The following is a 72,089-nucleotide window of genomic DNA, read 5'->3' on the forward strand; positions in this document are numbered from 1 at the left end:
GACCGAAAATTAATATGCACAATTAACAGCGGATGGTAAAAAGCATTGTCTATAGCGCGGAATATCTTTCTTCAGATAATTTGATACTGTTACACAGTAATTTAATACACGTACCGTCTACCCCGCCATAAGGACAGTTATCCCCCGGTGTATTTCACCCAATTAAAGCAAAGGGTTGAGCTCATTACGCACATGTAGCCGCGCAACAAAAACCAGTATTGGCCTCACATATATCTTTGTTTAAAATAATTACCGTTCAGACAGTTGATAGCAAAGATATTTCATGGCTTTGAGGAAGAACGCTTTTTGCCAAGGACATGCACCTAAGTATGCAGCATATATATATATATATATATATATATATATATATATATATATATATATATATATATATATATATATATATATATTCGAAATGGAACGCTCTTCGGCGACGCAATAATATATAACAACAGAGATGTAGATTTTTAAAATATAGAAACACAAAGAAAGGACACTCGCATATGTAGTTCTGACGCTTCGACGGCACGACAGTGGTCATCAGATAAGTCTAGGGACGACGGTCGTGCCGTCATAGTGTTTTTATATATGTGTATATATGTATATATATATATATACATACATACATATTAGTATATATGTATACATACATACATATTAGTATATATATATATATATATATATATATATATATATATATATATATATATATATAATGCAAATTAAATTAGTATTAGTAGGCAAAGACAAAGCACAAAAGAGAAAAGAAACTCACTAGTTTTCGAATTTTCGATGGTCCAAGCCATCAGCTCCATTCTTTCCTTCTCTCATGGAAGAGAAGGAAAGAACTAAGAAAAGAAGGGACTGAAAACGCAGGACGGAAAGGGTAGATAGGGAAAGGTTTGCGAGGGGAGAGTTGGGATGGGAAGAGTTAGGAGGGGAATTTTTAGAAGTGTGGGGATAATATGGGTGTTGTTGGGGGCGGAGGGGGGATAGTGAAGATCGGGGTAATTAATGTTTAATATTAAGCCTAGGCAATTTCGGGAATCCAGGAGCCAGATAAATGCCTGCTTTATTGTTTTGAGTTTCAGTGGAGGGTGGGAGGGATACTAAGATGGATACAAAATAGCATTTATCAAAGGAAGTGTCGTGTTCGAAGGCGTGTTTGGGGATTAGGAGCATACCAATCAGGGAAGACTTCTTGCATGAAGCCCGGTGGTAATTGATATTTATAGTGAGGGGTGTGTTATACTTTCTAATATAAAAGGCAGGGCAAAGTTGACACTTCAGAAGGTAACCTACATTGCTGGAGGTAGATGAAGACTAGGAGAATTGGTGGGAGAGAGTTAAAAAGCGGGAGGGAGAGAGATGGGATTCTGGTTTTGAAAATCCGATATGTTTTGCATCTAGGGTCATTGCAAGGCATGGGATTGGTTTTGGGACGGGGTGGGGAATCAAGTAGTGGATTCAAATCCACACATAAAGACATGGCTATTTTCGAAGTACCTTCATGTACCAAAGAATCTTAATTTTTTCTCAAAACTGGTAGCATAAAGAAAGATGCTTCTTGAAAGATGTGAGTAGTCTTCATTAATGAAGCACCAATGATTGCGCCTCACCATACACAGAATTTGTAAAGATGAGTGAATAGACCTATAGATACTTAAAATGGCGACTCTTAGTTTACAATAATGGCGTGTGGTTATCCATTTTATCCACTTGCGTGGTTTGACACCCATATCGATTTTCATTGTAATCTAAGTGGCACATGGGGTTATAATATTATGAACACGTACGTATGTACAGTGCTGCGCTCGTGGGTTCGACATTTTAAAAAAGTGAGCAAAAATCATCGCGTGACAATGAAACCAAGAAATCTCAGCCATGGAACAGCCGGTTTTAATAGTGGGCAAAACGATCCACCCAATCAAAAGCGTTCTTGATGACCATGCCATCATGGCGTCAACTTTGTAACAATTATAAGCAGATAAAAAGGGGAGGTTAGGTCGAAAATTTTCGACTTCGTATGAGTTAAGTTTTTTCTCCAGGAAAACCAGAAAGAAATTAGAATTTTAAATTTTCAAATTTAAATTTCAAATTCAGCCGTTTTATAATCATAAGCCAATCAAATTCATCATATATAGATTTCTATTGCTTTAAGTCTTATTGGGTCGGGATTCACTTCCCATTTTTTTCTCGTTTGATATGCCATCGCCTGCAAGTACAAATGAAATGTGTTATTACGGAGGTTCACGTAGCAGATAAACCACTACTCATCACCCGAAAATGTAATTGCAGGATGAAAACGATCAATTTCACATGATCCACTGATATTTATTTGTGAAAACCTTCAATTATGCGCATAAGTTTCTACCTCTTTAATCGCAAGTCCCTTTGAGCACTTTTTTTTGTGAGCGCAAATCTAATCTCAATGTGGACATAATGCAATTACTTGAATATTGATTGAGGGTATTTACTTATACATGATGTTCTCTGAATGGTACCGGAGTAGGTACCGCGAATATTTTTCCTCGCATACGTAGTAATCGAAATATGAGAACATCGAGGAGTTCGAGCTTAAATTATGCAGCCACAAAACGCACACGAAAGCGGCGGGCGCTTCATGGATCGCGATATTCCACCGAGCCCGAAAGCCACACTCCCCTCATCCTGTCCTCCCCCATCGCTTTTCCTTTTGGACGAGGGAACGAAATTAAAAGGTGGGAGGGTTTCCACGGTGTTGCCGGTACGTCGAATAAAAGGTGCGGCGACGCAAAAAAAAGGAATGTCAAACGCGTGGGGGGAGGGCGGGGTGGATAAAGAAGGGACGAAAAGAGGAGGTGACTCAGCAGAAGAAGGCATTAAGGTGATGAACCCCAAGTGAAAGGAGAGTGGAAGGAAAAGATGAAAGGGAAGGAAATGGAGTTGCAAACATCGTGTCTTGGGTGAGATAATTCGTTTTCGTGAATGAATGATTTTACCTTTACCCGCATGCCGGGCTTTCAAAGAGTGTACCTATCGTATGTACTCTTACATATGCACAATCGCATATACATATCATAATAAGTATTTCGATGCTAAGATTGGTTTTTCTCCACCCATCCATTCTTCTCTTTCAGCATCAAATCCATCACTCCCTTAATATCTTCTCTGTTTCACGTCCCTCTTAATTTATCTTATGAACTTTGACTCTTAAGAGGATCTTCCCTTCACTTTTTCCTTCTATTGTGTTTCTAGCTAACCCATTTATGCCGCATGGCGTGCGTCCAAGTCGTCTAGCTTTTATCTTTGCCGTAGAGCTCTCCAAATGTTTCGTTACTTCCTCCTCTGCTCTTTCACATAATTCCCCTTTCCTTGCACAAGGACTCGAACCATGGCCCTTCGGGTGAGGGAAGCGAGTCTACTATCCACCGCGATTCCCATAGACTAGAGTCTACGTTTATTATCTTGCCTCAACGACCAGGATTCCCCTCTGCAGAATAATACTGCGTGGATTGTTTAATAATTCTTTAGAAATTCAAAGAAATGGCGCTCCTAGTATCGGAAAAGATTTTTATTTCAATGATTTGGCAAGATGGGTACCGCGTTTGCCCTCAGTGGAGAATAAACGTGAACATGTGGTCGATTCGGAGGTTAGTTTGGCGCTTTTCCGTCGCAATCCTGAGGAGATTATGCATAAATATATGACTGTGGGCGAAACGTTGATACGCCACTACACTCCTAAGACAAATGGGATAGTCGAAACAGTGGGTTTATGACGGGGATCCGACCCCGAAAAAGGCGAAGACGATGAAATCGGACAGCAAGGTGATGGCCACTGTTTTTTAAGATGGGCGCGGAATCATCTAAATTGATTACTTACAAAAAGTGTAAACGACTGATGGAGAGTAATATACGTTGTAATTGCACCGCCTGAGCACAAAAATCAAGAAAAAACGTCCTGATTTTGCAAAGAAAAAAATTCTCTTCTATCAAAAAATGCATGGGTGCACATTGATGGCGAAAATTATGGAATTAAAAATATATCAACCATATTCACCAGATTTGGCCCCCATTTATTTCCCAACTTGAAAAAATGGCCCGGAGGAAAACGATTCGCGTCGAACTCACCAAACATAGATGCATATTTTGAAAATCTTCCAACATCCTACTTTTTGGACACCTTAAAAAAGTTGGAGTAACGCTGGAAAAAATGTATTGAGTTAAAAATTAATATGTGGAAAAATAAAAAACAATCTACCTAGAATATTTTGTTTTCTATTTTTCTTTATTACTATTATTTTCTAAAGGTAATCTGTTTGATGATAAAGAATACCTTTAGGAAATCTGATGAGTTTCTGCATTCAATTGAACTTTCACTTTCTTTACACACATGAGTTTTTATTAGGTAATATAGCTAACATAGCACTGATTTCAAATATCGCCGCCGTAGAATTCTATTGTAGAAGCTTTGGTTGGGTTTTCTTGGCATGATCGGTAGAATGAGAGAGGGAGAGAGGAAAGTCTTTGTTGGCGGAGGAGGAGAGTAGGGAGAGAGGAAGGCATGATGGGAGGGCGTGGGTGTAAGCCGTTCCGCAGGAGAGGACGACCAGGTGAGTTTTCAACCGAATTATTAAGGTTCAAGTGGCCCCACCCTAGATGTCCCGCCCCCCATAGGGTGGGGGAGAGGGACCCACGCCCTCTCCGCCCCCTTCATTGCTACCCTACCCCCGTCCCACGTCTGTCTGTATGTGCGCTAACCCAAATCCCAAACGCCTACCGCTTGGGTCAGGATCTACATGCTCAAACAAATAGGCAGTTGTAAGCGAATAAAACGCATGTATTACAATTGTAAGTCCACTTTCTCTATCTCCCTATGAGTATATAATTCACTCTTTGCCTCTTTTCTTACTGAAGATGCCCGTGATTATCCCTGCACCTTATGCGATTACTTTCTGTAATTTATTCTGCGAGCCACCGCGAAGGGGAGTGGCAGGGGGTGTTGGGTCACCAGCTTTTATTACATGGGGTCGCTGATGGAATTCAGTATTTCAACCCAGTATTTTTTTAAAAATTCATTACTACTCCCATCGCACTACGGTGGGAGAGATCATGCTAATAAAATTAGAGAGATTAAGCGTAGAACAGCGCGTAATTTAATCCACGAACGATAGGGGATAATAATAACATTGTTCAACCGCGGTGGGGCCATGTTCGGGTAAAATTAATCACGCTTGTATTCACCCCCTGCCACACTCCCTAGCGGTGGCTTTCGGGATATTTATAAATAAATAAAATAAATAGACCCTATACTTAGTTTACTGCAGCCCTCCATTGTTCTTTATTCATTTTCATTTCCTTAACCCCTGACGGCTACTCTGTTTTACATACTTCTTAATTTGTCCCTACGTACTTGTCTTTTGGTCTTCCTCGCGTAATCTTCCCTTCAATTATCTTTTATATTGTATTCCCAACTTATCAATATGCGTCCAATCCATGTAGTTCTTGTATTTGCGGTTGATTTTCCTCTACGTTGTGCTGCCCTCCTCCACTCTGCTAAATACTTCCTGGTTCCTTACTAAGTCTCTCCATTTCATCTTTAGGATTCTCCTCCAGCAACATATTTAGAGGACTTCTATTCTTTGATAGTCCATTTTTCCAATGTTTTACTGGGATCAGGAAAATTCAAACTGAGGTGTGATATTTTTTTTCTGAAGTTCCCTCCATCTGTGCGAGGAGTACCTAAGTTCCTAATGTTTTTGGTCTCCGCTACAAATGCGATGCAGCACTAGAATTATCCCTTCTGTCTATAAGCTTTAAACTGTCAACTTTTTTAATTTAACTAGAGGCTTAAATTTATGCACGTAATCTCCGTGCCTCTAAAGTATCCCAACACGGTTTATCCGAATGTAATGATACTTTTAATGTGCATTCTCAACCATTTTCACGAGATGGGTGCCAATTAATGCCGAAATTAAGTCCTTATTTGAAGGGTCTCAAGCAGGCGACGCGCATTCCAAGGCATTTCCAACGAATGTGATGTAAAATATAAATGGTTCATTATGAAATCAATTCGCATGATTTGATTGTGACGCGACTATCAATGGCAGCGCGGTAAAACCGGCTGGGAAACGTGATGGGGGGTCTACCCATCCAAAGCAGTCGGTTGCTAGTTTGCTCCGAGAAGTTTGAGCGACAACACGTACCTCCCCGTGAAGAGTGTTTTCCGACTTTGTAACACGGCGCAATGGAGCGTTAGATTGAATAGCGGTGCGCAATCAAGTTTTGCGTGCAGCTTGGAAAGAATGCAACCGAAACATTCCAGATGCTTCAAGAGGCGTTCAAAGACGACTGCATTTCTAGGTCACAGTCCGGTAGGTGGCACAAGGCGTTCAAAAAGGGTCGGGAGGTCACCGACGAACCCCGTTCCGGCCGTCCAACAACGGCCATAACCAACGAAAATGTGAATCGTGTACGCGAAGTTTTAAGTTCCAACCGTCGAATGAGCATCCAGCACATTGCTGGCGCCCTGCACATGTATGCGGTACATGGGATAGTAACCGAGGATCTGGAAATGCGCGAGGTCTGCGCGAATCTTGTGCCGGAAGTGTTACCACACGTCCTTCATCGTTACCAACTTCCTGGCCCGGAACACCACCGGGCGAAAAATTGAATCATTTGAAGAATTTTTATCATTTGTACAAGTACGACCGATAAATCTGTTTTTCCCAGAGTAATAAATAAAACCATGCGCATTACTTTCATAAAGGACCATGTATTCACGACTTTGTAATTCGAATATTTCCCCGTCTGAGGAAAGCAAGTTTCTTTAATGTGGCTCGTTAGTTATCCTAATTTCACCATGGCGGCATTGGACGTAACCGGAACTTGGATATATGTATGCACGAATTTCCTAGCTCAGATATTCAGTACTAGACGTCTTATCCTATATAACTGGATGTCCCTGACCTGATGTTACTTGCTGATATAGCTGGGATAGTTTGAAATATCCCGACAATTAGATTTGATGCTTACGTCTTGGTTTTCGACGTATCATTTGTGAAATATCTGACGTTGCCGGGTACTCAGAAATCCGTTCCCCCTTTTGTGTAGCGGATACTTCCAAACTCCAGAAGATAGCGTTTGGGGGAATTTCCAAAATTGCACCCAAAACATACGCTCTTCCATGAAAGCCTTTAGATCCCAGTGAAGATTCTGGTGATATATATTTTTGGAGGAAAAAATTAGTTGAATACGCAAGTTTCAGACAGTTAAAAATTCGATTTTTTTTGCACAAAATTTCATAGAATGTTGAAAGAAAATTAATGACAATCTAACGAAGAAGCAGATAAAGAGTGTATGATTCATGAGTAGGAGAGAGGAATCCACAGAAAGAGAAAGTCACGTGTGAAGGTGATCAAAGAGAATATTTCAAGACTAGGATTTCTAAAAGACCGATGTTAAGTAGAGTTATGGACGTGACGGAGTGGAAATAATAATGCAGGAACAGGGCAGCATAGGTGAAATCTAGTAAATTTCTTAGGCAGGTACAACTACCCTGAAATAACTCAATGCCAAGCTAAAAGGAATAGTGTAAAGAAGTTAAGTGTAGGCATGAAGGTTTAATCTGAAAGAGAATTAAATGGAGGAAGACCCATCGGAATAGAAGTTCGCCTGGGATTCATCCTAAAAAGGTATAATACCAATAAAAATGACTCAACGGTGTAGCCAGATTTCTCTGTATCAACATTGTACCCTGAAAGACACCACCGGACCGTAAGGCTAGGGGTGATGGCATAACATGCATGCAAAATCAAAAATTAAGTTTTTCTTCTCTGTTAGTTAGTAAAGAGATTATATATTTGAATTATTAAAACAATGTTTATAATGATCACTACAGGTACATGGAGAAAGATATCCAAGTGGCCGATACTTATATATATATATATATATATATATATATATAGTATATAATGTATAACACTTAGCACTAGTGGACACAGAAAAAAACACAGAAACACACAAAAAAAGAGACTAACTATTTTTCGAATTTTCGGTGGTCGTTGCCACCTTTATCAAGGAAGAGGGAAAGAACTGAAGGGAATACGAGGGCTGGAGCGATGGATGGAAGGGGAAGGTGGGGAGGGAATTCCGAAGGGACGGGTTTGGAGGGGCAGCGTTAGAAGGGTGGGGAAAATGTAGAAGGTGATGGGGGTGGAAGGGGGATGAAAATATAATTAGAGCAGGGTAATTAGTGCCTAATATTGATTCCTGGCCAGTTCCAGGACTCCAAAAGCCAGATGAAGGATTGCTCTAGTGTTTTTAGTTTCAGAGGAGGATCAGAGGGTGGGAGGGATGCTATGATGGATACACTATAGCATTTATCAAAGGGAGTGTTGTGTTCGGAGGCGTGTTTGGGGATAGGGAGCATGTCAATTAAGGAAGAGTTTTTGCATGAGGCTCGGTGGTTGTTGATTCTGATATTGAGGGGTGTGGTGGTTTGCCCAATATAATAGGCAGGGCAAAGTTGGCACTTCAGAAGGTACACTACATTGCTAGAAGTGCAAGTAGAGGAGGGAATTGGTGGGAGAGAGTTAAAAAGCGGGTGGGAGAGGGATGGGATTTTGGTTTTGAAAATAGGGCATGTTTTACATCTGGGTTTATTGCATGGCGTTGGAGTGGTTTTAGGACGGGTTGGGGATTTAAGGAGTGGATTTGTTGATTTGAGGAGATCGGATAGGTTGGCGGGGCTCCGTCAGCCTATCCGATCAGCTCCGTCTTCTTCGGAAGATATATATATATATATATATATATATATATATATATATATATATACATATATATACATATATATATATATATATATATATATATATATATTATATATGCATACATATCAAACACAGATACAAAAAGAACTCTAGGTAACATGGGCATTAACTAAAGCTAGTTAACATAAAAACAATGGACTGGGCCATTTGGAAAAAAAAATAAAAATATTTTCCCTCCTAGTGCTTTCGGATACAGTTATCCTCATCTCTTAGGACTCGCAGGAAAAATTACAACTTAAATCTGCCTGTTCTACCCTTAATCTCTCTACGTTTATTTTTTTTACATGATCTCTCCTCCGATTAGCTACTAGTACATTTTCAACATCATCGCTAAAGAGACATCCTTCCAATTTATACAAGAAATTATATCTGTAATTTAGCCTTAGCTACGAAATTCGTGACCTAGTTTTTCTAATAAATTTTAAAAGCTATTCAGGTTATGATAAAAATACGAGATGGCAAGAATTTACGCCAGTAAAATTCGTGATATTAAGTATTCATTAAACTATTAAAAAACACGTTTGGATGTCTTATCTTCACATGAAAACTTATATTTTCTGCAATTTTTATGGGATTGAAACTTAGACCAAGATATTTTTTAATATCCATGGCCTGATATGCATTTACCGAAACTGCACGCTCAATTTTCCCGGTATCATCAGATTTTATAGATCCTCCATGACCGTGACCTACTTTCGCCATTTAAGCGGATTCGGAAGTGAGAAAGATTTACGTGAGCCCCCAACTGAATCCTCGAATGAAGTACACTTTCAAGGTCTCCCCACAACTGCATCAATATGCAATAAAGAGGAAACTCGTAACAATAGGCCTAGGCGGTGACACGAGCTTCCGCATTGGAGCACGACAATGCATATTTTAACAATCTCCGAAAGGGTTCATTAACCACGAAACAAGGAAAAATTTCGAACTGATCGGATGTTTAACAATACAGATCGTGCAGGTAATGGCAATTAAAATCTTCGCTTTCATGTTTGTGTTTTCCGAAACCTTTTCTGAAATACTTAAAATCGACATTTCTTCAGCTGAAAACTCTCAGCCAATCACAAGCTGTGGGCTACAATATATATTACCTAATTTCGTGAAATGGTAGACTTGACTGTTATTAATGCGAGACCTCCGTCTATCCAATGTAATTCAATATTCTCTCTCCAGCAGCGTCTCGGAATACATGTGTAACAACTGGATTTATTGCTTGAGAAAAAGCTAAGGATCATTTAGCTGCGCATTAAATTAGGTTTTTGATTAACCATCGTTGGAGAGATCAAAGTTTCGTGAAATATCCAAGAACTAGAGCTATTGTAAAGAACTAGCTAAGTATCGACGTCAACTCAGCATAATACACAATTTTCTCGGGAGAACACTATTCCCATTATATATATAAGAAATACATAAAATAAATTTTTGGATGTTTTCTGCATTTTGAACTCCTAGTTATTGTAATAAATAAGTAATAATACTGATTCTCAACGTACACACATCAAGTTATATATGTGTATATATATATATATATATATATATATATATATATATATATATATATATATATATAATATATGTATCAAAGAATATGCATAGTTCAAAGGAAAAATTGTTTTTTTAACAAGAATAACGATACGAAAACAACTCCAATATTTCGGTAATCCCAGCTACTTTCATCAGGGTACGAGGAGTCTCAGACAAATCCCTTTTACGCAGTTCCGTTACAGGACCAACTATTTAAATAAGTCAGATCTTAAGTCATTTCAGGATACTTCCTCCCGTCCAGTAACTAATTCCTTTTCATCGAGCCTTTTGGTGCTTACTTTGTCTTTGTCACATTCCAATATTGTTTCATACGTGATTTTCCTTTTCTGAGGCTCATCATAATCTTTCTCACATTGAGGGTCTCTTCCATCACAACCGCCCCGTAACTTCCTCGGCCTTCCCATTTACTTCCCTTACTATCTCAAATAAACCTATTCTCACGTGCCTGTTGGGGGAACCTACTAACATCGATATCCTCTCGGCATGACCAAACGAGCAGAGCAAAAAACTAGTCTATAAACTGTGGATCCAATTTGAATTCCTTCATGAGCCAATCGTTCCAGACCCTAACTTCTAAAGTCACCACATGCCTGCCGTTTTGCGAAAAAAAGGATAATTAGAGCACTATTTAAAAAGTTTGATTTTGGCAGTTTAATGGCTGAATTTTTATGAAATTATGACGCTTCTGTTAATTAATGCAGTTTTTCAATCCTTTCTTTTGTAATTTAAAGTCAAAAAATAATTGAGTAGTGACTTTAATACAGGTATATTCTCAAGAAGACATAAAATTGTGCCAAAACTGAAGTGAATCAATAAATGTGTGAATTATATAACATCCTCTTTTGAATTAAAATTAAACACATACTACTGAATGCCTCGTGCCAACCACATCCACTTATTCGTGAGTTTTGCTTGAGTCTGGCATATCAGAAAAAAAACACTAATGGACACATTTTCACAGCCCTCTTTGCGTGCACATATCATTCAATTTTGTTTGTAAATATTTTCGTTCATAAACCACACAATCATTCCCATTCAACCCTAAGCTGTGAAAAATCAACAAATTTTGTATTATTACTCCCATTGTACAATGGTAGGAGTGATCTCGATAGTAAAATTAGAAAGATTAAGTGTAGATCAGATAGATTATAGATGTCATTTTCTCCACGAACGTTAGGAGATCATAATAACATTGTTCGACCGCAGTAGGGTCGTGTCCGGGAAAAATTATTCTGGTGTGTATTCACCCACTGCCACACACCCTGGTGGGGGATTGCAGGGTATATATAAATAAAAAAAAATAAGATCTTTAAAGCTCGAGGTGTCCATCACCCGGGTTTGTATTCATAGCCCTTGCGGTGACCACTCATACGTTCCATTTACTCTAAAAGAGTACCTGTTCAATTGTTCCCGGCTCAACTTTGTGGAAATTCATGTTTATTAAATGAAGAATGCAATGAACCTGTAAAGGAAAGTAGAAAGGACAGTGAAATCCACTGTAAAGGACAGTGGAAAGATACATTGTATTATTCATTAAATAATGTAAAGAGCACCTGTTATTTGTAAGGAGTATTTTGGACACAACTGTAAGTTTCATTCACATTTTTTTTAACTAATGTGACAAGCTCGGTTGACAAAATGACAAGTGACAAACGCATGGCGTATACGTGGAAAGTCAACCGTGTTTAGATTTAATATTCGCGGTAAACTCGGCGCAATTGCTTCGCAAACCAAAATGTCAGTGAGATAACGTCGTCTATCCTCTTCCATTTTCGTTCATGCTCGGTTATTTGGCTTCCTGTACGACAGTCGAAACACGTAAAGTCAGGATCAGTTAAACATGGAAAATGACGTCTGAATTTGAAATTCGTGACGTTTTCAATCGTAAAGTTACACTTTAGGGTCATACCGGGACAAGTTTAAATAGAGCAGCCGTTACTAAGGTTTCGCGGTAAATGCCCTTGAAAGTTCATTACCAGGGTTTCAGCAGTTCCCAGCTAAGGGTTGAGAAAAAAAAACCGGCCAGCAAAAAGCGGTCATAGTGCGGAACTGAGGAACTTTCTTCGCAGGTTAACTCAAGTGTACCTCTTTTCGTACCAGCCGTTCACGCCAGTTCCTGCTTTCTTGTCACTTCCTACCAGAGCATTATCTGATAGAGGGACCTCCATATGAAATATTCTACTGTCACGCATGCGCGGTATAGATCGAAACTTAACGTTGGGAGATTTAAAAGGTAGGTTATGGACTATCTCTAATTAATAATTAGGACTAATTACCGAGAAAACTTCCCATTTCTTCATTCCACCCTAAATTTTATCTCTATTCATTAAGTCTAACGGCCCTGCTCTCTTACCTCCTCTACCCTTATTTCCTCGGGTTCTCACCTCTATAACCGGGCCTTCTCAGCATCTTGCTTTACTATTTAACGGTTTCTGCATCCAATGTTTCTGCCATATTCGGATTTCCCACGGCAACTTCCTTTCTTTGCCCTATACATTTGAAAACTCAGCGTTAGCATTCCTTTCTTTTAAAAATATTTTATCCATTCTCTGCCTCAGCCACATCTCAGAAGCCTCCGATCTACCCCCATCTTCTTATTTCCTCAAAAACCATGTCTCACCACCATAAAGCACTACGCTCCATATTAAAGTGTACACTAATATTTTCTTAGCATCTTTACCCATTGTACCAATCATCATTTATCTTCCTAACTCAGTTCAGTTGAATTATGCGATAGTAATTTTTTTCTCGAGATGACTGCAGGGATGAATGAATAAATATGCATCCAAATTAAACATACAGCCATCTTGAAGGGTTGGTAGAAAAATGCACTTAAACGGAGCATAGCTTTGTTCCCTAATGGTTGTTGGCGACATAGCATTTAGCAAGACTAAAAGAGAAAAGAGACGGAAGAGTTGTAGGTAAGAGTTATATGCAGACCACTCCTAGTGGTCTTACGAAAAGTTAAATAAAATTTTTCATTGAGTTAATAATATCAATAAATAATTTTGAAAAAATACAAAAGTCGCGATTGTTTTTTAACAGACTTTGTATATACACATACTTAGGAGAACATATAATGCTAAAACATTTAGAGAAATGGTAATTAATAACTAAATTCTATTTGCTTCGTCACGTATTTTTTTCTTAGATTCTAATTAACTGAATATATCCATATAAAAAGTCAACTCTATGAAATTTTATTTATGGATTATAACGTTAATGAGTATTTAGACAAACAATTGAGTTAGTTTTGCGGCAGGTTAAATGGGCAGTAAAATTAGCCATTTACCTTCCACCCCTAGGTTGACGTGACGTACGAGCATAAAAACGTAACACTCTTCAAATCAATAAACCATTTAAACATCTTGCATAACACTGTCGAACTCGTAGGTTGGAACGAAGGGATTGTTTTGAGTTAGCTCAATATATTTTAAATAATAATTTTCCTGGGCCATTCACTAGTTTGAACTAATCAAATTATGACACCTGCTCCACGAATAGTGATGATTTAAAATAAGGTGGATAAGATAACTCTAATCTCATCCACGCGCAAGCCATATCACAAATCCTGGAAGAATAAGTGACTAGCTAGATCTGCAATTATTTGAAAAGGTCAAAACTAAATTAAATCTACATTGTACCCTACAAGCAATTGCTAAGGTGTGTGGCAGGGGGTGATTACACAAAAGACTACTTTTGACCCATATTTTTTTGCTATTCCCCCTATCACAGTTGGACAACGTAATTCTAGTCCCAGGCAATATGTATTTGATCTTTCGTGGGAAAAATGGCACCTTAAATGTATCTGTTCTACACTTATTCTCATTAATTTTATTTACATGATATCTCCCACTGTAGAACGATGGGTATAATAATAAATTTTCAATGTCATTGCTAAAGAGACATCTTTACAATTTATGCAAGAGATTTAATCTGAAATTTAATCTTCCCTCCGTGAGTGATCCTCAAACTACCTCCTCTAATAATTTTGATACGCTACTTAGTTTATCATAATAACATTTTTTAAATCTATTTTATTCGGCAATCATTTCAGGAGAATCCTATATGCTAGCATCATATGGGGTATACATATGAGGTCTAACCAGTGAAATATGACATTTCCTCTCAACCTTTTCGTCACATTTTCCCAAAATTCCTTCTATTTAATCCTAATTTTTATCAATAATCTATGTAAGCTACTCAGTTTAGTATGATTACATTTTACTAGCTCTTTTACGCTACACTCGATCCATATTCGGCAGTCAATCCAACCTAATGAGGATAAATGTACAGTCTCCCAGAGGGTTAAACATCAACCTAGAATATCATCTGGTAGTCCAAGACCTTGAACATCTCGGTAAACGTGGCAATGCTCGACAATCGCATCAAAATCGTATTTCTAATCGATTATTTTCTTCCTACGATGAATTTGACCGCAAAATGTAATGCTAATTGAACTAAATTCAAGTAATTAGCTTAAATATGCGCAATTAACTTCGAAGAATGGATTTTGATGCCTGAGAGGGAAGCAATAATGTACACTGCATTAATGTACAACAATAAATGCACAAGAAATAATGTACACTGAATAATATATTGTACTGTGTTATAGAATACCTAACGGCTTAAGTACTGAAAGCTTGCACACAACTGAAAAGAGATATTTGAGGGTTAACAAAACATCGGGGCAACATCAGTCATATTTTTAACGAAGGTCATGTTTCCGCCAGGATATAAGCTATTTATGGTTATAAAAACCTCAGTGTAAAAGATAAGAAGCTCGAAGTGCAAAGGAGACACGAATGAATAAACGAACAAATGAGATGGGATAATATAGTATGGCCGAAATCCATCCCACTTAGGATTAAAATTTAAAGTGCCAATGCGTGATTTTAGCCTGGGTTTTTTCGATATCCGTATTTATGAGGGTTCTTGGAGTGCTAATCTGCTATAAAGGATATGGTTTGAGCTTAATCGCTCTATTAAAACCTGATTACATTCTTTATCGCCCATGGTAAATGTTTCTTTATGCCCAATTTGAAATCCAGATTAAACATATCGTTTAAATAGCGACCGTGGTAGCGACCCTGCTGTCAAAGAGGGAATAAGCCTATGCATAGGTAGCTTACTACAACTGATAAAACATGGAAAACTGGCGTAGCAGACTGAATGCAATGGCTATAGACTCCAGGGCAAGTGTGAGACATTCTTTCTATGAAACAATAGAAAAATATCTATGCCGGAAATTACGATCTTAATGAATAATATAAATAATATCGTACAAACAGCAAACAAAATATACCTGTCATCCCATTTGCTTGTGTACCATATCGTCCATACTTTACACAACAACCCCTATCATATCATTCGTCTCAGGTATGGCCATATAGGTCCTTCATTGGCAGTCCTTCATAGTTTACTGGACGGAGTGTTATCGTATCATTCATTCTCAAAAAAGAATATAACCCGAAGGGAATGTATTTATCATATCGCTAATATCATTCATGTCGTAGTGACATCTCGATGTCGTCATACCGACGATAATTACGATTGCATAAAAGTTAATTTGTGAAAAAAAATATATTTAAATAATGACCGCTAGGAGCTCTTTCTTAAGATTGTACCTTTCGCCTTGTTTAATCTTAAGAGACACATTTGTCTCACAACAAAAATACTTATCAATACATTTTTCTAATATTAAGAAAATAAGCACATCTACAATTATTGACAAACGTCTTTCAGGCAAGAAGTCATTTTACTGTAAACTTTTTAATGACAAATTATCGGAGAAACTAGCGCACTTATTAAATACTCACAAAGGATAAAGTTATAGGCAGAGATACTTCGGTGAAATTTTCAAAATACCTGGAGATATTACACCAATAGGAAGAAGTAAATTTAAATTCTAGGAGAACACGGTGAGTCATGGAGTTAAGAGCACTCGGCTTAGAATTAGTTCAAAGTAAGTTATCCTTTTCTTTCTCTCCTATATTCGCGGCTGGTCCTGACTGCAAGCACAAGACACACGACGTGAATCCGCTTTAGGGACTTCTGGTGAGTTGACGGACGTGGCTGTAGATAACCCCACCCCGTCATTCCCATTAATCCAACCCCCCTCCCTCAACACTTCCTCAAAGACTCCATACCTCCCTCCATTCCTTTCTTCCCCCCTTCTCTTCTCACCAGAACTCCGCACGCCAGACTCCGTACACCAAATTCCTCCGTCAACAACTTAATTTCTGTTATCCTTTCCATCCTTAACCTTGTGTCAAGCAGCCTTTTAAAGACCGGCTCCCATTGCATGTTAGGAATCGACGTGCAAAGACTTCACCTGTGAGAGACTCCGAAGAAATTACACAAATTTTGAAAGTTAAATTAAAACAAAACCTAATGTTGACACTAGGTTATATCAACAAATTACAGGCGACAAGATTTGGCTATAGAAGACTGTTCAATTAAGTTAGAACATGAATTTATATTCGCATTATGTAAAGTACAAAAATTTATATTTCATATGATATACATATAGCAAAATGTGTATCATTGCATATCTGCTGAAAGTTTCACGGATTTTCCTCCGGTAATGGGTCAGCGGCAGCCGTTGCAAGTTGAAACATGATCAATTCTGATAACGGCAACGAAGGATTTAAAACTGGATGAGCAATGCGCTTCAGTGAAATTTTCTGGCGACTAAACAAATTGTTGGCCGATGTACAATAATGTTAGAAGAGGGTAATGGTGAAGCCCTGGTCTTCCGCATAGCACAGTTAAAATACGGTTCAACGCATCACTTTCAAAGGAAGGTATTACTGAGTGAATTGGAAATTCAGTGCGATAGTTGAGATGGGGTGAGAATCAATTTAAATACAAACAACGTTTATGCGATTTTCCAGAAAAAAGGCCAAGGTTAACAATAAAATAGGAGGGCAGAAACTAGAGCAGGTAGAAAAGTTTACGTATCTCGGAGGTGTTTTGGACCAACACGGTCCAATGAGGAGAAGAATTGCGCTAGGCAAAGAGGCTTTCACAAGGAGGTTGGAGTTGATGAGAGGGACGTTGAGTAAGGTTCTAAATAAAAGGCTCGTCAAAACTCTGATATGGAACGTATTCATGTACGGCGCAGAAACATGGTCCCTAAAGCAGGAAGATAGACGTAGACTGGAGGCTTTTGAAATGTGGGAGTGGAGAAGAATGGAGAAGGTCAAGTGGACATAAGGGGAAACAAATGAGGGAGTGCCAGGTATGGTGGCAGAGGAGACGGCATTGTTGGGAGCATTCCTAAGGAGGCAGGGAAAATGGATGAAGGGCATATTGATCGACAGTGGGATGCCGTGTGATAAACGAAGAGGGGAGAATGTTAGGCAAACGAGGAAAGGGTAAGAATAGACCAGGGATGTATGACGGGATGAAGACGCGAAGGAAGTACGAGGGTCATCCGGAAAGTAGTACCCGTTCGTGCCGCATGAAGTGCTGACGACGCGAGTAGCCGCTGGACGAGGTCAGATAGCTTCAGTGGCTTGTCTGCCTTCTCTGAGCCAAGTTGCGTGACGCTAGCATTGCCTGTGTTGTTTCTGTGATTGTTTACAATGTTTAAAAAAATTGAGAACGCCGCCAGTTGTGAAGTGAGGGCAGTGATTAAATTCCTCAATGCAAGAAACGTTCGCCCATGTGATATTCATCGCCAATTAAAGGAGGTGTATGGAGACAATGTAATGGACGAGTCGTCTGTTCGGCGGTGGTGTCGCAACTTCAACATGGGGAGGGGGAACACACACGACGATGAGCGTTCGGAGAGACCGTCTGTCATTACAGACCAACTGGTGAGCTCAGTTGACGAATTCGTGAGGAACGATCGGCGCGTCACAATTGATGACATCTGTGAGCATTTTCCCAATGTTTCTCGAACAATTGTTCATGAAATTGTTAAACACCATCTGCATTATGCAAAAATTTGTGCAAGATGGGTCCCTCGCGTATCTCAATGAGCTGGCGGCGAAGGACTATGCAGCAGGAATACAGAAACTTGTCACACGTTATGACAAATGCCTTAATTTGCTTGGAGATTATGTTGAGAAGTAGTTTAAAGTATCCTCTTTCAAATAAAATTTTTTATGTTTGTTAATATTTACTTTTGTGTCTTTATTTCACGAACGGGTACTACTTTCCGGATGACCCTCGTACATAGATATGAAGAGGGACTTATTGTAGAGTAGGATGTTGGGTTGTGTTTTGTTAGGCGGGACAAAATATTTATTTTGGGGTTGTGTCATCCAAAATTGCTGTGTCATAATATTATTATTATGTCAATTTTTCTGTAGTTTAAACTATAAAGGGAATAATTAAAAATTGAATGGAAATTAATTCCAGTGAAGGATAATTATGAATTCGATTGTTTCTGGCTCAACTTTGTGGAAGTTCATGTTCGTTAAATGAAGAACACATTGTATTTTTTGCCACTTTTATTAATTTTGGTACTACTAGTTTCAACGCTTAGGTGTCATCATCAACTGATGATGACGCCTAAGCGTTGAGACTAGTAGTACAAAAATAAATAACAGTTTAAAAATATATTGTGCACTTCATTTAGCGAAGGATAATTATTTTGGTAAAAATAAAAGGATCTTTTACTCGTATTTTAAGACCAGACCTTATCATATCCAGTTTATCCACTTCACAATGGATCATTATGGTATTAGATGTCGAGGTGCTAATCACATAGATAAAGTGCCATTAATTCCACGTTTCTCCAAGTAATTCATATGCATATTTAACCAAACATAAATTAAGAAATATTCATGTATTTTAGGAATAAGCACAGGATCCTCACAAATTCTGATTTCGAATGCCAATTGAGAGATTACCTTTTTTATTTTAACTCCCCACATAATATAGGTAATGATTTTGATTAACAACTACGGATATATATTTATTCGACTAGGGGAGTAAAGTGCGCGCAGTATTAAGAGTAATTTGCAGGGATAAAAAAAGCAAACGAATTTCGAGAAAATTACCCTTTTTTCCACCCCACAACTTAGTCAGCATCATAACCCTGCGGTTTTTTCTTGATCCATAATATTTTTAAGATCTCTTTTTTAGGTTTCCCAAAGGCGGAATTTTATTTATGACATTAATATAAGGTATTTATTGGATGTTGTCCGCTTCGATACTTTGAGACACTGTTTGGTGGAATATTTTATAACTGATCAGGTTAAATTATGTTTGGATTAGTTTAAAATAGTGACTTCTCGTTGATGGGCATTGAACATGTTTTTTGTATATCGATTAGGCTCTGGAGGATATGAATGGAGTATATAGCGATATTTTTTGGAGGAATAAACGGATGATAATCCGATGACTGAAAGCATCAAAATACACGGGCTTTGCATCAGGAAAAATATTTATTGTCCAACTTGTTTCACTATACTTCGCGACAGATTTCTATCTAAAGGATTTAGCCGCCATCTGTTATAATGATCAAAATAGTTTTGCTAAACTGTAGCATCTCCAGGTATTAATAAAGATTAGATGGTATAGTGAAACTATTTGAAGGATAAATATAATGACCTGTGAGGCACAAAACTGTAAATTCTCTAACTTTTCAATAATCAGGAATGGAAATCCATTAAGTACACACTTCGAATATCTCTCGTGTGAAAAGGTATTCCCACACGTGCTAAAGATGACTGGATAAATTATTTAGTTTTGAAAATGGGAGGTTCATAAGTGGAACAAATGGTGCGGTTTTGTTTGGTGGATTAAATTTGTCATCGATGTCAAAGGTCGATTAGGCATTGAAGTAGAGAGAATTTGCATTTGATTTTGGTAAAGAGTGAAGACTGCAGGCTTCCAGGAGGAGACGAACTAAAACGGGCGAAATGCTGAGTCGTGGATTTTTATATTTCTGTCGGGAAAATACACATAATTCATCTTTGATGAATCGCCAAACAGACTCACAACACCCGAAGCACTTCCTCTGCCCTTTCTAACCGCTAAGCCCCCACCAGCATCTCCTTCTCTGAATCCGATTTTTCCAGACCCTTTCGCCATGAATTCCCCATTCTCCCTCAAGCCTTCAACCCATTCCAACCTATAACCCATCACACGTATTTCCTTTCCAGCTCTCCATCCCTCCTGCCCACCCTCCCCGCAAAACTCCACTCCCTCTCCCTCTATCTCTCCATCCTCCTCTTTTCAACCCCGCCTGGCGCTCATTGATTCAAAGACAGGTTCAGCAGAAAAGGGTGGAGCTTCAGTGCACGGCGGATATCGAGTGGGGATGTGGGTGACTGGAGAGAGGTGGGGAAAGAGAGAGGAGGAGGAGAATGGGGGATTTGGATTACGCGGACGGACGTGGAAGAGTGAGAGCATGAAAATAGTGAGAGGGAGAGATGAGGAAACGGAGGGTAAGAAATAGAGGTGGTCATTATGAGGGAGTGGGGTTGACGTAATCGAAAAATAGGGTGGGAGGGATACACCTCTCGCATATATATATATATATATATATATATATATATATATATATATATATATATATGTAGCCTGATATTAGACTTTTCAATAAGAAATTTTATCAGCTACATCAAATGAATGCACTTCTACGCATAAGATTTCTCTATATTAGGTTTTATGTGTTGAGGAGAATCTATGTACATTATCGTATAAAATACAACGGGCAAATTGACGTTCTCCTTAAAGATACAGAAAGATATTTTTTAAATTATAAATCCTCTTCATTATCATATTATTGACAAAAACAACAGAAATGTCTTCGGAATTCGTAGATGAGCGCAGCAGCTATCCAATAACCAAAGAAATTCTCTTTCAAGCAGATTATTGGTGTTTTGAACTGTGAATACAGTATTTGAAAACAAAATAATTTTCAGAAAAGACGAAAATAACTCTGAAAAGGGATAAAAATATTTCCAGGAAATGCAATAAGCTCCGGGTCATGTGTTTCCCATCATAATTAGGTCTCCAGGTCCCCAATTATTATTTCTTGTAACCATCCAAACTTCTAACAAGGAAGAATTCTTGGTCCCTCATGACAAACTTGAGGAAACCAACAAACTTAAAAGGAGTGGTGGGCTGAACGTGGGCGAGGAATATTTTGGCATCGAAGTTTGCAAAAACGAATAGAGCGGAGATCTCTCTAAAAAATGTAGAACTGGATTGACGGTATCGTTAGCGATTTAAAAAGGAAAAAAGAATCTCTCTGATGAATGGTTATGCCTAATTTTCTTGTCGAATACTTTTTTATAAACAATCCTCAGAAGATTGTAATAACGAGAAAAAATCTGCTGTTTTGGGTGGAAAAAAACGAAAAAGGAAGGACATGATTTCCGAATTCATAATTATAACATTATAGAAGGCAACGAGTGTATAAAGGTTAATTACTACCGTCATTATTCAATTTGTAATTTAGAAGTATTCCTTTAGGCAAGAGTCTATAAAAATATATATAAACGTTGGTAATGAGTTTCGGTGACATCCATAAAGTAATAATCGTGTCGAATTCTGTACCTATTTCTATGTCAGTAAAAGATAGCAAAATCAAACTATTAAAAGTACTGGTGAAAAGGAAATAAAATATTTATGGTTTAAAGACACAAAAAAACCTTATATTATGTCCATATTGATAAATATACTTCAATTCTCTCTCAACCGAACGGACCATCCTGTTTCGTATCTTTCAAATCACACTGTTCCATAGCACTCAAGTTTATTACGGCGGCCCAACTCAGTTAACGGCGACATGTGGATTACTCGGAGGAGGGGAACATCACGGCTGGATAAGAAAGTGCCTACCTGGAGGGCCCCACGCATTTGGCCATCTGCGTGCGCTTTGCCTCCTTTTGGAGTTTTCCGCGTGACATATTCACATCATATATCTCTCGATGCACCTTATGCCCTGAAAGAATAAACAGCCTTTCAGGGAGATAGCGAATTCGTGTCAACAAAGGAACCCTCAATCATCTCTAAACCTTTTAGCGTATTGCAATTCCTAGCACAAACGTCCATTTTGAAAGGCAATGACATGACAGGATCAAGTAGATACCTATGATTGAGATGTTTGGGGATGGGGTGGAGTCATAGAGACAGCAGATACGTCGAAATTCTTGACGACGTTCACCATATAGATACGTTCCAATACCTTTTCTTTCATTCATACGATCTGACTGTTATTACATTTAAGACACGTAGTCAATTCCTTTTATCTCGTTTTCCTGAGGCGACATGCTTCACTTTTTCATTTTAAATTACTTTATGATGCACTATTAAGCCCAATCAATAAATGGTGAAATAATGGCGGAACGAAAGCGTAATGTATAAAATAAGTATTTAATGGTTTGATTATAACTGATAATATTTTGATCGAAAATATTTTCCCAAAACCATAAGACGATGCTGTGAGTGACGACAATGTTACCTATTAATAACGAATGGGTAATTGATTCCAGTATTCCAATTGTTTCGTCACGTGTCACGAATGAGTAAAGGGTGTTTGATTTGCAAAAAAATGGCACCTCTGTATGAAAAAAATATTAATCAATAAGTTCGATAATACCGTTAAAAATATAATATTTTGTCGGAATTTCCCATTCATCCATTGATGTGAATAAACTACATGCCGCATATGGAAAATAAACCGTTCCCGAAACACGCCATCTTGTTTATCTGGAATTCTATAACAGAAGCTGTTGTTGCCATGGATACAATCGGGAGAAGCTTTAGCTCAAATCAATAAAGATTTTATTCAGAAGAAATACGAGCTCTAACACCATCATGGAAAACGACGAAAATATGAATGACTTTTTCGGTGAATACCTTTAACGTTTTGCGGGCTCCAATCGAAAATTCTTTTCATGAAAAATGCCATTTCGCTCTCTCGGAATGTTATGAAAAGGTGGTATTTTTAGCTAGGGATACAAAACGTACTGGATTAGAAATTCAGTGCCAGGGTAAAAAATAGAGTCACTTTTATAGGGAGAATAATGAAAATAACACGATTTCAGATCATTACAGCTATTTTACATTAAATATAAGAAATAAATTTAGAAATCAACAAACACTTCTCCACGTTGCGAAATCTCAAATTATCGGATCAAACACAATACATTTACACAATCAATTAACATCTATCAAATCAAACAATTTGTGAATATTTCCATTATCTTAAGGCCACTAATGAGAGCACAGGTTATTCGTCCTTTTAAATCATATTTACGTGTACAGGGCGAGTTAAAAGGGGCGACTCTTTTTAAATCCTTCTTAAAATGTCCTATCTACTCGTCTCTAGATCTTCCTTTCAATTCTACCCTCTATTATGTTTCTAATTAATCCAGTCTCAGTGTTTGTTCAATACTAAGGCTTAGACTATATATTTATTTATATTTATATGAAATTCATAACACTAAGCACTAGTGGACACAGACAAAAACACACAGAAACACACAAAAAAGAGGACTGTTCCCAAGAAACAAACTGTTCCCTCCACAAAAACGAGGTTATCCTGAATCCCTCCTGAACAATAGAATCCGAAAACATGCCTACACTCCCAAACCTTCCTCCGCCGCGGAACCCCACCCTCTTTCAATTTGCACCACATATTTCACGGGCTTAGAATCTCTACGATCAATCCTATAAGACCTCTACCCTATCCTCAAAAATCATAATGCCACCGCCATCCTTTTTCCCAAATGTCCCTCTGTTACTTTCAAACGCCCCGCCAACCTATCCGATCTCCTCAAATCGACCAATCCACTCCTTAAATCCCCAACCCGTCCTAAAACCACTCCCACGCCATGCAATAAACCCAGATGCAAAACATGCACTATTTTCAAAACCAAAATCCCATCCCTCTCCCACCCGCTTTTTAACTCTCTCCCACCAATTCCCTCCTCTACTTGCACATCTAGCAATGTAGTGTACCTCTTGAAGTGCCAACTTTGCCCTGCCTATTATATTGGGCAGTGTACCACACCCCTCAATATCAGAATTAATAACCATCGAGCCTCATGCAAAAATTCCTCCCTAATTGATATGCTCCCCATCCCAAAACACGCCTACGAACACAACACTCCATTTGATAAATGGTAGATAGTATCCATCATAGCATCCCGCCCACCCTCTGATCCTCCACTGAAACTGAAAACATTAGAACAATCCTTCATCTGGCTCTTGGAGTCCTGGAATTTGCCAGGAGTCAATATTAGGCATTAATTACCCTGCTCCGAATATATTTTCATCACCCTTCCACCCCCATCACCTTCTACATTTTCCCCACCCTTCTAACGCTGCCCCTCCAAACCCGTCCCTTTGGAATTCTCTCCCCACCTTCTCCTTCCATCCATCGCTCGTATTCCCTTCAGTTCTGTCCCTCTCTTCCTTGATAAAGGTGGTCACGACCACCGAAAATTCGATAAATAGTGAGTCTCTTTTTTGTGTGTTTCTGTGTATTTCTGTCTGTGCCCACTAGTGCTAACTGTTATAAATTATTATTCACGTCCGTGAGACTCAAAAATTGTTGCTGAAAATATGCTAGAGAGGGTAAAGGGGTATTGGCGGGGAGGAGAGGTGAGGAGGGAAATTAAAGATGGCGGTTAAGGGTGGTAATTTGAAAGAACGGAAAGCTAATATGTAGTGCTACTACTACCAAATAACCCTCCAATCCCCAATGGCACTAATAACCTCAGCCGCCGGCCAAATTCCATTAAAAAGTACTAAAACCAACGAAACGTGATAAATTTACGGAAGTAAAAAATAAGAATGCATCTTTCCACTTAATTTTATTCGGTTCAACTTCGCAGTTTCAACGCATCGGCGTAATCCTCAGTTACCAAGCAACCTGAGGATGACGCCGATGCGTCGAAACTAGTTGTACCGAATAAAAATTTAGTGGAAAGATTCTTTGGTATTTTTACTTCAGTGATAACGTATTTCCACAAAGTTAAGCCTGAAAACATCGAGTGTATGATAAATTGAATTGGCGAAAGAAAAATGTTTCACTAAACTCCCTTAATTCGAGGATATACCTCTATGTATACCGCCAGGCAGACTGCTTCCCCCAAGATCAAGCGCGGAAGTGACTCAAAGAACATCGAAGCAGAACGTGAATGAGGAAATGAACGACAAACATTTTTCAGGCTAAGACGCGCTCCAAATACAGAGAGAAAAACTATCTTCGTATCTTCCTGAGATCTTGGGTTTAATTGCTTGTGTCCATAAATTATTTTTGAAAAAATATTTCTCGCTCTCAAAGTCGCGTGCAAAAGAATATGACAACCTGCGTTAGGCCTTCGTATTCTCCAGAGGCCTGCGAATTAATTGCTCATTACACAAAAATTAATGCATAAGGTTTTCTCGCTCAGCGTAGCGTGGAGAAATAAGGAAACTATAATAAAGAATCTCTACTTCCGCAAGACTTAATTAGATAGATTAAGGATAGATAAGGATAACTTAATTATGACACCCGTAAGTACCTCAATGACCACTAAGGTGGGCATTTCCGTGAATACCACTTGGGCATGTATTGTGAAAAATTCAACAAAACAGTTCTAGCTTCATCCATTGGAATTTTTAGCTAGTGTGATGAATACTCCAATTTTTCTGTAACTTGTCCTTCCATGAAATATGTTTAATCTGTGATTTTATAAACAATTTTGCAGTCTCAGGGAAGAAAGCATAATTTAAAATATTATTAGATATGACCCGAATTTTCGAAATATTTCGTTTCTATGGAAATGTATCACCCCTCGCCTTCCAATGTTCACAAAGGAAAAAGATGTATTTAAAAGCCCATACTTAAAATGTTTTCACCATGAAGGGGGAGTATGGTGCTTTGGCGCTAATAAGTTTGGCTATTGTTGGTGGGTTACTCAGTTGAGTGTAGATCTGTTGATTATTAGAATCCTACTAAGTAATGACTTTTTTTGGCTAAGTAAAGTAAAAGGTTTAAAATGAAACTTGTATTCATAAAATATAATTTGGCATTACTACATTCTCTAATCCTACACGTTATTTACCTCTGCTTACTTCCTGCGACCCATTATTCAATCCTAAATATCCATTCATTTCCTCTCACTACCTCGAAGGGAGAATGTTACCTAGCATTCTCCATTCTATTATCGTCTTTGACTTTCCCTTATCTCTCATTATTTCCTCCAACTATTTTCCCTGCCTACATTTCCCCTGAATTTCGGCCAATAGACGTCTCTCTTTACGAGTATGCTGAGAACTTCCATCATTTGTTTCCCTTTCCGTCCATTTTTTTCTTCATTCTCCTCCACACCCGAATCTCCGCCGCAACCGCACCCCAGTCTACGCTCGTAAATCTGCCTCAACGACCAAGTTTCCGATCCATGCAAAAATACTTAAAAAATTGAAGTTATCAATATTCTTTTCTTTACATTTTTACTAGGATGCCTGTCATCAATCAGAGTGCCTATCATCTTTTACAGTGCTTCTGTGGTAAATGCTTTTTTACCTAGAGCAATTCTTCTAATATCTCTCCCACTATGCACCCTCATAAATAACACTTTCTAAAAAAGCAAATGGTTTTACCTGGTGCTCAACTTAATCTCCTTTTTTCTGGAAAATCTTGAAAACTTGTTTTTTGATCGCTAATTCTCGCTGATCTTTTAGAAATGATAGATCAATATCAATGTAACGCAGACAAAGTTGATGTAAAATGAAAGCATATAAGAAAGTTTAATATCAACGGCCCTCGCATCTGGTAGACGTCACATCATATAAAACATTCCAGGGCAATATTTTTTTAATACCCCTGATCTACCTGTCCAGATAGGCAATACTTCCAATTCCTAAGCTTTCATACATTTCTGAGGCCCACATAAAACAGAAATAAATAAACACTAAAACCTGTACAAACCATTATTAAAATTCGAATACTTTCAGCATCTTTTCATTCCTTCAAAGATGCCTATTCTTTTCCTCCACTAATTGTCCTACCCGACATTCTACGCTCTTACCACAATCCTCTGATGCCCGATGCCAACCAACTAATTACTGCCTTGCATTTAATATTTCCTTTCCCCATTGAATTAATCCCATATTTTTTAGTCATTTTCTTCAAACACAACGCAATAGGGGTCATGCAGTAATTTATTGCCATGGATGAGCTCGTAAATCCCGGAACCACCAAATATTTGGAAGGGTTCTCAGAAAAAAAATGGAAAATTTCAAAAGAATTCGGAAGAAAAGTAAACGGAGGGTGGAAGAAAAACGGTATCTGAAATGAAAAATGAATTCGACTAGGTTTCAGGATCGCGCCAGTTTTCTTCAACAAAAACTTTGGAGAAAAAATCGAGCAGTAGGAATGAGCGATGGAAAAGGTAACCGAAGAATGTGTGTATTAAGGGAATTAAGTTAAATGGGAAAAACTAGCTTGTTACTTTTGATGTTAAACGAGAATAAAACATCTATACAGTCCATATTAAGAAAAAATGGGGTGTAGAGGTTCATTAGGTATAATTCTCGGCTTCTAGTAGCAAAGGGACTACTTCTTCCCACACGCATAGCAACTGCAGGGTTTTAGATGGCAATAATCCCTTTTGTCACCCACAGCGCATAGGAAATAATTAGTTCTACTAAAAATGCATGCACTTTCACTAAACTCTTGTGTTTTGCTGTCAAAACCTTTCCCATATGAACGCATGGGACTGCCATTAAAGAAAGTACTCCTCGTCACAGTATTGCTTGCCCTGATTTGTTTGTTTTCAAGCTTCTCCTTCCATCCCTTGTCTCTCTCTATGGCAGTAACGCCTCCGATGCCAGCCTCCTGCGATTTGTCACATTCCCAACCTGTGTCTTTGAATGCGGCATGCATGTCCATGCTATAGCAGAATTACCCCCTCATAACTTTTCAATTCTAATTTGCACGTTGTTGCATAGATTTATACTACATTTGTAGGTGCACGTGTACATTAGTTGATAGTATATGGATTTGAATGCGTGTAAGTTAAAAGGGTTTTTACATGAATATATACGCCTCTGTGGGTGTAAGTTTGCATGCATACGTTGGTTTTGCAGATGATTTTATTTTATTTTACGGGCGGTGACTTAGCATCCACCGCCAATAGCCCCCACGGTGGCTTGCGGGGTATTATGTTGTTGTAGATGTAGATGAAGGATCCGGGTTCTATTCCGGGTAACGCCTCATAGCACCCTTAGCTTCTTACACGTAGCGTAATTTTTAGTCATAAATCTTTGGGAACCAAATTATGTTAGCCCCAGACTCTACAGTAATAATTTTACATGACAACCAGCTCTCCAAAAAAAATCCATCTTCAACTCCGCATACTTCCTCCCTCCCTTCACACCGTCCAACATCCCTATTCTATCCCTGCCCTTTCCTCGTTTTCCTAACAGTCTCCCCTCTTTACAGTCTTTAACATCCAAATGCAAATTAAAATGCTTTTCGTAAATTTTTACTGTCTCCTATTGATTTCTCTCAATTCCCTTTCCTCCCCCACCATACTTAGCACTTTCTCATTTGTTTTCACTTCTGGCCACTTCACTTTCTCCATCCTTCTCCACACCCACATTTTACAAAATCCTCCATTCTAAGACTACCATCTTATTTCAACGATAATTTTTCCGCATCAAACTAAACCACGCTCCATATAACATTTTTTGTCACTCTTTCCTTAAATATCTTTCTTCAACATCCCTGCGACCAATTCCCTCATCCTTGTGTAATCTTCTATGCCTTCCGTAAATTCTTCTTCTTGCATAACCTTTTAACTGGACTCTGATCCGAAACACCTTTAATCTAGGTAACATTTTCGCCTCCTCTGGATTATGACCTCCTATTTTCACGCACAAATTACACGCCGGAAGTATGTCAATAGGAAACAAACTTAGGATTTATTTGCGATGACTTGGATACGAAATTAACTGAAATCCTACGAAATGCAAAAGGGATGACAGAATATTTACTACGAGGAGAGAATTAAAACAAAATTGACTATTCATCTACGCCCAAAGCATAAAACGATATGCAAAGTAAGGGTTCAAATTATGTAAAAGGGAAGAGTACCTTGAGCTTAAAAGATATTTTTACAAGTAGACCTTCCCCAGGAATGCGATTGCCAAAAAGGGAACATCACTGCAAAATACACTCGTGTTGACTGCGGCGTTCTGGTGATCGTAGACGTAGGTCAACGGAATAAAAACCGAGCTAGAGGAGAGCAGAGAGACCTTTGAAATATGGTGCTGGAGGCGGATGCTGGAGATCAAATGGACGGAAAAAATGAGGAACTAGGAAAAAAAAGATACATGGGACGCACACTCTCTCTCCTTCTCTACGCGAAAGAAAAGATTCAGTTTCAATGTACGCATGCTGAGATGAAACGGATGTTTCAGGAACATAAAAAAAATACTGAATACATGATACATACCCTTCAAGAAGCTCCCGCGATGTGGAAAAAAAAGCAAAATATTGTTATGTCTCAGAAAACGTACTCCGTTTTCTTAATTTATCCTCTACGGCCATGTCTTTCATATCCCTTCGATCCTGATATAAAATATTCTCAGTCAGATTTTTTTTAATTTCCATTTTGACTTTCAAAGTTGTTCTTCTCAGGGTATAAGAAGTCAATAAAACCACAATTCAAATTGATTTAGGAAGCTTAATCCAATAAACTATTTTGTCCATACTGCCTGCCTGTCTTAAAGAATCTATAACACTCAATGATACGTACATTCGTCCATGACTTACTCGTCCAGATCTTTCTCCCTCTGATAAATAGTTATTGAATTTATGAATCGACTTAATTGGGCGAGATTGAGACTTATAGTCTCTTCTTCCACCTAAAGTCCCTTTTTCAAAAATATAGTTGGGCGTCTACCAAAAAATTTAAAAGCTTCAATGAGGGTTAAGATTATTTTTGTGCATGTACGTGTGTGCATATATATATATATATATATATATATATATATATATATATATATATATATATATACTCATATATACAGAAACATATATAAGGAAAAGGGATAGGAACACGTATAAAGGACGAACACAATAGAGGTGGGGAAGGCGGAATCGAACGGATCACAAGAGTAAAAATATTTCCTCAACCGGGACTCGAACACCGGATCTTTCCACTTGCCGGGCGGATGCTCTTAACCACTTGAGCTATCGAGGATAGTCAATTTACCCTGAGATCCGTGGGTCTAATATGTCGCCAAGCGCCCCGATTCTTTCAGCCAAGAGATGGCGTCAGGGGGCTGTTTCACCCACCAAAGGAGAAATAGACAATACACAAGGAAAGGAAAGGACAGTGGGTTAGAATTCATACAACATCATACAGGAAAGGAACAGTGCGTTTCGTGGCACGCATAGCCAGAAGAAAGAGATGAGCCACATTGGCCAAATACACATTCAAACACGAAATCCCGCCAAACGGCGAATAAATACTCATATATACAGAAACAGATATAAGGAAAAGGGATAGGAACACATATAAAGGACGAACACAATAGAGGTGGGGAAGGCGGAATCGAACGGATCACAAGAGTAAAAATATTTCCTCAACCGGGACTCGAACACCGGATCTTTCCACTTGCCGGGCGGATGCTCTTAACCACTTGAGCTATCGAGGATAGTCAATTTACCCTGAGATCCGTTATATATATATATATATATATATATATATATATATATATATATATATATATATATATATATATATATATAGATGAATTCCTCGAAATAACACGGAATTATTGAATAAAAAAATCAGACAACAACAAACAATATAAGAACACATATAAAAAACACTCGCACGTAATTTTTTAATAATTTCCATAGAATTTATCTCCATACTTCGTGTGTGTGTGTATATATATATACATATATATATATATATATATATATATATATATATATATGCTTTCGTAGACGTAACACGGAAGTGCCGAATAGTACAATACACAGTAACACACAATATAGAAACACAAAAAAAAGAACACTCACACGTATTTTCTTGATATTTCGACGGAAACAATCCGTCTTCCTCTGAAGATATAGAAGTAATGAAACGATTACTTCTATATCTTCAGAGGAAGACGGATTGTTTCCGTCGAAATATCAAGAAAATACGTGTGTGTTCTTTTTTTTGTGTTTCTATATTGTGTGTTACCATATATATATATATATATATATATATATATATATATATATATATATATATATATATATATATATATATATATATATATATATATACACACACACACGCACACGAAGTATGAAATGTACACACTCATATATATATAAATACATGAGTGAGAATGAAAAGAAAACACTTCTAACAATATTTCGGTAGTCTGAAACATCTTCATCTGATTACATTTTCCACTTACATCTCAACCTTCTCAAAGCAGATATTTAATCATCCCACGGCATCACTTCGACGTGTATTCCTTTATTGACATTCTTAAGTTCACTTCCACGTGAAAATATGACGAGGAGAAGATCTACAGCCATTTCCGCTTCCTTAGAACAAATAAAATTTGATAATAGACAAAATATGAGAAGGTAGAACTTAGAGGTTGTAGTTTAATTAGCAATGGCTGGGAAACAATCGTTGACTGCTCTCGACTAATCCGTCTTCATATTGCAATGCTTTTGAATAAATCAAATTTATGCTTGGTCCTCGATTGACGTTCGATCGTGATGTTTGTCACCATAAGCCTCCCTGGCCTAATGAGCAATGCGGCGAGGACCAAAGGGGAGCGTACTCGCGCGAAATTCGTCGCAATTTGAAAGGTAAATGCGCCTCCCTTCAAAGCATGTTTATATTTCCGGAGATTTTGAATGCGCGATATTGAATGGAGAAGCTTCGTCCCAGGTGCTGAACCCAGGTCACGTTACCGCCTCCGTATGACGACGGCTACATTGGAAAAATGCGAAGGAAACGGAAGAAAAGACTATTTCAACCGTCTTGTTCCAAAGATTATGACTCGATCTACCTTTATCCATTGGCCATTTCCAAAAGGCCTTTGAAAATGTTTAAAATGGTTCCACCACCTTTGGGACGATTGAAACCAGTAAATTTTTCTGCCCAAAATTATACTATAAATTGCCATTAAAGGATCTCTAAAGAGCACTAAATTCATTGAGAGCAATAGTATCTGTGTTTTTCACTTCATATTTCTCCTAATTATTCCTCAAAAAGAGATATATTTAACAGAGGCTCTTACGTACAATATAGTCGAGCATCTTCTGATGAAAACATTACATCAAATGCCGAAATATACTAGTAATTTTACTTAAAACTAAATTATATTTATTGAGCTATTTACTGTCCACTAAACTTGCTACATAATCCTAAATAATGTTTAAAAAACTGGAATTATTAGATTAACAATGAAATACGATTCCATGAAGATAAAAAATAAAATTCGAAACCCAATTTGCTGATCAGAACGTTCGTGAAAAATTAGGAAATAATATTTCCTAAAAAAATGGTTGAATCATCCTGTTTGCATTCAATGAAATGAGCTCCATAGAAAAATTGTACTATCTTCTAAACATAAAACAAATAATCATTAAGCACCGACCCAGCATCAGCATTTCAATATATATTTATTTATTAGCATGAACTAAAAAAAATAACTTTTTGAGCGAAAGTAAGTCCGACACTTTTACGACTTTTCCCCAATTGATGAACCAGCTGTATCACTCAGAAGGACTGAAAATTATAGTAGCAATTATTTTTACTAACATCCTCAGCCTTCCAACCGAGATAAAACTTGCAAGAATTCCTCAGTTTACGGTGTAAGGGAATGATACAAACATTCCTCCATTTGGCCTACATTTACTGTACTTTACCTTTGTGTCGTCACTGCTCTCGAAATATGTGTACGCGGTAACACTAGACCGGCATAACTGAGGCGGAATATATAACACATCTCCATCTCTCCATTACTGCCTCAACTTTTTCATTACGTTCGCTTTCTGCTCGACTAATGAACCCACCCTCCCGACTCACTCGGATGGATGACGAGGAGGATAGCGAACTAGGGATCTCTCTCTCTCTCTTCCAGCGCGCGCACCCTGGAATGAGGATTGCAATTTAAATCAACGGGGAATGGGGATTAAGGGTGAGGGAGAAGGGAGAGGGGGGATAGAACGAGAGAGATGCTCCGCCAGCTCTCAAAGGAATGCGACGCGGAAATGGATGGGTGACGGTTGGGGGAAAAAGCATGGACTTGAAGTGTACAGTGGGGGAAACGAATGCAAATGAATGTGGAATGAGGAGGAATTAAAGGGGTGGACGGAAGCAGGGGAGGGGGAATGAGGTATATATAGGAGAGGGATCGATGAATGGAACGAGCCGAAGACGGAACAGATGGAACGGAGGACTAGCTATGGATTCTATCATAAGCTCGCCCCTCCATCGCCATTCCTGGAGTTTTTAGATACAAATATCAAAATGGGTGTGAGAGTAACAAAATATTAGGGCTGAAGTGGAAATTTGGCTGACAGTAGATGCCGATGATACTCTACGGAAATCTATCGTTGTTTAGGAAAGTAATGTATCAAGACTTTGCGTTCTACAAAATATATTATTTCTACCGGTCAGTTTCACTAAATTGTGGCATCACCAAGGCAATATTCAGGACTCTACAGAGAAGTGAAATCAGTCGAAGATAGAAAGTTTATATTGTTGAGCGCAAAGCATTAGTGGGTTACTTTCCTTCATCTGGGCAGAGAAGATATCTGCATGCATCACGACTAGTTGTCGCTGCAGTTGTCAAGTCCAGCACAATTCTGTCCATGAATTAATTTAAAATGTGGCATATTAATAAATATACACCCCATTCTGAATAACCAAGTGTTTCCCTGCTCGCACCTTTCCTCACCAAATGCCCCGTAGCTTCTGTCAAAAAACCTCCAAACTTTGCTGACCATTTGATATCTACAAGGCCCCTGATATAACCACCCTCTCAATTCCTACGCCACTCCGCTTCGACCAACAGCCGAGGCTGTAAAAGCAGCCATCTTCTCTGCACCAAAGATTCCTTACCATCACCAATCAGTCAATTTGCAGGTCCAGCAATACCATCTATCCATTAATATGTTACTCCTGCCCCTAGTTTTACAATTTTGAGTGCACAACCATAGTTTTCTTACGAATGAATTATCACGATGAAACGATCTAATCCGCTACCTTCTTAAACTACTCTATCCCCAACACCACCCTGCATGGCCAACCTTCCGACAGTTGTTTCCATATTATAATACTTGATAACCTTTGCAAATCGGCCACGGATATTCAGGGGGGATCTTGTAAAATGGCTCACATATGGCTACGTAAAACTTACATTTTGCCTGGACTGAATGTGACTCATTGATAGCTCCCATTACTACCACTCAGCGATGTTACCCCCTCCTCAAGCCCTACGCACCTTTCTATAGCACTCCTTTCCTTCACTCTCTCCTTTTGTCGTCCGTTCCCCATCCCCTCGCCCCCCTTACACATCCTACCCTCACCCTCTTTTCTGTCCTCTCACCCTTCACCCCTCGTCAAGAGAACGAAAATCACTCAAATTGGACTGACGAAGGCAGGCAAAGTTCCGTGGGGCCCTCATGTGTTCTTTTAAGTATTCTCGGATCTAGTAAGTTTAGATCCTAATTCATTGCCATAAAAAGTTTATTATATTTTTCCATGGTCCATTGCAGCCTCTTGATGATGGCGCATGACAACAAAAAAATTAATGTTCAACCTATTAGGTAATATGGTATTTTATAAAATATTGAATTACTTATTTTTAAAAAAATCTTCTTTTTACTAATTCTTTCCACACTTCACTGTCTTCAAATAATTCGCTCACCTATGCTCTATTCCAGGATTTTGCTTGCATGTGCTCCTGTTCCTGAGACACCTGATAACGCTCTTAACCGTCTTTGACCACATTCATCCGTGACTTTCTCTATCTGCCCATTCGCCTCTCACTCAAACCAATCAACTCCACTCTTGAGAGAGAGAGATAGAGTGGAGTTGGACGCGAGAGACATGGGTGAATTTCGAGAGGGAACGAAGAGGCGAAAGCTGCAGCTGTGCGAACATATTGCGGAAATGAGTTTTTGAACGACCAGCTCCGAAAAGTGCCCGCAGTCGAAAACTCGGAACGTTTCGCGGAAAAATCGACAACCAATTTCCTTCAACAATCAACGTTGATTGATGTCGGCCGCTCCATTTTACGCACTAATTATTTTCCAAAAACAGCGCAAGAAGAAGACTGATGCGTTGGAAAGTGAGATGACAATGGTCAGATTAATTTTCCTAGATTTTTATGGAAGCAATGATTTGTAAGATTTAAGCTCCGATGAAACTGCAAGATACGTGCAAGCAACTATTAGAACATATGCAATCCAACCGGCATTCAAAGCGCTCACTGGAGAGTTTAACAGCAACATATCATATAATAAGACAATAAATATTTATATATATATCTACACACATATATATGTGTGTATATATGTATATGCATATATGTGTGTATATATATGTATACAAAAATACATGTATACATATATATATATTTACGAATATCAAATGAAATTGGAATTTCGATCAGCAATATCAACGCACGAAGTTGCCCGAATGGCTTGGGTAAGGAAATAGTAAAATTTAAACATTACCTAACGAAAAGACGTAACAAAGGAACATGGATGGCGGGTAGGAAAACCAGTTTCATTTTGAAAGAACCTTTCACTGGTAATTGCGACAGAGTTTATGTGTAAGAAGAAGCACGAGCATACCCTCAAGATATTCTGTGACAAGTCAATGGATGGATCTTTGGGAGTACGGACGGGAAAAGAAAGAGAACGGAATCTGGACCAAGCAGATAAATCCCCTTGATGACGGGCTGTGAGAACACCTCTGTGTGTTCAGCCTGGAGAGAGGGAGCAATCCTTTTCAAGCAGCACTCACCATCAATACCCCTTAGCTCATGGGCATCCCCCCGCACCAGAGGATGGCTCTGAATAAAGTCCCTGGAAAACCCCACGAATAATCATGAATAGAGCATCAACCCATTGTCGCTGGGAGGCAGACCGTATCTTCACTTCAAACCTTGGCTCCACTGCTTTCGATAACGTAACATTTCACCTTGTCTGGTTACCCAGGGAACGCAGAAGAAGGAGTTGCAACCATGACAGCTAAATGAATGATTATTAATTAAAACGTTCGGTAAACATCAAAATTTGAAAAAATATTAATACATTATAAATTTTAAATATGAATGTGTACTCAAAATAATGAGTTATCATGAAGTGCAATTATGTCCCTATAATATTTTTCCTCTATTCTAATTGTAAATATCGATGGTCCAATGACTATTTGCGTTCATGGTTAGTTATTTAATCCAAGATTATTTTTTATTCAGCACTAAAAAGCGAAAAAAGTATATTTTTTTTAGTTTAAATAATTTAATTTAACCGAGAGAGTGACAAATATCAACAAGCTTGTCCTATTTATCCCATTTTGTTATCTAACCACGAATTTCTAGACGATTCAAGAGCACGATTTCAACAGTGGAGAGATTAAGCAAGAATTCTTAAATACCGAGTGCACCATGTAATTAAGACCATTTTTTTATTAAGACTGTGTGTCCACGCTCAGGAACTTGACAACCACGATCGATATACCCTTTTCCTCTAAAAAATGAGTAATCCGTGGGAAATGGGTGCCTTATTCACGAATAACTTTGGAAATGCTTCATTAATGGGAAAATAATATTGCCTACCGATCCTGAGGAATGCTTGTCTTCGCTTGGTGACAAGAGAAAAAAAATATAGTGTGACTTTTTTTCCAAGCAGAGAAATTCAAAGATGCGACTGAGAAAAAACAGTCAAACAAATAAATTCTTTATTTAAGCTCATGCATTTTACGATTTCGACATGAGGAACCAGTTGATTATTTTTTTACACGAAGTTTCTTTTCTGATGGCTATGAGATCTGTGAGAACAGGAACAGCAGGGAAAAAAAAATTGTATGGCATGGAAATGTGATGTTGGTATTTTTAATTGAATTGCATAGCTTCGTTACCAATATTAGGCATGCGCCTTTTCTTTGCATTTTTTTCTCAATTTTTTTCACATAATTTTGCTCGCAGGCTTCGAAATATAAGTTTTTTCTCTTACTATGCCCTCGTTTCATTTGAGTAAGTCTTTATTGCACACTATTTTTTTAAAAATAAGCTTGGACATATGCTAAAACTGTCATACAACTTGAGCTAAAATAATATGATTATTACCTGTGCATCATGCCTTAAATGTCTCTCCATCAGTGTCTTTACTCGACCGTCTATCCCTCAGTCTGTATAAGAGCGCATTAAAAAACATTGTACGGATGTATTTGAAGTAGAAAGCTAAGAACAGGCATTATTCTGCGTGGTTCGGATAAGGGTTTCAATTAGTTTGAAGGTATTTGGACCATATGAAGGACCCAACAACGAAATTATTATTATTTATTATTTTTTTATTTTTATATAAGAATTACGTTGCAATTAGGCGATTTTCCTAATGGAAACGGTCAAGTTTGGTCAATGACCACTCATACAACGAAAAATACATATATACACGCACTAGAAAAACAGATAGGAGACAAAATATTCCTACATACAATGACACTTCCACATCACATACAAACAAACTTCCACATCACGTACAAAATGCCGTCCACATCACATCCATACAATATTTTAACAACTACCATGAAGTTTATTACCCAGTGGCTGCTTTACATTTATACTTAAAACTTCTAAAATTGGATGAAAAGGGCTCAAACAAACCTCAAGGCAGCTGGTACCAATCAATAATAGTTCTATTTAAAAAAGAGTATTTTTTATAATTTGTTTTTTGCGTTCTTAATAATTAAACACTATATGCATAAAGAAGAGCTCTTCGTTCAGTGAAGGATTTGAAAAAAACGAACAAAGCCTTCTTATTTTCATTGGGTAATCTTATCGAAAAGTATCAGGACCACAAAGATTAATTGCATGGCTTTTAGATAGAGAAGAGTGATTCGGGTTTAACGCCGGCACAGACTAGGAGGGAATAATTCTATGCCCGTAGTTCATTGAAAGACAAGAAAAGGAAGAGTGAAACTGAGGCAATTTGAGTGCCTAAACAAACTTAATACTTAAGGAAACCAGACTACCGCGCAAAGTGTGCCAACTCAACAATAGACGATCACGTGCAACAATTCTAGCTACTTGAAAATAAAATGATTCCGAATGTCAACAATTAGAAGTTATCGTAATTTTTGGAGGCTGTATTCCCCAACCTCACGCCCAAACGGCTGTTTGCGAGTTATCAAAATGCTGTAGATTATAGAACAGGTAGAGACTTGACATACAGGTACAGGACATACTCATACGTAATTATCTTATCACCACAAATACACAGTAATGTTATGCAAATTGTGCACTACGGAATCGGATTGGTGCGGTGGCTCGTTCACTGGGTTTCAACCTTGAGGTGCCTTGTTGGAATTCGGGCGGTGTCAGGATTTTTGTTTTGTATTCCGGGCTTTGGTACTCACAACTAACTATCCCTAATGGCGCCCGTCGATTTCACTAATAACTACACCTACAACTAGCGTAAGGAAAAGAAGCGTATTGTCTGCACCTCTCGGTTTGAACTTAAAAAGAAAATTTCCCCGAGTCCATGTGCAAGAACCAAGAGCCGGATTGTACAAGAAAAAGCGACCATCATGAAACGGCGCACGTGATCAAAAGGGAAAACGTTAGGCTCAACTGAAAACGGTTGAGGGAGGGAAAAAAAAGTCTCAAGGGTGAGTTAAGGAATGATTGATCGATCGATGTCGAAGATATGAAACAGGGGCGGGCGGTGAAGAAGGAAAGAAAAGATTTCTTGGAATGCACAAGGAAGAATGGAAGAACCAAGGACTCATTTCTTTGTTGAAATAACTCATCAAGCGCCGTCTTGGGGATGGAGGGGAGAAGAGAGACTGCTTTTAAGACAGTGGGTGTTGTCACTGCGGGAATGTATTCCGAAATAGGGACTCACTGACTAGCAAGAACGCGAGGATGACTCGTAAAAAAAAGAAAAATGATGCGAGTGAGTGAATGCGGCTGACGTGCCAAGATGCGCATTGAACGCCATTTTCAGTCTGAAAAGAAATCTCTTTACGATAAGGGTGAAAATGATATAAATTCAAAGAAAAGAGTACTACGAAATTTGAACCGGAAATATCATTCACTAGAACCGGGATTTGAAATCGGTTCCCTCGCTTAGCGGTCTGGGTGGTTGGTTTAATTAAGCGGACGTCCGCAGGGGGTTCGCGAAATTGTAAGAATTCGGACATTTCGGAGGGCAGGAGGGTTTTAACACACTTTTCTTCATAATGCAAAAAAATTATGTAATTTCGGTGTTTTTTTACGACCTGTATTCAGGGTTACCAACGTCACAACGAAAAGTCGATGACTCATTCCCATTCCATCAAATAGATCTACATTAAGACCATTTCCCACAAGCCAACGTATGGATGCGTGGCAGGGAGTGTCAGAGCGTCATAAATGAATGCAAAAATAATGAATAAAATGCATTCAAATGAGTGTAAATTTGTCAGCATATAAAAAAACAAGAAGATGATCTGATATTTTAATTGCGATAACGTATATTAGCTTGAGTAGATCATTAAATTTTGCTTTTAAATGAAATATTACGGGTTCGATTTAGCTAAGATTCCGTGAATTGTACGGGGGGAAAACGAGTAGTTGAATCTGTCTGTGACAGAGTCCATCGATCACTAATTTTTTCCCAATGATTAATATATTTTGGTGCCATAATAATTACCTCGGGGTCGCAAGAAAGCGCTGTAAACATGTAACTCACTATTGGCCTCAGTCTTGCTTTCTACTGATCAATCCCTTTTTATCGAACCAATCTGGCTCCCCATCTGATACAAACCACCTAAAAAATCATACCCAATCCTTTTAGAATTAATCTAGTTATAGTTTCAATAAACTATTCAGTCTACGTTAAAATTAATATTAATTGTATCCGTCAGTTTTGTGTCTGGTTTATCAACGTATTAGAAGCTTTAGTTTGTCAGTCAACCAAGGAGTTGCAAGAATTGCTGAGTGAATTGGAAATTCACTGCGATAGATATGGAATGAGAATCAACATTAATAAAACAAAGGTTATGCGATTTTTCAGAAAGGAAAGGGCTATGCTTTACAATAAAATGAGAGGTCAAAAACCAGAGCAGGTAGAACAGTTTACGTATCTTGGAAGTGTTTTGGACCAACATGGTCAAAGTAGCAAGGACCCAAGGAGGAGAATTGCGCCAGGCAAAGAGGTTTTCACGAGGGGGAAGTTGATGACAGGGACGTTGAGTAAGCATGCCATAAAAAGACTCAATTAAACTTTGATATGGGGCGTAGCTTTGTACAATGCGAAAACGTGGTCACTGAAGCAAGATGATAGTAGTAGATTGGAGCTTTTTGAAATGTGGGCGCGGAGAAGGTGAAATAGAACTAAAGGAAAACAAATGAGGAAGTACTAGGTATCGTGGACGAGGAGAGGGGTTTATTGGGAGAAATCCTAAGGGGACAGGAAAAATGTTTGAATATGGGCAAACGAGGTTAGGGCAGGAACAGGACAGGGATGTTGAACGGGATGAATGGAGGAAGGAAATACCCATAGATGAGGAAGGACTTGATTTAGAGTAGGTTGCTGAATTTTGCTTTGTTAGGAGGGTCAACATTTTATAGTCGTATCCATTCAAAACCTACCTTAACTGGTAGATTATTTTATATAATAATTGATAAATTATTGGATTTATTCTGTTTTTCTCCCCTTAATATTTGATTAATAACTAATTCGCTCCCTTCCAATGCTGCTAGGACTGTGAGTCTTAAAATCTCCAAGTGATATTTTCAGTCCAATCACGTTGCACAGGAGAGTAGCGGCTACATACGAAGGACTATATAGGTGTACAGCCAACAATAGTAGTGTGATTGAACTTAATCATATTTTCGCCCCTTTCCATGAAAATTATCATTTCAACCATGATGAGAAATCATTGACGAGCATCATTTACATATACTATATATATAAAACCATGAACCCGGTAATTAACCCGATAGTCGGTTTGGTAGGTGATGGTAGAGTTCGCGCAGTACTAAGCCCTATACGGCGCGTGAAATTCACACATCAGGGTAGGGGGGCCAGTTTCTTTCCGTGTGCCAGTTATGGTTTCCTGGGGAGATGTCGTGCCCGAAAAATCAAATAGCTTGGGTGGAGCTGAGGGTGCCCAGAGAATCTTACCCCTAGACTACTCTACCCCTAGACTACCACAATAAATAAACAAACAAATATAAATATATATATATACACATATATAAATATATATATGTATATTCCCGTATATGTATGCACATTATCCTGAACTATCGATCCGAGTGTTGGTATATAGCAACTTCCCAATCTATATCGAGTGTATCTACATGATACACGGACTGTATGCATTTCCTTATAGTTCCCTGCGCTTTCGGTCCTTCAATTTTACATAGGTCACATCAACTGCTTCTCGTGATGTATCTCTGATCTTCCAATGAAACTTCTACCCCCTAATGCGCTCTTCAAATGTGGTCTTCGGGTAACTTCTTCTAATCTTGCCTCAGCACGCGTCCAATTAGTATTCTATTGAGTTTGTTCCATAGACATTTTTCTCTCCGCTCACTTTTCGAAGTACTCCTTCACTCGTTAAATTGGTCCTATACACGGAAATGAATGCTGAACGAGCGAAGAGGAAAACGCGAATTCAAAGCTCCTGATTAGTACGTAGTTGGTACCGCGATATTCCGTTCTCGAGAGAATGTTTTTTTTGCAACTTATTTTGAGATCCAGCAGAACTCGGCCGGGAGTGAATGTATTCACTCTTAATTCGAGGAAATGCAGGGGGCTACCATCATTGAGCGTGCCAGCAAATTCACTTCTTCCTAAGAAGGAGGGTTCGCTCGCTTCCCTGTACAGGGGGGAGGGGGAAATTTCTTGTCGCCAACGGCTGGCTGAGAAGTCGAATGATTCCCGGAAAATGATAAGTCCTTCAGAGAAAACGGTGAACACCATGGAGACCAGGAAAGTCGATGGCTTTCATTACAAAGTCACTCGGCAAAGGAAAAAAAAAATATTTCTTGTTGCAAATGAGCCAAAAGAGGTGATATTTTTTTATGTTAAAGAAATTAAACAGTGTAGGGATGTTCTTTAGAGGACTAATATGTAATATAGATATCCCCAGGACTCGTGCGAAGTTATATGTAAATAGTAGAGCACCTTTACAAACGTACTTTTATATATTTTTTTTAAATACTTCTCGGAGAACTTAAGTCAGCCGTGATGGAATTCGAACTTATACACAAAATATAGTAACAGTTTTGCTGCTAGATAAACTTAATAGTACGACTTGGTTTCGATGAATAACATCATATTCACGTCTTATCACACCATCCTCCGTACCTGACTTCCTTCTTACCTGAATTACCTTCAGGTCTTACCCGAAAATGTTATAATACATCAAAACCCGGTCGTACTATTAAACTTATAAAACAGAAAATTGTGTCTATATTTTCTTTATTTCTTCATTCCTAAACTGAGCAAAGTTGGTTTAAAGGATATACAATTAATGAGAATAACGGAAATGTTATTCATTGATGAAAGATTCCCAACGGGCTGACTTTTAATTGTCAGCGATTAAAGATTCTTCCATACTATGAAATTATCCGATAAATTACATTATGCAAGCGATTTAAAAATATACAATTCTTATTTTTGGATTTTAATACTTTATTTTCAAAGTTTTTCCTATTCTTTTCGAAGAAAGAGTGGTATGAGAAGGATAGTGTCTGGCTTTGAAACTAAAAAGAGATTATTGCAAGTACTCAATTTCACTCAGCTTGCGCGTATGTGCACTGTGTTTCAATAAAAAAACACTGGAGTAACAATGAATTACCATATTTGAAACTCATCCCATCTGATTATTGAACAGCATTCGTCATCCGCAGAACAGAATGAGAAAAACATCGATTCTCCTATGAAGTCTTTTGTAAATATAAATAAATAAATAAATAAATAAATATATATATATATATATATATATATATATATATATATATTCATAAATAAAGTAGTAGAGAGATAAAGTCCAACGGTTTAACACTTTTTTTCATTAATGGAATCTTCTAGCGGAGTTTTCTTCTCATTTTTCCGGATACTCTTGGCCATCAATTTTCGAGGATATTAAGCAAATCATGCGAAGGGTGAATTCGCAGCAAATATATGACAAAAAAAAGATGAAACTAGTCCTTTGATAGTTCACCTCAAAGATTGGGCGCATGGCAATATGAAGAATTAAATACGACGATGAGCAAATCAAAATCAAATTACGGTAGAAGATGCATAACCCGCGGTTTCCATGACGTATTTTAGTTTAGATATTCCAGATATCACATTGAGGCCTTCTTCCCGGGCAATTTAATCCTCCTAAATAGAGATTTTAGGTAATAACTTTTCATTACCGGTTAAATATTTTTATAATTGTATATTATTTGCATGATAAAACCTAGAAGCCACCTTCAATACCGCGATGAACTATGAAAATACAAATTGCATTATGGCGGATTAGCTCCTTTCTATTTCAATTCCATTTTAACATATATTTCTTTAAAAACCCTGATTAATTTTGAGCTTATACTCCCATATAGGAAGAAGCCCTTGACATAAGGATTTGGATAAGGATTTATTTTAACTCACATGTCGTACATTTAGAATACATAAAATCAATAAGATTTACGGAAGAGCAAATTGTAGTTTGCTGGTCAGCTAAGGGTTTTCCATCATTACTTGAGCTCATCACAATATCTGTGGGATAAGGATGGGATGAGAATCAATACAAAAAAAAAATAGGTTTACGAGAGAGAGGAAAGCTAAGGTAAACGTTAAAATTGGGAGGGCAAAAACTGGAGCATAAAAGAATAGGTTGAGTATCTTGGAGGTGTTTTGTGCCGAAAAGGTCTATTATAAGAAAAATATGGGTGGGCTGTAGTGGCTGGGATAGGCAATGAAGAGGTATGTTGGATAGAATGAAGTGAGTTAGAAAATATATAAAATTGTTTAAGGGTTTATTATACGTAGGATATCAAGATGTGTCATGCTAGACGAGACTAAGAAATGTAGAGGGTGCTAAATTTGTGTCCATCTTGCAAACGGTAAACATTTCTCTGCATAACTCAGAGATTGCATGTAATTTAAACGCTACATGGAATTCCTTCTTGTAAAGCATCAAATAAGTGGATTCCATTATTACCATCGTGATTTGTCTTGACTCCTGAGATTTTAGGCGCAAACCGCCATCCATTTTCATTATCGGTTCTCCGATTGAAATAATTGCATTAATTAATTAATTAATTAATTACGCATATTTTTATTTTCTTACTTGGACCCTAAAAATCACCATTAGGGTATGTGGCAGGGGTTCATTACACACCAGAATACTTTTGACCCATTATATTTTTAATCCTTAGCGAAGTTAGATAACGTTATACTGTTCCATTATTTTTCGTTGCAATATTGACATCTTAGCTCTACCCGTTCTACCATAAATCTCTCTAATTTTATTGACACGATGTCTCCTACCGTAGTACGATAGGACTAATAACGAATTTTCAACATCATTGCTAAAGAGGCATTCTTCCAATTTATACAGAAGATTTATTTTTTAATTTAACCTTCGCTCCGAGAGTGATTCCCATCCTAGCTCCTCTAATAATTTTGATAAGTTACTCAGTTACCAAAAAAATGTTATGCAAATCTATCTCCTCATTGCTGCATGCGATCCAATTCGGCAATTAATCTAACTGCGTGAGAAGTCCATATATTATCAGCATATTCTACACGCTGTCTGACTAGCAAAAGATAACATATCTCTTAAGCCTTTTCACCACATTTCCCGAATACACTTGCAATAACATGGTACTCTAATAGCGGTATTAGGAATATAGTTCCCTTCTAATAGCTTAATAATCTTCTAAAATTATTTTTTCGTCCATAGAACGATGAGCTTAGCTGCGAAAAAAGCCTTGAACACTAATCCATTCAGTTACCGAAGGCTTTATTACGTAAAACATCCTGCCGTCTTCATGTGCGGATTGCAGGGCACGACATCGACAGATGTACGTACGTCTGTTTCTGTGGATGAATACGAGAGGAGTCTACTTCATGCGATTGTCGTTTTTTTTCCTACGTAGATAAGAGTCATTTTTTTACAGACCTATACGGCATATTACCAAAAACCTCACGCCCTTTTATCTCTCCATACATCAGGTCACAACCTTTAACAAACATTTCGTTATTTTAGAAAAATCCTGATTTTTGGTGATTGTGAGCTCAATTTTAGAAGCGCCTTTCAATGTACTCTATCTTGCTGGGATTTCAGCATTTCTCTACCCATCTAGACTAGATTCATACGTAGCCCTTCGTTGCACTCATGTTTACAGTAATTATAATATTATTCCGTCACCCTGGAGCCGTTTCGTCTTCACGGTACAATAGCGAATATACCAAACTTCAATATTCGATGCGAATGAAACGGTTCCATTAATAAATTCGTAAAGATGAATATGGATGGCGTAAGGCAGCTGAGGAGGACTGAGTTATTAGTTTGCCACGCTCACGAGGGCATTAAGAAGTGGATTAAACGAAATAAGGGCGGGGGGAGACGGCTTGCCCTTGACATAGGATTGCGTCCGCTACGAAGATTCAGATGAGCATTACTTCCCCACCCAGGCCAGAGGGAAGTTATTTTCGGCGCATTGATCACGCGGTGCTAACTCGTTCGTCTAACTCGGCATGCACTTGCAGACATACACAAACACGTCCGATGTACGGATTTCAAGATCTCTCCGTGGTGGGGATCGGAGGAAGAGAAGGGGGGGGGGAGAGAGAGAGATAGAGGAACGAAAACCACGATGACTCACTTCCCGCGAAGGGGCCCTAAGGCTCCTCGGAACTGATTCATCTGCCTCTGCCGGCCAAGACCCGGCCGAGCGTCTTCCTGGATTGCGTCGCTTTGGAGTTGCCAGTGATGAAGAGCAATTACCTCCTCCAAAGTGTGGCTGTGTGAGTGACATAGCGGAGCCAGGGAAAATTCAAGCGTCATTACCAGACCCATTTATTATTTTTGCATCTGCAAGCCACCAGTAGGGTTTTTGGCAAGGGAGATTCAACACCAGATTAGTAGCATCAAATATAATAATATTATTAAATTGAATCTTAAAATTTGATGAATTAGTCAAATGGAAGAATCTCTGCTTGTTTCGTATGGGTATATATGTGAACGAGGGTTGTACATGAGCTGACATGTATTCAAGTATATGCATGAAATAATATTTTATAATGTATACTTACTATGCTTACAACCCACTCCATACGCCCATACCGAGTATTGCGAGGTATTATGCACATGTAGATGAGAGATGTAGATTAAGAGACGAGCTGTTAGTAAGAAGGAGGACAAAAAACTAGAGTAGGAATAGTTCTTGGCAACATATTAACTACTTAAGAAAATACACCAAAAGCTTGGAGCGGTTACTTACAGTTCTAATTTCTTATATCGCTTGGGGGGGGGGGATGACATCTTAAATGCGTTGGTTCTACTCTCAATCTTTCTAATCTTATTGTCATTATCTCCCATACTTCACTACGATGGGCCCAATAATAAATTTTCATTACATCTAAAACTGCGCAATAGCCCGCAAGCCGTTGCAAGAGTATGTGTGGGCCCGTAATGGAGCACCGATGGCAGATTTTAATTCATTCGTGCACCTGAGCATATATTTACTCATGTACATAAAATTCTTACACATATGTGCCCATATAAACCATACAATGATTGGATAGGTCCTTAAATTGTGTGCATTTAAATAAATATATTCGGGAGTTGGTATCGATTTTATGAATGCATATCTTGCGAGGAAGAACGAGAATTTGAATCTGCCTGTGGTGGTGTCTATCTCTCTTCTATTTCATCCCGGTAGTCTATTCTACCAGTATAATTTGGCTCCATATATCTATTTCCCTCCGAGTCTCCAGAAAACTCAGAGTCGTAGTGTACCTTATTGAAAGTCTAAGAAACTCTTCGTGAATTACGAAGCTCCATATTAACATACCCGTCACGTAGTCTCTTCTCGCAGAAATTTTTATCAAATCTTTCGGATTTTAAAAATCCTTTTTCAATTCCGAAATTAGCGTTTTCTCTAATACATCTACATTGTACGGTGTAAGCGGCCCAGGAGGGGTTTGGCACGGGGTGTTAGGCCAACAGCATCAAGTAATAATTTATGTTTTCCGGCGAGACTTTATGAAATCGATTCAAATTGGAAATGTGAAAATAATAACTTTGTGATTACACTGAAAATTTATTACGATACGACCCGGGTTTCGACATTCAACGCCATCTTCGGGTGACAACTCTTGAAGAAATCCATCTGCAGTATCCGGTGTAGTACATGTAGATGGATGTCTGTAAGAGTTGTCACTTTAAGATGACGCTGGACGTCGAAACCCGGGTCGTATCGTAATAAATTTTCAGTGGAATCACAAAGTTATTATTTTTTTCATTTCCAGCGTCAGGTAACTAAGTGGATGTGTCGAGGTCAGTTTTTGGCACCTAGTTTCTTCGGCCGTAGTTTTTTTCCCTATATTATACTTTATTATTATTTTATTTCCTTTAATAAGAGCTTCTACACTTCTAATCTACATCCAGACACAACATTAAGCGTCTATAAAATCTCATATTACATGGACCGGTTTTTTTTACTTCATATACTGTCATACATACATATATCTAAGCCCTACCCTGCAAGCAACCGCGGTTGATTACCTTTGCCTGGGTGCGTTTTAATTCTTGTTTACTCACCCTCTGGGTTAGGTTCATGAATAATTGATAACGAGAGAGTGAGAAGGATACCGAGGGGAAAAAATGAACTAGAAGACTGTGGGGACATGTAATATCACTACAGAACTAATCAAGGTAAAAAAAAGTTGGCCGGGGAAACATTAAAGGGATAGCGGGACGTTGATAATAAGACTTGTGATAAAGAGGGGAGGATGTTGGGCAACTGGGGTGGAAGAAGGAGAATGAATGGGTTTTTTGAACGCCATGAAGGAAGGCAGAACTGACGGAAGAGCTGATGAAGGAAAGGGCGTTGAACAAACGTGAGAAAGACCACGCGATACGCAACAGTTATATAGGTCATTAGATTAAAATTGTATCATAATTAAAAGTTGATAGGCTCCGCTTAAAAAAATTTCACGTATATGCGAATTATTAATAGAAGAATTCGACATTATAATAAGAAAAACATTCGTTTGGAACGGCATAGAAAGAAACTCAACAGCATTTTAAAATGGTCCTATAATAGCAAAAAAAAAACCATATGACATAAGAGAGCCGATTGGAATAAGGACTTGATAAGTAACGGTCTCAAACCTCTTGAGATACTAACCTATATTCAAAGGATTGCCCAAATTTGGTGCAGGTATGCTATCTATCTTATATTTAATAAAGGTGATGGACGGTCCCTTGCAATTAATATCTCCGTCGCATCGCGAAACGTCTGTCTTCTATTCTCTGCAGTTTTTTCATCGAAATTTTTTGTAACTTCTATCTGTCTTCATAATCTCTAAAAACCCTATACTATTCCTTCCTGTTACGCTCTTACCCCAAAATTCTCCGTTCTGAAACGGCCTTCGACATTCCAACGCTTTTTCATATATCCTCCACGTAAATTTCTCATCTCGATTATCGAATTTTTCGCATCAAATTCTTTCCTCCGACCTACATACTGTGAAAAACATCATCATTAATCTTTCCGTTATCCAATATTTCTGCCTCTATTCAATCTCCAGGACATACTGTACATGTACTTAGTACATAAACCCAGCCCTGCAATGAGACACATAAAACATCCTGGAGCCAGAAGAGTGAAACAAGGCTGAGAACACAACACAGTAGATATTATGACGTCACAAAACGCATACATTGTTGGAATAAACGTGTAGGAGAGGTTCTGCGTCACAATCGGCATCTGTTGCTAGTGTGCCGACGAAAAATACGAGGCGTGACAATGTGGGAGACGTTGTATAATGGGCGCCCACCTCATTATGTATGCAGATCGCCCACTTCCTACATGAAAGCTTTATTCGCTGGCGTCAAAATGAATCATAATCTTTAGAGGATAGCCACAGCGAAATGTTGATCTCATCAATTCTTTTTTGAAGCAGATTTTTTGGTAAATCTGGTGACATATAGATTATTTACTATATCAAATTGTATGAAGGCTCGGAGACCATGTGAAAAACAGTTAAGAGGACTAAAAATTTCAATTTTAAGCTACTAATGCGGTTAAAATATCTCACGCGGAGAAAAAATCATAAAAAGTTAAAATATCCACCTTATCTCAGACTTAGTACAAAACTTATGCTCCTAATCAAAGTTTTGACGAGACTTTTCTTAACGTTCTAACTCCTTGTCCCTGTTATTAATTCCTTTCTTCCTACAAGGGCTTCAAGAATGTAATAAACATTGTATATAAGTATGTATACTCGTACTTATGAAAATTTTATAGTCCTAAAACTCCCAGTGATATAGTTTTACATAGGGTAAATGTAAAATTGTCACTGACTATAGATATATGACATTAGTCGATTATCCCCTACGGAATACTGCACCAGTAGCCCATGCACAATTATATTGATTATTGGCATTACCTACATTCCTGAAAGATTTCACTGAAAAATATGTAAATTAAATAAAAAACGATTGATTTTATGGCGAAGTATGAAACCTGGCTATTCGTTTTTACGGAAGATGTGTTTTCGCCGAAAAAGACAATAGAAACCATAAATATATTTGAAGAAATTATATTTTGATAGTTTATATACAAAATAATACTGAAATATATATTTTTGCATAGTTTTTATACACAAATAAGTTTAAATTAGGTCCTTTTAGATAAAATAAAATAATCAACTAATTTTCTTGAAATCAAACAATGAAACACATCAACAAATGCCAATCGGTGTTGGGTAAAGACTCAATTTTCTCACACACGAAACGAGAAATTCGAAACTAATGGTTTATTAAAACACTAATAAACTTTACTCCAGGCAACATGAAAATGTGTTACGATTTATTAAAAATAAAACAATGCATTTGTATTGTTTTTTAGGATATTAGCTTTCCAAAAAAACTTCGTTTTTTACATTTCTTTACTGAAAGTAGTGATTTCATCGTTCAAAATAGTCCAGGTAGAGTATACTTGTACTTCTCTGAAGTAAGGTATTGCAAGAAAGACAATCTGAAAATCGCAGTGTGTAAAATGTATGTTTAAGTTGGGTGAAATGTTCAAAATGCCTCGGGCAATACTCGAATCCCTGGTAGACCCACCTTAAACCCGCCAAATCTTTCTTTCCTTCCAATCTTTACGAAATATATACTCTATTACCCTCTTCAGTTTCCCTCTGTCTTGGCGAGAGTTTGCAAAGGGAAAGGATAGGGTTGGTTTCGAAAGATCTTATCGGAGAAGAAAATAGACTTTGGAGGGCTTCGGACTGAAATAAAGGAAAAGGCCGAGTGGAAATTAAGCAAGAGGGAATTCCCACTCTTCTCCTGATTGGTTCGGTTAGGAAGAATATATATCGTAAACCTTTTAAAATTGAGGACGACGAGATACGAGGCCAAATCTGCAGACAGAATGTATTCCCTGCATGTAGGTTAGCGGGATTGAAACAATTTGGAACGGAACCATAGAAATTCGTCCGGTACGAACTTAAAGAATTGCAAAGTAATCGAAGAAAATGAAAATAAAAATTTTGAAAAGGAATAAAAAACTTGGAATTTATTTAAACGTCAATGCAACTAAAAATATTTTTATTTCCCAAGCATAGATTTATCAATGTATTTCAGCATACCTCTTACTTCTACAAAAATAGTATTTCCAAATAATTGGACTTTTCTAATGGCCTCCAAGCGTACGGCAGTTTTTATTGTTCTTTTTTATTTTACACGATTTAAAAGTAAATATATATACAGTAAGACGTTCAAGTGAACTTAAGAAAAAATTATCAAAAAGAACAAAATAGGCCTATCCTGATTTTTTTCGATACGGCACGACACGCTAATAATCATTTTGTGCGTGTGTCGATCAGTTAAAATCAATCTTTTCTGGCACAATAAATGATTTTGGACGACTTTCACGGCTTTCGTCGCTGAGCGGACGGCGTCCATGGTGGAATTCGTTCCACCAGCGCTTCACAGTGGTAAATGATGGAGCTTTATCGCCAACAGTGGAAGTAAGTTCATCGACGCACTCCTGTCTTGATAATCCACGTCAAAAGTCGTAAAAAATCATCGCACGAAAGTGTTCACGAGTTAACTCCATTTTTTCGCTGAGACAAAATTTTCGAGTCACTGTAAACAACACAAGTTGTGATCAAACGACAAAATATTAAGTAGGTAGTTAGCTTTAAAAGGATGAAACTTTCAGATCGAAACTTCAGATGGCGCCTAAAGCACTTGGTGTTGTCAAGGTTCAAAATATAAATAACAACCCTCGCATCAATTTCGGAGCAAAGGGTGAAGGACTTATGTACAAACTCATCACTTGGAAATTTCCCACCACATCTCATTCACAAATCCTTAGAAATAAAACTTTTGCAACATCCCAAGAATAGATTCTTTCCCTAATAAGCAGAGTTACGAGTACAGCCGGCGTGCCTACAATGGTGCAGTCATCTCTGACGTCCCATCTGACGGACGGCGTACTCCTCTTTAAAGAGCCATTCACATGGCACCCCAAGCAGGGATCGGGATACCCTTAAAGCATCCTACCACAGAAACCAGGCCCTCTAGGTGGGAGGTCAGTTTTATATCAGCCACCCGGGCCACTAAGGTAAAAAAAATCCATCGCGGTATCGAACACCTTGACCTATTTGATCCCCTGCAACCCCCCTATAAAAACAGCAATACCTATTCAATCCATTCCACATGAAGTGGATTGATATAAAACAGTGTAATACATCCACTGCAACACTACACGCTTCTCAAATCACCCCCCCCCCTCTCTACCTATCCGTAACATAGCCTCTTCATATCTCACATGTTCCGAAACGGTCCAAAAACACCCATTACCGATCTCGGCCGGAGCAGGCAGTCTCTAACGAGCATAGAGACCGACACGACCGTCTCTCCAAGCATTGATCACCATCCCAATCTCTTCAACTTCTCTTTTCTCCTTTAATGGCCGTCACCGCCCGAAAAATTGAAGAGAGGCCAATTCCTCATAAGCTATGCTCGTTATGGATAAGGGGGAAAAATATCCAACATAAAATAGGAGAGAGAGAGAGAGACGGGGAAACTTTGGCTTTTGAAAGGAAGAAATATTGGTGATTGACATAATGGAAAGAAAATTTGGAACAACTCATGACAACGATTCGTTTTCATTTCAATCGTTTATTCACCGAACTTTCGATTTTTTTAACGTACAGGGTTCGTCCGGAAAATAAGTGTACTGAGCTCAGGAAAAAAAATTTATTACACTTTTACATATCTTAAGCTAATATTCCTCAAAATAGGACCCTTGTGAGTCGATACACTTGTTCCAGCGGCGTTCCCATTCCTGGAACGCTCCCGCGAAGGCATCATCGGGAACCTCTCGAAGACACGTCGTCACGGCCTCTTTGACGGCGCCCAAAGTCCCGTATCGCGTTCCTTTCAAACTCCTCTTTATCTTCGGGAACAGAAAGAAGTCCGGTGGTGCCAAGTCCGGGCTGTAGGGCGGGTGCGGCAGCGTTGCCACGCCGTGCTTAGCCAAGAAGTCCGACACGACAAGCGCGGTGTGAGACGGCGCATTGTCGTGATGCAGCCGCCAGATGTTTTTGATCGCTGGCCGGACGCGGGCGACTCGTGCACTATTGTTTTTGGCACATTACACTGCTCTGCTATCATCCGAACACTAAGACGACGATCAGAGTTCAGTACATCGCGAACTTTTCGCACATTTTCGTCGGTGAGTGTCGTTGATGGGCGTCCAGGCCGTGGTTCGTCGTCGACCTCTTCTCTGCCCTCCACGAACATCTTGTGCCACCGAAAGATCATGTTTCTGGACATGGCTGACTCGCCGTAAGCCTGGTTAATCATACCGACAGTTTCGGTAGACGATTTCCCAAGCTTTACCGCAAATTTGATGGAATAACGCTGCTCCAAAAACTTCGGCATCGCGTTCCGTGACGTTGGTCGAGCGTGGAGGTTCGCGTTAACAGAGCTCCTCACTACACCACAGCTCAGAGCCGACTGTCTTTTTCAGCGTCGCTTGCCAACATACCCCCCTCCAATCGCAGCCCGTCAGAGCGGTGCTGGGCGCGCCTGGAGCGGCGGGAAAAAATCAGTACTCTTATTTTCCGGACGAACCCTGTATACCTGTACCTGTAACTAGATCTTCGTTGTATATATTTTTCTTTTGAAGGGACGGTTTTCTTGTGTTCATATGACAAAAAATTGCACGAAATTTCACATACAAATTAGGATTTTTGGTTAAATACCTAGAGTACCTCCTTGCTTCACGATTACATCCTAAATCTGACGACCTATCAGTAGTTGGATCATATCCTTCAAAGAAGGGGGTTGCAGAATGATATTGAAGATGGTGCTGCGAGTGTCGATTCAATTTTCAATTACAAGTTAGAACGACCTTTAGCGCTTCCTGATAACATCAGAGCTTGGTCATCGTCAAACCTAACTGTGTCAACGATTTCCCCGCCGGCTCTCATTCCCACCTCCAGTTCTTCCCATGCCTCTTTGATCATTTACTCCACATACACAGCATACAATTGAACAGCACCAGTGTAAATTGGCAACCCTGACTTACACCTCTTCTTAAAAATATCGAATTAAATTTTAAGTAATAAATTACAACTTTTAAAGTAATTAAATAAGAGATATTGAAACAGATATTACAGTTACCAATTTACGATCATATGTCACGGAGCACAGGAAGGTAAAAATATGAATTAACACTTTTTAAAGGAAAACATTCATTCTATGACTACAGCACAGAATTTCTAGATTCTATGGAGGAAAACATTTTATTTTTACCCCTTAAAGTACTGATAATACGAGCTATATTAACTTCTCCCTGTGTTTATCAGCACATCCCTGCGGCTATTTTTGGCGCGGTAGGATCAATATTTTCAGCCCCAAGGCTCCATATGAGTTGCTCGCCATATTTACGCCATTTCAAGGACTGGATTGCGTGTGCATCGCGACAGAGTTTTGTTTTTTTTTCTTCGCTGTGGGAAAGGTTCGAGACCTCTTCAACTCCCTTGGTCGCCAAGTCATGTACGTAGCCCGCGGGAGCAACCCTTTTTTTTATCTTCGTTCTGTGGAACTTCGTTCTGAACATGCGATGAAAACCTACCTGTGGTGTTAAGGGCGAGGGGAATGGTGTATAATGGGGCAATTGAGGCGAAAGGATGACTGACGTTAAGAGGAGAGTATCGCGAGTTCGGAATAGAGCGCTGAAATGAAAAAAGTTGGCCAACTTTTTTACGGTAGACGCATGCAGTGAGGAACAGTACGAAGGTCGCAACGTGTACAATAAAGATTCGGGAAGCGGACTGGCCAAACAAGAGCAGAGCATAGAGTGGGATTGATGTCACGGTCTCATAAGGTCACTGAATTCAAACAATAAGTCCACATTCAGGGGATAATAATTCCTCATTCATGACTGTGAACGAAAGTGATTAAATTATAATGTCAGGTGTTTTACCTAGTAGGAGAGATTTTGAATAACAATAGATTGAGCATGTCTACATTTCATAGCGTCGTCTAGCAAAACAGAACCTGGCATCCCTCACTATGATAAGCTCTTTTCCAATTCCGCTTACTTGCTTTCGCTTTTCATTTAAACCGATATCCCTACCCTTTTTCTACCAATAAAATGCCTGCCAAACGCTACCCTCTCTAATATCACAGGCTTCAACATTCCATCGCTAATCAAAATGCTCTGTATCCACCTTTCCCGCCTCCTTCCTTCTCTGCCGACTACCCTTTCTCCTCCACTCTCACCAAACCTGGTACTTAAACTTATATTCTCCTTTCCGTCCATTACTTTACCTTTCCCATTCTTCACCACACTCGCACCTCAAAATCCTTCAATCTATGCCTATCGCCTTGCTTCAAAAATCATAAAACTGCGCTATACAAAAATATGCTACGCACCAAAGTTTACACCGCCTTACTCAACGTGGCTGTCGTCAACAATTCCCTCCTCCATGTAAAGTCAACAATTCCTAACGCAATTCTTCTTACGTCCCTCTAATAAGTACACTTGTGCATAGTACGGACGTAAGATGAGGTGCGTTAATTACGCAAGTAGACTTGTACGTCGACCATTTTGGTTCCAAATATTTTGAAGACAGGTGAACCGTTCCACCTGATCTAGTTTTTCCCCTGTTATTTTAACGCTTAACTTAGGCTTCCTTTTTCACGCAAAACTCTCAAACTTTGTTTTGTTCCCGTTAACTAATCCTCATAACATATTTATCACACTCTTTTTCTAATGTGCTCAGCAATCAATGATTGTTACTCCATGGCTGACCGACTCACTAAAGCTAGTTTTTACCTACAATACAAAATTATTTCAGGAGTTTCCCATCATTTTTCATTCTTATGCCCAGTTCTTCCCATTCAGGTATCACCATTTTCTCCAAGCATAACTTCAAAACCACTGGCAATCGTCGGAATCCCTTTTTTATTCCCCTGCCGAGAGCAGCTCATGTTGCCACTCTATCAGCCACACGAACCACAGTAGGGAAAAACTTTTATTTGTAAAGGGACAAATTTCTACCTCTCGTACTGACCTACCAAGTGGTCCGAAACGGTGATTTTGATGATGCTGTTTTATCCTTAAGTGAAAATGCATTTGTCTGAAAACTTTCCTAAGAAAATTACTCCTAGATGCTTGTAATTCCATCCCAAATTCCCAGGCGCCACATTTACCTAAATATATTTCGCATTGGATACATTCATAAATAGTTTCCCATATGATCCCCTGCTCCTAATATTTCTATTATTCCTAAACCAGTGAGTTTTGACCTTATTTAACTCATGACTTTCTCAATTTATCCCTCTTTTCTTATTTATGGTCATACCATGTGATTGAAAGACCCCATTTAATAAATCTTTCAAAATGACTCATGCAGAATTTGGAATTCCTTCCTGAGTACGTAAAAAAAACAAACTTTCGTAAAAAAAACGTAAATATGCTACAAAAAAATCCTCTTTTAGGACCCACATCAAGCTATTTTTGCATGCTCTGCAAGGTAATTTAAATAGTATTTTTTAATATATAAGGAGCAAAGAAATTTTTTCTAACCAAAACTTGACAGTCGGGAGATTAATGTTGAAAAAAAATGGATCAGCATTTCTAACTGAAGAATAAAACTTTTAAATTTCCACGATAAGGTCAATGCTGTTAATTTTAATAGTTTCTCATATAACCCTCGCTTTTTAAATCAAGTGAATGTAATGTGATGTACACATTTGTAAACCATAGCTAGTTTTCATCGAAATGCTTTTCGTGTGATTCAACTGAAAACATAAAATTAATTACAAAAATAGCGAACGAATATTATTCGATTCAAGAAAACGTTTACTAGGGTGTGCTAGTCCAATCAACAAATAAATGCAAAACTATACCCACAGTTGAACATACATTCATGCTGAAATCCCTTCATTCAATACGCATGCAATTACATAAAAAAACTGTTTTTGGACTAAGGCTAAATAAATAAATAAATTGAAGAATTGAGCCACATTGGCCAATTGCCCATGCAAACACGAGAACCCCGGTTGACTATCGTCCCGGTAAGTCGGCGATCCTCAGTTCAAGTACCGGTCAAGAAAAATGTTTCCACTGGTGATTCTTTCATATTACCCACCGACCTTTTTTTGTCCCTCTTGCCTGTTTCTATCCCATGTCCATATATTTACCCATGTGAATGTGTCGTAGACGTTAAATACAAAGATATAAGTTAACCGGTTAACAAATAGCTATCGCAGAGTTCATTATTACCATTATATACAAAAATAAACTATATAAATTATTATTATTATTAGGTAATCTACCGGTTAAGGTAGGTTTTTGGATGGACGTAATTACTAATTAAATAATTTGTGGCCCCTAGCAAAACACAACATCCTACTTTATATCAGGTCCCTCTTCAGCTCTGAGTACTTTCTTCCTCCCTTCATCCCGTCCAACATCTCTATCCTGTTCCTTCCCTTTCCTCGTTTGCCTAACATTCTCCCCTCTATTACAGTCTTCAACATCCCGCTGCCGGTCAACACCCCCTTCAGCCACTTTTCCTGCCTCCATAGGATTGCTCCCAACAAACCCCTCTCTTCGCCCACCATACCAAGTACTTCCTCGTTTGTTTTCTTCTCTGTCCATTTCACCTTCTCCATTCTTCTCCACACCCACATTTCAAAAGCCTCCAGTTTACCTCCATCCTCCTGCTTCAATGATCACGTTTCCGCGCCGTACATAGCTATGCTCCATATCAAAGTTTTTAGGAGTCTTTTCTTAACATCCTTACTCAATATATATATATATATATATATATATATATATATATATATATATATATATATATATATATATATATATATATATGTAGACAACTTCACCAAATACGAACGTCATACCCTAAATTGGGTCAAATTAATCTAGGTGTCAATACTTATTTTTTCACATTGTATTTGAACACCAATGTTAGCCAATGGTCAATTATATACAGAGAGCATAATCAGATAAATATGACCGATTGCCATACGTAAATCAAGAACGCAAGCCATATTGAACGAGCTAATATGAAGTATATGATAAAGGTGGTTCAACCAATTGTAATCTGCAATGTATGTACAAATGACACCGAATCCTTATTTTGTTAGCATGAATAATGTGCAATCACAAAAATTCATGATAAAAAAACATGTTTTAAAGCACGATCCGCATTTCACTGCAGATGTCCCGCTGCGCTTGCATTAATTCAGATGAGGCTCCGTTTATTTTTTTACATTGGAAACGCCAATTCAAGTGAAAATTTCTCGTATCTTGATGGCGAATTCTCCGGTCCCTGATTTTCTAGATTACCGGATTAAATTGGCGTTCCAGTTGTATCTCATGATTACCGCCGTGTATTTTTTTAATATCTCAACTTATGTATCAGAAATTAATTTAAAATCGAGACAAATAATCAAATTGAATTAAGGCGACGCACAACATATGGTACGATTAAAATTCTTGTTTTAAACCGTTACTCGTGTTATACTTTGAGCGTTTTTGAACGGTACAAATATACCATTAAGCATTTGACATCAATGCAGGGTATCCGATATGATAATAGGGATTGGTTACCTACTCGTATGTGACGTCATAAAAAGGATGCATTTGACGAAAGGGACTTTTAATAAATTTTTTTTTTTTAATGGTTTGCGAGGACGGAATTGGGCGGAAAGGAAATCCAATGACGAAGTGTTGGGCATGATGTGGGAGAAGAGAGCGTTGGCGGCAGAAATCCAATGAAGGCAGGAAATGGTGGATGCAGATGATGGAATGTTGAAGAATGTGGTTAAGGATAGACAGCATTAATCAAACCAGGATGTTCTGGACATACGTATCTCTAACATATAGTTCGAAGCTTCTAACTACATGTTTATTAAATTCAATTTTTAACTGTTTAAAAAAAAAGCCATCTATATAAATAAACAAGGGAAACAAATAATTTAATATTTCGCAATGTATTTAAGAAAGATATGGGTCGCAGTAGTCCAGGGGGTAGAACGTTGGACTACTTACCGGAGGGTCCAGGGTTCGATTCCCGGACAAGTCTCTGGGCACCTGCAGCTCCATCCAAGTTGTGTGATAATTTAAAACCTAATCTTCCTGGGAAGCCATAACCGGCACAGGGAAAGGAACTGGCCCCCCTACCTTGATGTGTGAATTTCTCACGCCGTCGGGCTTAGTACTGGGTGAACTCTACCATCATCTACTAAACCGACCTTCGGGTTGATTACTGTGTTTATGGTTTACATATATATATATATATATATATATATATATATATATATATATATATACATGGCTTGATTGCTGTGTTTATAATTTTATTATAAAGAAGCTAACATTTAAATAAGACGAAGGAAAAGATACATAGAAACAGGTGTGAGAGAATTCCAATATAGGCAAGTAGATCACTAGTTGTGGAAGAAGATGGACAGGTTTGGAAAATTGAATAGAAACGGAAGATGTTCTGCCAGAGGAATATAATACTGATGATAAAAAAATCGTAGAAAAGATAATGAGAAAAGATTTGTTAATACATATGTATTAATGGAGTTCACCTTTAACGATCAGCATAGGAATTAAGATTGTCTACGATGCACATAGTAACAACTCTAGGAATACTTCGTAGAGTGGATAATAGAAGAATCATATCCTATACCAAAAGCAATGCGAAGATAAAGACGGAAAATAATTGGACCCATCCTGAGGCAGGGTAGATTATTAGCGGTTAAAGAAAAGGGAAGGAATATGATGAGGATAAATATACAGGATTAGCAGGAGGTGCTATAGACGAATGTTGAGATTGGCAAGGAACGTAATAGTATTAATGCTTCCTATAAAAACGCCATGGTCGATAATCCAGGATGACGATAGTAATTCGACAAATATTTCCCAAAAACCGCCATTACATACCGTTGAAATAACTTAACAAGGCGACGCATCAACAGTCTTCCATTATATTTCTCCACAGATAAGAACTGTAAAACACGAGTTTCCAATTTTAGATTGTATCTCATAGTAATTTTAATATACTATAAGCCATTTGAACACCGTAAAATACATGACCATTTAAACTGATAGACGAAATGTCAACAGTAAAATGGGAATGAATACGATCAATGCTGAAACTCAACACTGGTCCGCCTAAAAAAATAATATCTCAGACAACTATACAAAGATAATGTCCTGATATTTATTTAATTTTTTAAAAATATTTCTCCAACAATTTTTCAATTCGAACTCCAATCCGGCTGCCCTGTATTAAATTGAGGTACTCGAATTGCAGGAAAGTTTTACATCAACTTCTCTTTGATTAGAGAAGAAATACACCTTAATACTCTCGGATTTTTATTTCCACTGCATAGTATGTTTGAAAAATAATTATCAAGTACAATACATTCCTGGAAAAAGACCGGACTATTTCGCATTGAATCGTAATCGGCCAAAGGACTCCAAATAGAAAGCCTAAAAATCTCATATCCTTTACCTACAAATCTTAAATAAACGAAAAAGGTTGATAAATAAAATAAAACTGCATTAAAAGGCGCCTATTTTGACGCCGGAAAGTTGATAACGCTCTAGGATTCGTTATCAATAATGGAGCCGAAAATCCAAGATGAAGGATTTACCTATACAATCCAGGTGAAGGATAAACACTGGAGGCCATTGTGTTTGATTTACCCGGGCGTTAACAATATCCGAAACGATTTCCCTAAAATGCACTGGAGTAAATAATTGGATCTCGCTTCTCGTGCAGGAATAAAAAACTTACCTTCCTATTGCCCTGCGGTAGGGCTGTAAAATATTCATTTTTCCAACATCAGCTGTCAATGTAAAAGATATATCGAGGTCACAAAGCTACATTCACTGACGAAAATTTTAAACATATCGAGAAATCTTTGATACATAGGATCTGTCCCAAAGAAATTAGTATTTTTCTCGACGTCTTTTTCGACTCAAAAGGCGTTCTCCACAAAGAGTTGGAGCCTCGGGAACAGACAGAGAGTGATCAGTAACTTTTTTTGTAGAAGTTCTCGTAAGGCTGCGTAATAGATTGCAACGCGTAAGGAAGGACATCTTTGCCAAACGCTGTACCACATGGCCTTCCTCGTGACCGAGTACCTGACCAAGCAAAAGGGGGCAACGCTGCCGCCTAATCTACCTCATCCATATTAAATATATATCGACATGATATCAATTTATCTATCGTCACATCAAACTGTCCTACCAAACGCTTCTGTATCCAATCCTATCACTACTTCACTAAAAGCCAATACAGCCATTTGAATGTACATAAAAAAACCTCCCGCCACCGATCCACTAAGAACTTTCGGTGAAAGGGCGATAGAGGAAAAGGGAATGCCTAAGGCTAATTTTCCTGGGATCGAGTACTTCAAAAAAGAATTTATAAAATGATTCGTTACTCAGTACACAAGTAACTGGATGAATTCAAGCTGATTATAGCCGATATTTTTGGCTATTCTATGTCAAGTTCAGTGTCACCCGGCGTAACATTATGTAATTTCCATAGTCGCACCACAGTTTCGCTTTTCAAACAATATATTAGTCTCTAAAATAAACCCAGAGAGAAACCACTGCTACACCTCTAAGATCTCCCGAACATTACGCCACAAATTACACTACGAACAATAAAAAATTCTTCAAACCGACATGCCTGTACTCCCTGCATTCATTCATATCCATCCTCTTTTCCTCGCTCTACCTAGTTTATCCAAGAGTCTCCTTTCCAAATGGCGGTTTTCTGGATTAATGGTGGTGTTCTAGATTTCAACAAAAAATAAACAGTTTGACTCAGTTAATTTCTCTGAATTTCTAGCAACAATCCTCATCTTCCCTCTCACCATGCCTAGTTCTGGTTCGTTTTTTCTCTTTCCCACCATTAAATTTTCTTCATTTCTTTCCACACCCACATCTCAAAAGCAATCCATTTTTTAGCGTTCGCCAGAATGACAAAGTTTCCGAAACGTGCAAAACTATGATACATATGACAGTTTTTTTAACCAATCTTCTAAATGTATCCCTACTAAAGATCCTCTTAGTGAAAAGATTACTTACCTAACACACTTCTTGTAATCACTCTTTTGCCTTTCTTCTTCTATTTACTATTAAGGTGGAACTTTTCTGCTTGCGCCGGGTTATCTCCCCCACTTTATTATCTAGTTTTGGCCGAAATATTTTAATCACGCAAAGAACACGCATGCCCCCTTTTAGTTTGTTTGCAGGAGACAGTGCTAGTATCAGGAAACCTGAAAGCAAGTTTAAAGAAACACATTCAAACTGTTGAACTATTGGAGAAAAATGAGCCAATTTGAAATAATGTTAGCGATATAAAGTCTCATTTCTGCCCTGATTATTACGTCAGCAACAATGTAATGAAGTCAACGTCAGAGCTAGTATACCAGGTGGGATATTCAAAGCGACTTCTTCAGTCTAATCAACAATTTACGTGATTTAAAGGATGCCGCGACCATCTTCCTTCCTTATCGTTATAAACAAATGATCTATGAAAACAATTGATATTTCCCTCGATGTGCGCGGCATGGGTGCATGCACCGTGCAGGATTGCCATTGCTCATATTCCGGAGAGAGGAAAAGTCGAAAGGAGAGTAGGTTATTCTGAAGACGGTCGTAGATGGGGAAGGGGGATAGAGGTTTTCTGGACGGTAGAATCGAGCGAAAAGACGTGGAGAGTGTTTGGTCTTCTTCCCAGCCACCTTTTTCGCGATTCATAAAACTTTCACACAGTGCCAAGCCCTGAGTGCCGAGGGGAAGATACGTGTATTATAGATATAGCGCGGGATAGGTGGGGGGAACGCGCGCTACAGGTAGGGGTGGGGTTATGTATGCTCTGAGACGATACATTGACACTTTTTGATAGTTTTGTATTTACCAACCAAATGGACAAGGTTAATATCAAGGAACCGATTCACCAGTTAACGTATTCCAGGTAGAAACATAAATGACATGGGGGCATTTTCACTATGATTACATGGTAGATAGAATAAGTTGGATTTTAATATTTCGCTTTAGTCAATATAAAAGATACGGACGATATTGTTTGAAAAACTCGATATTATCGTAAATATTCGATTTTCCCGATACTGCTGATATTGCCCGAGCACCGCGACCCGTAGGAGTCTAGTTATTTCATTGTATTGTATAGCATCGATATTAGTGTTTTAAAGATCGCTCGATATTGGAAAATGGATATCGTAGAAACATATAGCAGGGTGGCAGTTATGCGTTCAATTCCTTCAAATTTAATAAATTATGCGATGTAAATATCTAATTGAGATTTTTTAGAGCGTTAGACAAAATACGAGGTGTGTTCAAAAAGTAAAGTGACTTTTCAAATTTTGCGGGCAACATGCATTCGATTTTAGATTTTTGTATTTTGTTCTGTTGGTACACATGTCTCAAATATTTTTTTACAGTTTCAACAATATAGCGTATATAGTTTGTTGTTGGGAGATACAAATGTTAGACGTGTTTTGGTGCGCTCGGTGATTTTCTGCTTTAAAAAAATTGGATCAAAGAATGTGCACCAAATTTGAGGTAAAAAATGGAATTGAATGCTCCAAAACACTTGAAATGTTGATAGTGGCATGCAGTGAGTCTGCTCTAAGTAAAAAACTGTTTATAAGTGGCATAAGCTCTTCCAAGATGGCCGAGAAGATTCCACAGACGAGCTTCGCTCCAGACGTCCCAGCACGTCAACAACAGATGAAAACGTTGAAGCAATGAGGAAAATTGATGTGAAAATTCGTCGAATCACTATTTAAAACGTTTCTGAGGATGTTTCTATATCGGTTGGTTCGTGCCATACAATATGTTTGGATGTTTTGGACATGAGATGTGTATCAGTGAAGTTCGCTCCGAAACTGCTTAATTTTGACCAAAAGGACCGTCGAATGATCATCATTCAGGAGCTGTTGAATGACGTCAATGATGATCCTGATTTGCTCAAAAGTATCATAACTGGTGTAACATGGTACATATATGGTTATGACGTCGAAACCAAAGCCCAATCGTCCCAATGGAAAAACCCAGAAGAACCTAGACTGAAAAAAGCACGCCAAGTTTGATCAAATGTAAAGGTTTTGCTCAGTGTTTTCTTCTATTACTGAGGCGTAGTGTATCAGTCCTTACTATAAGGTTTCTCGGTCAATAGGGAGTATTACCTTGAATTTATGCGCTTTTTACGAGAATAAATACTATACAACACCCGGAATTTTGGAAAAACAATTCATTGCTTCTGCATCACGATAATACACCTCATTCATCGTTGTTTGTGCGAGATTTTTTGGTCAAAAATAACACCACCATCATCATACCACCATCGCCACCATAATTACCGGATTTGGCCCCCTTGGACTCTTTCCTGTTCCCAAAACTGAAGAGACCTATGAAAGGACGGAAATTTGCAGCGATTGAGGAGATAAAGACTGCACCTTTGGAAGATCTCACGGCTATACCATAAAGTGCTCATCAGAATAGCTTCGAGGATTGGAAAAAGTGTTGGCAAAAATGTATTATATCTTGGGGGGATTATTTTGAAGGGGACAACTTGAATATTGAAGAATAAGTACATATTTTTTCATAAAAATATAAAGTCACCTTACTTTTTGGACACGCCTCGTATCCTTCAATTCATCGTTTCTCTTAGCAAGCTAACCTATCAATCAAAGAAAAGTTCTGACATCTGCAGTCTGACATCGATTCTATGGTTCATCATAACATTTCCTCTATTCTCGCGAGCATTGTAGAGGGGAAATAAAAAATAGTACCTTAAAAAAATTATTTTTCTTGATTACTACGCTTTTTTTGCCACATTGGATACACTTGAGCATGCAAAACATCACGCGTGACTCGGTGAAAATATTGTGGAATTGCAATCATACTAGCTCCTGCTGAAAGAGTTTCTCTCGGCGAGTTTCAGTAATGACGATGATACAAAATGTAGTTCATGGCTAAGAAATTTAAATAGTACGTCGTTTGAAGGCAAAAATGATGATATTTTTTTGCCAGAGAACTCAAATAGCTTATAAAGTACGAGAGAGTAGAGAGTAGAGAGTAGAGTACTCGTACCTAACGCCGTTTTTAATAATATTATTGAGAATTCAGAGCTAACTTCGCTCGGGAACCCGACAAAATACAGGGTTCGTCCGGAAAATAAGTGTACTGAGCTCAGGGAAAAATTTATTACACTTTTACATATCTTAAGCTAATATTCCTCAAAATAGGACCCTTGTGAGTCGATACACTTGTTCCAGCGGCGTTCCCATTCCTGGAACGCTCCCGCGAAGGCATCATCGGGAACCTCTCGAAGACTCGTCGTCGACCTCTTCTCTGCCCTCCACGAACATCTTGTGCCACCGAAAGATCATGTTTCTGGACATGGCTGACTCCCCGTAAGCCTGGTTAATCATACCGACAGTTTCGGTAGACGATTTCCCAAGCTTTACCGCAAATTTGATGGAATAACGCTGCTCCAAAAACTTCGGGATCGCGTTCCGTGACGTGGGTCGAGCGTGGAGGTTCGCGTTAACAGAGCTCCTCACTACACCACAGCTCAGAGCCGACTGCCTTTTTCAGCGTCGCTTGCCAACATACCCCCCTCTAATCGCAGCCCGTCAGAGCGGTGCTGGGCGCGCCTGGAGCGGCGGGAAAAAATCAGTACTCTTATTTTCCGGACGAACCCTGTAAGTAGATCACCTCGGTAAAGTTTTGATAACTCCTTCGGATTTTTATTCAACTTAGTGGAGAAAAGGGGTGAGCTATGGATGAAGACAGTAAAAAGAATTAATATACACAAGGAGACAAGGGTGTGTCTACCTACTTCTTTGAGGTGATTAAGTGTTCATCACACACGAAGATTTTTTGAACGGAAATTATTAACAGAATTAATTATTTTTCGAATACGTAGGCCATTTTATTTTCTGCCCATCTTCTTGTTTCAATTGCATTAAATATTTCCGCATCTTCTATTATTTTACGCGCGTCGTTCGATCCTACAGGATATTATTTATGTATTCCTGTATTTATGGGAATAAACAAACCAATAAATATAAGAAAATGCCTACACATTTTTTCTACACTTATATCTACCCTTATGAATACCAATATATTGGGCCACTTTGAAAAATAACATTCATAAAAGGTATATTTAGAATTGTAGCAATATAGACTTTCTACATTTGGCAGGGAGGAAGTCCACGTACATCTAAAAGTTACGAGTTTCACTCACTTCAGAAATTATCACTTGCCCGAAGTACTTAACATATGCCTGAAATGCATGGATTTTAATCGAAAATTACACATTTACACACCCATATAAGATGAACCATTTATGAGCACTCGAGCAGAAAGATGTTGGCCATCTGGTGGGTTATACAACTTGACATTTCGTTTAAGTTATGAAAAGATTTAATCATAAAAAAATCTTCCTTTTAAGTATTTTTTTACTCACAAAAATCTGTATATTAATAGGGATAGAAGTTACATTCTTTATTGTTTTTTTACTTTATTGTTCATTCACCAACTTTATTGTTCATTTAAACCTAACTAGCTGTAAAAAAACTATCAACACTTATACAAATTTTAAAAAGGTTTCAATGTGTTGTTATATGTTTGTTTGAAATTTCTCCGTGTACCACGGAAATTGTCTTTGGGTCACCACCAGTGATTCAAAGACCATAGGTCGACTACAGATACCCTAACATCCGAACCATAGCGTAACGTAGCAGAGCAAATATAACATAGCACACCAAAATATTATATATAATAACATAAAATAGCACAGGAGTAAATAACATAGCATAGCATAATATGTCGTGACATAGCTTAATAAATGATACAATAAAAGCGTAGCATAACATAGCATTACGTAGTATGATTAGGTTTGGTGCAGTGGTTAACGTAATTCCCTTCCGCTCCGTCTGGATTCGAACCCAGGTGGTGGCAGTAGTTTTTAGATGTATCCTGATCGCTACTTAGGAACCTATGAGGAGAAATCTTCGAGTAGAGTACGTCGTCCGCCGAATGAGACGTTAAACTGTGTGACCCCTCGGCGCCTTTCGTAACTTTAGCAGGTTGATGCTAATGCTGCTGGATTTCTCCATCCAACATCTCCCTCTCCCCTCCTTCCAAAATACTACCTCTACTATATTACCCACCATTATCTAGCGGTACAAATTACCCCAACCGTTGACCGCCTACCGTAATGACTATCACTGCTGCTACATTACTTTCCGCCTTACAGTATCAGCGTTATAGGTAGAAGATGATAATTGATAAAAGAAAACGAAGGTAATGATATTCCCGAGAAAAGGAAAGACAACATTAAAGCTGGGGGACATAACCAAGAAAAAAAACACCTAGTTTATCTATCTGGGAACTGTTTTGGAGAAATGAGGGTAAAATAGAAATAACATTAAAAGAAAAATTGTTTAAGCTTAGGAAGTGTTCACAAAGAGCCAAGTGTTGATAGCAGGCACCTCAATTTATGATGCAAAGAAAAGACTAATGAAAACTTTAATATGGAGCGCAGTTTCGAATGGTTTAGAAACTTGGTCGTTGAGGCAAGGGGATAAGCGTTAATTGGAAGCTTTTGAGACATAGGCGCGGAGGAAAATGGTAAAAATAAATTCAACGGAAAGGAGAAAACAGATTATGAAGTTCGAGGCACGGTAAGAGAGGAAGAGTGATGGCTTTTGAGGGGAATTTGAAGACGGCAGGAAAAGTGGATGCAGGAGATACGCACTGAGAGAGGCAATGGGATGATGAAGAAGGATGTGATGTAAGGGGAAAATGTTGGAAAAGCGAGGCAGAGTAGGGGAACAGAATAAGCATTTTGGATGGAATTGAGGGAGGTGGAAGTACGCAGAGCTGTGGAATTAATTATTTTAATATTGAACTCGGAAGTGAAGCGGATGGGTGGTGTCTAGGGGGTTGATGTGACGCTCTCGATCTGCAGCTTTGTCCCGAGGATTGATCGTGGACCTCTGGTTAGGAGCCGAGTGAAAGGCATCAATCAGAGATTGCGTGCTTTCTGCAGGAATATCGGGGCGTCCTTCGTCGACCTTCAGCCGGCGATCCAATCGTGCAGGAACCCCCTGAACCGTTTTGGTGTAAACTACACGTCTGAAGCAGCCACGTGTGTAGCGGGTAGGATGATCGAGTACTTAAAGGCTTTTTGTAGATTAAAATGTAGGTCAATTAGTGGATCTCTAAAGTCTTATTTGCAAATTATGTAGCTAAATTATGTAGCATAAATGAAGTAAGGTCCAGAGCTAGCAATAGTTCATTTAACAAATCAAATAGCATCAGACGGATAATTTTATAAGGGATTCATTATTAATAAGAAGACATTTCTCGTTAAAAATTCAGAAAACCGTAATGCCAAGGAAATATTATCGGAATGGGTAGTATATTTCATTCTCTGCCTGGCTTCTGCCGAGATCAGACGTGCTCGAGCTCGCTCCCTAGAACCGGTTCGTCCGTACCTGAGACTACCTGCGTGCCTGTTGTTACTTCTGTGCCACTGTGTTTATTCTTCCCTAGTGAAATGTAGTTTAGTGTTAGCTTTAATTTTGTGAAATATTTTAGTTTATTTAGTTTTCCTGTTGCTTTTTATTAGTTTTTATTTGTGTGGTGGTATTCCTAGTGGATACTCTTTGTGACTTGCGGTGGTTTTTGTCCTTCGAATCTAATTGCTTATCGGTGAGTGCTTCATTTTCTTTACTATCTTTTTTCTTTACTTTCTTTACTATCTTCCAAAGCGTAACTTATTGATTGAGCTAAATTTAGCTAACCCCATTTAGATATTTTAAGATAGTGTATACAGGTTAGCTTTTGTTGGGAACTCGGTGGTTTAATTAAGATGGCTTCATCTAGGTCCCCTGTTGCCATGCTCGAAGGCACTGGCGAATGCGCGGCTTTAAGGGCCCGTGTCGTCATGTTAGAGAGGATGGTGCGGGAGCTTCGATCGGAGATTGCCGGCGGGAGGGCTCCCCTCAGGAGAGATGGTGCTCAGGGTGGAAATACGAAAACCCGCCACGCCCATAGGGATGCACGGATTCGTCCGAATGCTATCGTGGCTGGGCGATTAGAAACCTACATCGTGTCCCATCTATCAACGAAGGAGTGTCTCACGTCCGTAGGTCGGACGATTGGGGGGTCGTCTCTCGGGTCAAAGGGAAGGTAACGCTGCGGCGAGGATTGGACTCTGCGGAGGCAGATACCATCCCCGTCTCCAATAGGTACCAGGTGCTGTCGGATGACAGCACCACCATGCCTTCAGCCCCTACCCCAACTCCGCGGGCACTGCCTAGGGTAAGACGTCAGCGAACGGGAAGGGAGGGAATGGTCGTAATAGGTAGCTCCAATGTCCGCCGTATAATGATCCCATTGAGGGAAAGAGCGCGTCGCGTAGGCGTCGATCAACGGGTGACCGCCTGGTGTATACCAGGCGGAGGAGTCCCTCAGGTAACGAAGGCGATCGAGGCGGCGGTCAAAGGCACGAAGTGCTCTAGGCTGCAGGTCGTGGCCCATGTGGGCACCAACGACGTCACGGACCGTGGATCCGAGGAGGTCCTCAGTTCCCTTAGGGAACTGAGCTCCGAGGTGAAGCGAGTCCAGGGCGTCGAGGGTGTTCGGCTGGGACTAATGGCCTGCAGCATCATTCCGAGGGAGGATCGTGGGTATCTGGTTTGGAGCCGAGTGGAAGGCATAAACCAGAGACTTTGGAGATTCTGCTCGGACATAGGAGCCTCCTTCGTTGACCTGAGGCAAGCCCTCCGATTGTGCAGGACTCCCCTTAACCGATCTGGGGTCCATTACACGGCGGAAGCGGCGAGTAAGGTAGCGGATAGGATACTCGACCACTGTAGGCCTTTTTTAGGATTGAGGGCAGGTCATTTAGTGGGTCGGTAACATCTGGGGCTAGCGCGTATAATATGATTAATAAATATATAAAAGTCACCAACAACACTGACACTGATTTAGAAAGACATGTGACACGCACTTCCCCACAAAGGCGTCCTAAATTACAATCAGTCATAAATAAGGACGTTATTCAAAATAAAAATAATCTAACTATACTTGTTATAAATTGCAGAAGCCTTAAAAACAAATCAGCGGATCTCGAACATATAATCCAAACTCATTCCACTGATATAGTATTAGGAACAGAGAGTTGGCTGTGCAATGACATAAACGACCAAGAAATTTTCCCAATAGATTTCAAAGTTTACCGACACGATAGAGATACAAGATCCGGAGGAGGGGTTTTCGTGGCAGTTAAAAATCATTTTGAAAGCAGGCAAGTTTTATTTGAAAATACTAACATAGAAAGTGTTTGGTTCACCTTACTACGAACCAATCAACCCAACATAAGTTTAGGCTCTTTCTACAGACCTCCAGACTCAGATTTCAAAATACTTCAAACCCTCAATGATCAAATTTACAATTTTACCCGTAAACATAATAACAGCATCAACATAATTGGTGGCGACTTAAACCTCCCTGGTATCGATTGGGACAGCAATAGAGTTAAATCTGGGACCCGCGATCGCGAATCTTGCAATTCCATGATAAAATTGGTTCAAAGAAACTCCCTCCATCAAGCAGTACGCATGCCCATCCGTGGAAAGAACATATTGGATCTATTTCTTACAAACACGCCTGAACGTATTATTAGTGTATCAACTGACGAGGGCTTGGGTGACCATAAAGCAATTAATATCAACAAAAACGTAGAAATAAAAAAGATTGTTAAACCAAAAAGAAAAATTAAAAGTACCATAAAGCAGACTTAGAAACTTTTGCCAGTTAAATAAACTCTTCACTAGCCGAGTTCAAAACCCGCTTAAGTCATGCCAACGTGGAAGAAACTTGGATAGAATTTGTCAATATTATGTAAAAAGGAATCACAGATTTCATCCCTATAAAGTACGTTAAAGTAAATCACGACTCCAGGTGGTGCAATAAAGACGTTAGAAAAGCCCTTCGAAAGCAGAGAATGCTAAACTCTAGGGTAAAGAGGGCAGGCGTGAACACATCGTCCCCTGAGAATAAACAATTATGGGACAAGTATAGATCCTCTAAAATTGATACCAAAACACAATTGCGTAGCGCCTTACAAGACTTTAAACGTAAAGTACTTTGCGAGTACTTGGACACTGACCCTAAAGCTTTCTGGTCATATGTTGGGGAAGTAAATGGGAGTAAACAAACCGTGGCTTGCAGCGTAGAGGACCTAGATTTGTAAAACGTTTTCACGATAAACTAAGTACCGCATCCAAAATATTAGAGCAGCTAGGCTGGGAATCACTCACGGAGCGAAGGTTAAATTACAGATTGAAGTTCTTACATAAATTGGAAGGAGGTATTTTCAGCAGTGATGCTGAAAACTTATTGCCCCCATCGTACTATGGAAGGAGAGATCATGCTAATAAAATTAGAGAGATTAGGTGCAGAACAGATAGATTTAAGATGTCATTTTTCCACGAACGATAGGGATCATTATAACATGGGTAGGGTATGGTCATGTTCGGGTGAAGTTACTCTGGTGTGTATTCACCCCCCTGCCACACACCCAGGCGGTGACTTGCAGGGTATACGTAAATGAAAAATAAAAAAGAATATTTGGTGTAAAGTTTAAGGCTATTTCGTGTGATATAAGTTAGGATCTGGGGGTTTAGTAGAGTGTAGTTGCAAGGCTAGCCAAACACCTACACTGAC

Source organism: Hetaerina americana, unplaced genomic scaffold (assembly GCF_022747635.1).
Source record: "Hetaerina americana unplaced genomic scaffold, ioHetAmer1.1.p SCAF_128, whole genome shotgun sequence".
Taxonomy (NCBI): Eukaryota; Metazoa; Arthropoda; class Insecta; order Odonata; family Calopterygidae; genus Hetaerina; species Hetaerina americana.